Source organism: Ipomoea triloba, chromosome 15 (assembly GCF_003576645.1).
Source record: "Ipomoea triloba cultivar NCNSP0323 chromosome 15, ASM357664v1".
NCBI classification, from domain to species: domain Eukaryota; kingdom Viridiplantae; phylum Streptophyta; class Magnoliopsida; order Solanales; family Convolvulaceae; genus Ipomoea; species Ipomoea triloba.
Genome location: NC_044930.1, coordinates 5,473,730 through 5,524,548, shown reverse-complemented (window position 1 = coordinate 5,524,548; position 50,819 = coordinate 5,473,730). Strand labels below are relative to the sequence as shown.

The 50,819-nt window shown below is 33.7% G+C and overlaps 5 protein-coding genes across 9 annotated transcripts; 2 read left to right on the top strand and 3 right to left on the bottom strand.

Moving 5' to 3' along the window:
- Nucleotides 1-5,746: 5,746 nt before the first annotated feature.
- LOC116006316 (mRNA-capping enzyme) lies at nt 5,747-18,026 on the top strand. Of its 5 annotated transcripts, XM_031246642.1 has the most exons (20): nt 5,747-5,920; nt 6,145-6,226; nt 6,539-6,604; nt 8,516-8,660; nt 10,022-10,154; nt 10,740-10,891; nt 11,153-11,236; nt 11,326-11,388; nt 12,670-12,801; nt 12,885-13,091; nt 13,231-13,356; nt 13,825-13,874; nt 14,385-14,547; nt 14,668-14,805; nt 15,510-15,632; nt 15,730-15,828; nt 16,139-16,228; nt 16,368-16,449; nt 17,071-17,201; nt 17,510-18,026. In XM_031246642.1, exons 4-20 carry the CDS (start codon nt 8,517-8,519, stop codon nt 17,651-17,653), a joined length of 2,061 nt encoding a protein of 686 aa, XP_031102502.1. In that variant the 5' UTR covers nt 5,747-5,920; nt 6,145-6,226; nt 6,539-6,604; nt 8,516; the 3' UTR covers nt 17,654-18,026. The 5 variants fall into 5 exon arrangements, with proteins under 5 accessions (XP_031102502.1, XP_031102500.1, XP_031102499.1 ...); XM_031246640.1 differs by lacking the exon at nt 6,539-6,604; XM_031246639.1 differs by lacking the exon at nt 6,539-6,604 and having other exon boundaries at nt 8,407-8,660.
- Nucleotides 18,027-18,500: 474 nt separating this feature from the next.
- Nucleotides 18,501-19,178, bottom strand: LOC116006850. Its single transcript, XM_031247347.1, has one exon. The coding sequence runs from the start codon at nt 19,176-19,178 to the stop codon at nt 18,501-18,503; it is 678 nt and encodes a 225-aa protein (XP_031103207.1).
- Nucleotides 19,179-20,302: 1,124 nt separating this feature from the next.
- LOC116006452 (protein DEFECTIVE IN EXINE FORMATION 1) lies at nt 20,303-27,259 on the top strand. The gene is made up of 13 exons (XM_031246816.1): nt 20,303-20,681; nt 21,084-21,194; nt 22,929-23,011; nt 23,307-23,424; nt 23,606-23,763; nt 23,940-24,511; nt 24,592-24,662; nt 24,902-25,158; nt 25,441-25,622; nt 25,698-25,981; nt 26,100-26,217; nt 26,294-26,476; nt 26,582-27,259. Exons 1-13 carry the CDS (start codon nt 20,551-20,553, stop codon nt 26,897-26,899), a joined length of 2,586 nt encoding a protein of 861 aa, XP_031102676.1. The 5' UTR covers nt 20,303-20,550; the 3' UTR covers nt 26,900-27,259.
- Nucleotides 27,260-29,393: 2,134 nt separating this feature from the next.
- LOC116007600 (probable sarcosine oxidase) lies at nt 29,394-31,027 on the bottom strand. The gene has a single exon (XM_031248318.1). The coding sequence runs from the start codon at nt 30,745-30,747 to the stop codon at nt 29,494-29,496; it is 1,254 nt and encodes a 417-aa protein (XP_031104178.1). The 5' UTR covers nt 30,748-31,027; the 3' UTR covers nt 29,394-29,493.
- A 6,491-nt stretch (nt 31,028-37,518) lies between these two features.
- LOC116006318 (probable sarcosine oxidase) lies at nt 37,519-39,481 on the bottom strand. The gene has a single exon (XM_031246645.1). The coding sequence runs from the start codon at nt 38,959-38,961 to the stop codon at nt 37,774-37,776; it is 1,188 nt and encodes a 395-aa protein (XP_031102505.1). The 5' UTR covers nt 38,962-39,481; the 3' UTR covers nt 37,519-37,773.
- Nucleotides 39,482-50,819: the final 11,338 nt, after the last annotated feature.

The following is a 50,819-nucleotide window of genomic DNA, read 5'->3' as shown; positions in this document are numbered from 1 at the left end:
CACATCACAAGCATAGCGCGGGGAGTGTAGCATGCACAAACGCATTGTAAGTGCGACCTTAGCGTAATGCAAGGCACAAGGATGTGTGATGATACATGGTGGAATGTTTGGGCAATGAGTAGTTATCACTTATCAAGGTTGAAGTTGATGATGGGAGAGTATTGTTAGAAATAGGTCATGTCGAATTATGCCTTAATAAATTAGGCATTGTTTTGTTATGGGAACTTAAGGCTTGAGTTCGTAAATAGTTTCTTTAGGCCCAAACATGAGCTTTCAATAGGTCTGACGTGGTCTTGTTGTAGACTGTTTAAAAGGCTTTGTTGTATGATGTAGCTATAGAATGCATTATGCATATGTGTTTTGTCATCATCAAGGGATTGAGGATTGAGGCATGTAATATTTAATTACAATTAACTAGACATTAACTCTAAGAAAATTCACTAGAATCTAAGTAATTTATAACACGTGGAGTACTAACAACTAAACAAAATATGACTAACACATATAAACAAGAATTAAAGTCGAAATTAAAAAAATATGACTAAAAGAGTTATGGAGCAATATCTACTAGATTCTTTAACAACCTATGAGATTATGGGAGAACCAAAACATAGAAATTAAGTGGGAATGCACATGTTAATGATCTTGTGGTATAGTGACACAAAGTGATTCTCTCAAATGCGAGGTCATAGATTTGAGTCTTAGTGGTTGCGATATTGATTGCTTTAATAGGATGAGAAATTAGCACCAAAACCCCTAAATTTTACAGTATTTATACACACACAACACGTTTCCTTTTTCTTCCAGCACAATTAGCACCAAAACCCCTAAATTTTCCTATTTCTACACTCAGAACACATTCATAAACACATGAACCCTATGTTTAAAATTTTACCCCTTATGTAGTAATCACAAATTGAGCATCAAGATAGATTATACAACCCTAATCCAATCTCATAAACTAATTACTCATGCATATATTAAGTATAAACATCATTAAAACACAATAATAAAGCATAAATAGCATAAATGTAAGATATACAAATAAATAGAAACTTACGGAGTATTTATTAAATATGATATAAATCTTGAAATCTAGTGTTGATCCTTGATTACAAACTCCAAAATATGTTTGGCTAATTAAATATACGGCCAAACTAACCTAAAATGAGTAAAAGGAAAGTATGAAAAATGTTAGGGTCCATTCATTATGCCAGAGCTGAATAGAAATGGTACAAATCATTCTTAAATAGTGACAAAGTACCTAATAACCGTTATTCCTTAGCTTATTCATGCCCAGACAGAATGCAAGTTAACTTGTAAAATAGAATAATAGGGAATGACTTGATGAACAGTTTTTTATCATGCCGTTCTTCATAGACAAAACTCATTCCTTGCTATTTTTGACCTATTTAGCATTAGAATTGGGCTTGATGATCTTCGTGAAAGCCTTTTTAGTTGGATTTCCATAGAAGCAAAAAAATACTCAAATTAGGCATTCATATGTTGGGATACGATCGAAATATTAAGCAGTGATCGTGTTGTCATGAATTTCAACTTATTAATATTTTGTTCAACTTTTGCCTTGATTTGCCCATATTATTAGGAACATTGAAAACATCATTATTGAGCAGCGTGCCTGACAGTGTTTTCATTTTTTAATTCAAATTTGTTTAATTTTTTTCCTCCCCTCCCACTCTCTTTCCTAACCGCACTTACAAAAACTCATAAAAAACCGCGAAATAACTCCAATACTAAGGATGCTCTCATGGATGAGCTCTAAATATTCTCTTATATTTCCTTTTGTAATTTAAGTTTATATTTAGGTTCTATTACAATTTTATATTCTGTAATTCAATATTTAATGCTGTGATTCCAAGATTTTTCATACATTAAATAAATAAATTTCTCTTTTTAATATCTTCTTTATTTATGCAATTACTTATTATTGTTCTTGTTATTTTGTGTTCTTTGTGCCATATATGTTTGAGTAGTTGTTTTATGGACTTGAATTATGATTGTATTATTTATCTAGAAGTTTTATTTGTAGTTATTACATAAAGGATAAAAATTCAATATAAGATTATTGAGTTAATGAAGAACTTGTGTTTAGATTTGTTAATGTTTAGTGTACAACATTCATTATTCAAACCACTATTTGCATAAACCTAATTTTTTCACCATGAAAACATGAAAATTGAAGGCTTATATTTCATCTTCCACAATTAATTAAGCAAACCCATAGAAGAAAAAACTTAGAGATCATAGAACAATCTCTCTTCTTTTACGCATTTGGTTAAATCAAAAAGTCTCATATTTTTTCTTGAAATTGTCAGCCAAGAAAGCACATACATCAACTTCATGAAAGTGTTTATGTGTAAGATTTATCGTCGTTTACACAAATGACAATATAGTTCAAAGACAATACGTTCTACCAAACAACTAGTAAAGTAAATATACATTTACAATGGAAGGTCCAAAAGGTAACACAATTGTGTTGTTTTTCCAATCCTGAAAAATCAATTTTCAGTCAAGTGGGGAATTATTGAAAAAATTGGCTTAAAACGACATTCAAATTGACAATTTTGTGGTATAATTTTCAATGTATTGACTTTTAATTTGAGTTGAGTTAAAATGGATTCAAGTTCTCTTAAGTGATAGATTTAATTTGATATATTATAACTCTTGAAATGGATAATGAGTGAATGATAAATTGATTCTTAAAACGTGTCCATTTGAGTTAGGAGAAATAGAGTTGGGAAGACTTTTAAATAGCTTTTGTTCACATTGGAAAATGAATGTGATTTTTCACTAGTATATATACAACTAAAATTTATGAAGAGAAGCTTTGGAAAAAAAAAAAAAAAGGGAAAATGACACTTTTTCCCCTTATGTTATGTGGTTATAGCACTTTTTCCCATGTGTTATTAAAGTGGCAGTTTTTCCCCTAAAATGTTAAATTGACATTGTTACCCTTAAAAATAATTATTTCATTTATTTTTCTTCTCCAACTTATAAGTATGGATGATCACAATTCGGTTCGAACCTAACAAACACTGTAGCAATCATACCGAAATAGTATGGACGGTTCTGGTTACGATTCATAACCGAAAAAATAAAATAAAATAATTGTTGAACCGTAAACGGGAACTTAACCACATATAGTCATAAATAGTAAAAATGATCAAACACTTATTTTGATAAATTGGTACGGTTCGGTTCCAATTTCGATTTTGAACCGTCAGTCAAAACTTATTTATTTATTTATTATTTATTTATTTATTTATTAATTTTTATAATTTCATTTCTAATTTTAAAATAGTCTAAATTCAACAATTATTTTATTTTATTTTTTCGGTTCTGAATCGTAACCGTAACCGTCTATACTATTTAAGTTCAATTGCTACAGTGTTCGATTAGGTTCGTATCGAACTGTGATCTTCCATACATATTAGTAATAATTGGTTGGAGAATGAAAATAAATGAAATGTTTATTTTTAAGGGCAAAAATGTCAATTTAATATTACAAGGGAGAAAACTACCACTTTAAAAATAACTGAGGGGGAAAAAACTGTCACTTTAATAAAATAGGGGGAAAAAGTGCTATAAGCACATAACATAGGGGGAAAAAGTGCCATTTTCTCAAAAAATAATTTATGAAGAGTTTGGACTGTGTAACCAGTTGAAGAGGAAGGGGTGGGGGTGGGGGTGGGAGGAGGGGTAAATCAAATTCCAAAATGAGTCAAAAATGTTTAGACTTGTATGCATCCCAATTCTTACTATGATCAATTTAACAAATAATTATAATTAATTTCAAATTTTAATCTAAGAATTAACTTTGTAACACCATATTTAATATGATTAAGTTTGCCAATTTTGCAAGATACGAATTGAAAAACACATCTCAAATTATGATTTTCTTCTCCATATGAAATCTCTATATGTTTTTTTCTCAAATGATATTCTGCCAACACTTCATATCTAAATTACAAAGTGTTCCTTTTGTTTAAATTCGTTGAAAACGATATATTTGAGTGCTCAAATATACTCGTTGGTATCTATTTTATCATAATAAATCAACGCTTTACCCTTAGAAATACGTTAATTGTTATTTTTAATTAATATTAATATAATTATATATATAATTAATGTAAATTTTATTTATTACATAAATTAAGTAATGTTATAGACTATACATTTTATAAACTTCATAACTTAATAATATTATAATTATAAAGTGAAAATAAAAATATTACATATAAATTATATTACTGTTAAATAAATAATAATTATATTTCAATAACATTTACACTAATAAATATAAACTTATACATTATTCAATTAATCTAAACTTCCATTTCTAAATTTTAAACTATAAATAATTAATATACTTACACTATAATATAATATTTATAGTAAGTTTTATATTTTTATTATAAAAATAATTTATTTTGTAATATATTTACTAAAACTTTATTTAGAAATGTAATAAAAAAAAATACTAAAGATGAACTTACCTATAAACTCCATGTATATATGTTATGTTTCACATCACTTCTATAATAAATTAACAATGAATACTTTTCAATATTTTGGATTATCGGACAAGACCATTAAATTCCGGGCTAGTCCTATTGGGCTCATCGGGCTAGTCTGTTCAGGCCATTGATACATCGATTTCGGTTTTATTGAGCCATCTCATCAGGTTTGGACTAAGATTGACATCCCTAGATAGTATAGGAGGCTTAAGAACTCAATTTGGATGGCCAACTTAGTATTGTCATTTACTTAATTGGGCAACCGGTGGCTAAGTGATAATAATTGAGTAGGTGAGAAGCATGAGTTAGGTGAAAAGTAGGCGTTGCAATCCGTGTATTAAGGATCATACGTGATACATGTGTCCTGCCAACACTTTTTTTTTTTTTTGAGCCAACATCTAATTCATTGCATTGTTGTTGATCATATTTATAGTTGTGGTCAACTTTATTTCGTATAAACAGGAAAATTTTAGAAAGCAGCGGATTTTTCGAACCATTTTATGCTCTTATCGCCAGACAATTGAGTACTTTAACCAATTTCATAGTAATTGAGTAGGTGAGAAGCATGAGTTAGGTGAAAAGTATGATCATACATGTGTCTTGCCAACATCTAATTCATTGCATTGCTGTTGATCATATATGTAGTTGTGGTCAACTTTATTTCGTATAAACAGGAAAAACTTTAAAAAACAACAGATTTTACGGACCGTCTTATGCTCTTATTGCTAGACTAGGCAATTGAGTACTTTGACCAATTTCATAATAATTGAGTAGGTGAGAAGCATGGGTTAGGTGAAAAGTATGCGTTACAATTCGTGAATTAAGAAATATACATGTGTCCCGCCCGCCAACCTCTGATTCACTGCATTGCTGTTGATCTTATCTGTAGCCCACGTTATGTGGTCAACTTTATTTTGTATAAACAAGAAAACTTTAAAAAGAAACCGATTATTCAAACCGTCTTATCTTTTTATCGCTAGACAATTGAGTACTTTGACCAATTTGCTATTTAAGACTCGCACTAACTTGATTAAGAAAGGTAAAATTGCATCGATTACATTTTCATTACTCAAATCTTATGCTAATCCGAAGTATATTATACAGATTTGCGTTAAGTATCGGTTTCGATAGCTTAATTACCCACAAGATTTCAAGAATCGTGAAATTTACGACATTAGCTAAAAAGACCAACATGTTGCCGGCTTACGGGGCAATCGTCATACGTAGTTGGGAGTAGGACAGTGGTAATTTAGTAGTTGCAATAGCCAATATGCAATTACTTTCCATCTCGTCTTTCCCTTCTTCACTGGTTTGAGAAAGCGCTCTGAATCATACCATCTCTCCTCGCTTCTCTCCAACGAATACACGTACAGAAACATCATGTAATTTCCTATTTATATTTTTTTTCGCGTTGTTCCTTTTCCAATTTATTGATTTTTCTCTGTACTTGGTCGGTCTTCGTCATGGATTGAGCTACCGCAACGAATCTGTGGGATCTCTGCGAGTTTCTCTCTCTCTCTACAACAACGGAGCTTTGTTTTCTCTATCTAGGGTTTTGAAGTTGGATTTCTGCTCTGAAAGAATCTTCCTTTCGCCTTAATTGTAGGGTTTTTGAGGTGGCTCTGGAATAAAGATAATCCTTGTCTGTGGGGGTTCGGGTGTTTCAGTGACATTTTGCAATTCTCAAGGTTTGAAGCTTTTTTCTTTCATTTCCTTTGCCTTTTGGTGATTAATTTGTGCTCTTTTTTTTTTTGGCCGCGGTTGTCTTCTGCCTTCTGTTTACTTACTTTTACACTGATTTTTGGCTGGTTCCAAACATTTTGGAGCATGAAATTTTATGCTGACGTTCAAATTTGATGTTACCTTAGGCTTTTAATGATTTGAAATGGAGGAAAGCTGAATGTGGTTGGGTGGGTTATCATGTAAACGTTCAGGCCTTTAAGAATTGAAACTCAGTAAAATTGACAAGAAATTGGTTTTCTTTTTCATGGGGAGGCTAGGTTTTACCATTCTTTGCTGGTATTTAGGATTTGAAAGAAGTTGATAGCATATAAAGTTGAATGAAGGTCAGTGTTTATTTTCACTTTGTCTTTCCATGGATATTAACTGTATATAATTATGTAGTGACGGGTAAAATAGTATGCAGTCTGGATTCAGGTAGGATACAATCACTTTTCAGATTTTACATGCTTCTAATAGTCAAGACATTGTATATTAAAGTTATCAGAATGTTATTTGTAAACCCAGTTTAGAGAACTCACTACTCTGGTCATTTGGATGATTAGACATAGATTTTCTTGACATTTATTGCATTACGATGGAAAATTGTTTAGAGTTCCCTATCAAAGAATTTAGTGATTTAATGCTATGAATTAATTGTGTATGACTGTTCCAAAGTTGGCAAGTGTACAGAAAAAGAAGAGAGAAGTTAATGCAATTATTAATTACAACCTAGTGGGCTTAATGTAGTGATTACACATGATTTCTGATCAATCATCAATGTATTATTGCTTCTAAGATTCCAGGTGTCAGCTCAGATATTACATGTGATTTCTTTGTCGCTTTAGCGATGAAGTGATCGGGATTGAGTTTCTGACACTTTGCAATGGCAAAGTGCTGGATTATAAGAAAGAGATGCAAATCTTTTACTTTTTCTGAAGTGGTTGAACCGAGAAGCGATCTGAAAAGCATGCATTTGTATATAAGGTGAAGTCAACAGGAGTGACGCATTGGATTGTAAGAAAGTGGTGCTAAGCTTTCACTTTTTCCAAAGTGGTCAAAGTGAGAAGTGATTTGAAAAGTGTGCATTTGTATTTAAGGCAAAGTAAACAGGTAAACATAGGAAACTTAGGGCTAAAATAAGCAAACCTTGTATGTCTCATATTCTCATCTTTTGTCCATCTCACACATAACCAGTCTTCAATTCTTGGGAGCCTGGATGACCTCAGCAACTACTAGTCTGGTGTACACACCTTCCTTCATTTTCTGCCACCTTTCATGCCTTTCTCTATTTTCTTTGTTATTTTTGTTCTCCGATTTATACTTATTCTCCTGTCTTGTTACCAGCCTTTCTTTTTTGGTCTTCGATGCGATTTTTTTACTTGAAGATTTGTTAGAGGCTTTGTGTCGGTAGAGAGTTATCTCTCCGTGGGCATAGAGTTATACTAACTCTCTATGGCTCTTTCAAGTGCAGAGTCTGCTACTCTAGACATGTTACAAAATGTTATTTTTAATTTTGCAGTTATTTAAATAAATCATAATTCATTATAAATGTTTGTAATGAAAAAAGTTGTGAAGGTCAAAAGGGATGATGAGGAAGAAGAAAGAGACAATGAAGTTCATTCTGATAATTGATGAGTGAATGAATAATATGGCAATATGATTATTGTTATTTTTATTATGTCAATCATAGTATTTTGTAATTGTATAAAGTACATCTTTGTATAAATTTACACGATTGTAAGTTTAAAGGTATTAAATATAGTAATAGGAGTTGCGTTATCAACCATTTAGATACCATTGTGAATCATATAATTTGATTTTTGACTTTGTATTGATTTGGGTGAGAAAGCATCACTTCACTTTGCACTTTAGAGTGATCCAAGCTTTGTCTCTTTTTTGTGTTTTTTGCTTTTAAAAAGCTTGGTGTCCATATGAATCCTATCTTTTGTTCTTGAAATCTTGTTTAAAGGAGCAATTATTAGACATACATTTTATTTCCTTGGACATTTTCAAAACAATTTTATTTATATTTATTTATTTATTTATTCTTTCTGCAGTTATGGATTTAGTTAGCTGGCTTCTTGTTTGTAAACCTCAAAACATTATGAATCTGAGCTGCTTTTGATTCTTATATTGTTTGGTTTAGGTAATAGCCCAATGGAAATTCTGTCAGAAGTGTAATAAATTTCTTAGTGGCTGCTAGGCATATGTTTTGTTCATTTCTGGTACATTTTCAAATGTTCAATGATTGCCAGCATGGATTTAAATGCATCACCGCAACCGGAGGATGATGATGAGATCTTTGGACATCAATTAGAGGAGGAATCCGAGGAGCATATTGTACAACAGATCAATGAACATACTGATTATGTTGAGAGTGCTGTGGAAATTTCCCGCCGGGTACATCTTTTTCCTTATCTCTTCCATGTGACAAGATGTATAGAAGCATAAGTGCCACTTTTTAATGGGCTTTCTTTGCTTACCACAACTTGGGCCAGTTTGAGTCGTAACTATGTGAGCCTACCCTTTCCTTGAGTATGTCAGTGTGCATAGCATCCAACTGTTGTCTGTCTGCCAACTCCGAATATAATCATTATGAAAAATATGCTCAAAGATGCTGTATCTTTTACTTCTAGTTTGTAGGCATTTTATGGTTCCCTGACATCATGGAGTATTTTGGTATTTAACAGCATGTATCATGTTTGCGGTAGTTTGATTAGTAGATCATAAGTATTTATACCTTGTTAGTATTTGACATTAATTATTGTATTAACATACTATGTAAGTAGCTTAATCATGTTTTAATTCTTTCCATTAAGACACATAATTTTATTTTAACTTACTAATTGTTAATACTTTCCTTTTCTTATCATAAATTCTCTTTAATGTTGGCTTAGGTAATAATTCAGGGTCACTTGGTCCCTTGCTTTCTTCCAATCCCAATTCCCAAAAGATTTATTCTGGTTTTGGTAGCAAATAAACTGACCGTAAACTAATTTCTGTAATAGCTTGTCCTTTTTTTTATAATAATAATGGCAATAGTTGTTATTGCAGTTGTTCTTGTTGTTGTTGTTATTATTATTATATTATTATTATTATTATTGTTAACTGGACTTTTTGAATGAGCCATTGTTTTATGAAATATACAGACATTTCTCTTCACATGTCCCATTACCAATTGTCATGCATCACATAGTACTATTCCAATCATGCATAGGACACTTCAATCTTCTCCTTAATTTTCAAACAAAATCCAATTCCATCCATTTGGTTTACACATCCCTGTATCCAGCTTTCATTTGAACTTTCCTATTTTTCATTCATTACCCCACGGCCCCACCCCCCACACAAAATAAAATAAACAATAAAAAAAAACCTACATGTTTCCATTTACTTTTGCTAGTTCTCATATTCCAAGGGGCAAGGGTCAAGGCAAGCAACCTTACTTTGACCAATTTTTAAGACCTTTAAAATAATAATAATAATAATAATAATAATAATAATCTTGAGGGAAATAATACATTGTGTAGTGTATTTAAAATTAAATAAATTTAGTTGTACACTGTCTATTTTCTGCTAACTGTTCCCTTCAGGCACATCAAATGAGGTGGAGAGAGATGATTATATGTAGGAACATCCAGTAACTGAACATTTGCTTCTAAATGGCTTTTAGAAGTCATGGAATATATCTTTTTATCAAATTTATTCTGCTTGGTGTGGAGTTTCATAGAGATTATCTGCTCTGACTTCTACTTTTTTAGGAGCGTGAGGAAAGGATTCAACGACTTAAAAGACAGCGGCCAGATGACAGGCCAACTTATGCATCCCACCAACGCTTGAATGATGAGATTTTTCAAGAAAAAAAACACAAGGCTTCCAAAGAGCTTCCTCCAGGTTTTTTATTTTGTTTTACAGGCTTGACAGTGAATACGCTAGCTATTTAGATATCTGTTATTGCATTTCCATGGTGGAGGAAGTACAATATTGCCATCTTCTTGTACCTTTTTTGTTTAGTGGATAAGCTTATGGGGTTTTGCATCAATTCTGAACTTAATCTGAATTTTATCATCTTTCTTTTGGTTGGTAAATGGGGAGAAACTTTTATACTTTGTAGTTACAAGTATCACATTGGTCTATGATCTGTTTGATCCTTGATGAAGGGGAAATTGTTTTTCCTATTAAATACATGTTTTAGCATTAGCCTGCTGCCTCCCCTGATTAGCCTTTAGCCCTTTCCAGAAGCTTTATTCACATAATTGTTAATTGCCTTTTTATAGAACTTCCAATGCTTCAAAAATTTTCACTCTAAATTATTTTTTTCATGTAATCCTTGGATTAAATGCATATCTTAATTGAATGTTGATCACAGGGTTGTTCTGTATATTCTCTTTGTTTCTTCTATTGTGTGCTTGACATGCTTTAGTGTGTTTCCTTAATTCCTTTTCATTTATCCTACATTTGGGATTGTTTATATTGTAGGTTGGTTGGACTGCCCTGGATTTGGTCAGGAAATTGGTTGCATTATTCCATCCAAAGTTCCACTCAGCGAAGCCTTCAATACTTATGTTCCACCTGGAAAAAGGTACTCATTTAGGCAAGTGCTTCATCAACAGAGAGTTTTGGGAAGAAAGGTATGTTGGACTGGTTAATATCTGACATTTTGATTTTGTCACCCATGACTACAATCTCCTGTTACCATGATTGCACAACACTATTCATGTTTTTATCTTAATTTAAACAAGGCTGACATTTATGTTGAAGGCTGGCACTACTACTGTTGCAAGTTGCAACTAATACTGCCACTGCTGCTTTATTTTCTTCTTTTGAATATGATATCTTGATGATGGATTTTCCCCCTAAGGAGTGATCATTTGTATTGTGAACATTTTCAGTTGGGTTTGGTGATTGATCTTACAAACACAAATAGGTACTATTCCACAGAAGAATTTAGAAAAGATGGAATCAAGCATGTCAAGGTAAGTTTGTGTTAGGGAAAGGGGAGTGGATTCTCATTTCTCTATTATTATGTATATGCACCCTAATTTCATGTTTTTACATGTCTTAGATCAAGTGCAAGGGACGTGACTCTGTACCTGAAAATGAGTCTGTTAATTTATTTGTTAATGAGGTATGCTTTTCTGGAGAGAATTTTACTTGCAATGATTATTTGACTAATAGTTAATTACCAAAGTGGCAAATGCTTTGCCTCAATTCACAATAATTACACATCCTTTAAGTGATTACCTACATTGGAAACAGACTTAAGATAACATGCAACAATTGTAGCACACATGTTAGGCTTCATCCAATTATCCGTACTTTGCAACTTAGACAGAGATAAACAAAAAATAAAATACCTGGCATCATTTTATCATTTTGTTGAGAAGTAATTAATGAGTACTCCCTTTGTCATATTTTACTTGTCTTACTTTCCTTTTTAGTCTATCCAAAAATACTGTCCACTTTCCTAAAATGAACACTACTATTATTATGTTTTTCCCAAGCTACCTCGTGGACTTCAAAATTTTATTTGAATATACTTTTGAATTTATTGGAAAGTGAGCATTTATCATTTCTAATCTGTGTCATTTCCATCTCTAGCTGCTTTCTTTCTTTCACCTTTTTGGATCTTGAAAATCTTCTTCACAATCTTTTGCTATTCTTTTGCTCTGTCTCAAGGATTAATTCTCTTTGCACTTCTGCCAAATAATAAACCACCACAAGCATGGTTAATTGTCCATTTTCTGGTGACTTTTCTGGTGACTTCAATGCTTATGTAGGAATATAATTGGCCTAATAATGTGCATTTTTCTTTGTTTTGTTTTTGTCTTTTTGATATTACTTATGTATTTATTTTAAATTCAGTGAAATAGGAATGCTAGTGTTTTCCTTTTTCTCATTCTTGTGGTTGTTATACTTGCTATGGAATACTGATATTGACTTCTTTTAACTCTACTTAAATTTAGTGAAAGAGGACTTCTCTTTGTTTTTCTCAATCTCATAGTGTGTGTCATGTTTTTGTCATGGCTTTTCAGCTTGATGAGCTCTAAATATATATAAATTATTGGATCTGAACCTTTAAACTATCTTGTGAAGCCCTAACCATGACTTCTGGCTCTGCCACACTATTGAACTCATACAGTCATTTTATATAGTTGTTGAACTCTTTCATTGTGTTATTATCATGTGCTGACCTACATAGTATGGAGTAATTTTTCCTTGTGTGTTACTGAGCTCTATTTTGTTGGGCTATTTTCACATTTTTGGTGCACTTGTTGGATTTTATTTCAACTAATGTTGCTCATTTATTTAATTGGTTGTTTTTCTTTTAGAAAAGGAGCTAGTTGTATTTATTCTTGCATGAATCAATATGCTGCTGTCTAGACTGACTAATTTTCCTTTGAACAAGGTTTCGCAATTCCTTGCTCGACAAAAGCACTCAAAGAAATTTATTCTAGTTCATTGCACACATGGCCATAATCGCACTGGGTATATGATCGTTCATTATCTTATGCGTACACTACCTATCTCTGTGACTCAGGTGAGCTTTTTCTTCCTGAACAATTACTTAATTCCATTTTTATATGGCCTCTTTTCAAATTATCAGACATGTCCTTCATGCAGGCAATACAAATATTTGCGGATGCACGCCCTCCGGGGATATACAAACCAGACTATATTGATGCCTTGTACTCTTTTTATCATGAGAAAAAACCTGAAGCAGTTGTTTGCCCTCCAACACCTGAGTGGAAGAGATCTTGCGAATTTGATTTGAATGGTGACGCAATGCCAGATGAAGATGATGATGGTGTTGCTGTTACTCCTTCGCATGTATGTCTACGGTTTTTCTATTTCTACAATCTGAATCCTTTCGTAGAATTTTCATGAACTTATTTTGACTCCTCAATCTACTCTGCTGAAGTACCTTTAATTTATAGAAAGTTACCTGCAAAATTATCTTCTATTTCAGAATAGTCAGGAAACAACACAAGCTGTAATGACAAATGATGACATTCTGGGGGACAGTATTCCTAGTGACCAACAAGAATCATTTCGGCTGTTCTGCTATCAAGCACTGAAGTTACCACCACCTGGGGTAGGGCTTCTATAGGCATCTCAGTTGAGTTGTGGTTAATTGACAAATGTGGAGTAGATTTTTTTGAACGCATTAGCACTTAGTTACTTAAACATGCAATTTTTGTTTGTTTTTGTGTTTTGAGATATGTTTTATGTATTTTAATGTACTTGGGTTGGGCACTTCTATAGTGGATTTCAAACCTGGGAAATTGACTCTACACAGAGGTAGAGCCACAGCTATCTTCCTTTCTGGTTCTGCATGGGATGGGATGCTTGTTCACTAACTCCAAACACAGACACAGACACAGACACAGACACGTATATGCATATATTCACAGACACACAGACATTTATATAATATATACTTTCATATAAAAGAATGCTTATTAAATCTTTGTCTATGGATCTTGAAGAGTTTATGTAAGAGGAGATTAATCTGCTTTTCCTAGCTTCAAATGCTCCTTATTCTTAATCTTATCCTTTTCAGGGAAGAGGAATTCTTAAATTTCCTGGTTCACATCCAGTTTCTCTCGACAGGTTGGAATTCAGCCCTTCATTAATTATAGAATTTAGATACTTGGTCGGTGGTTTGCTCTTCAATCTTGTCCTGTCCTTGTGCATTTAGGCACTCACATGTATAATATGCTCAGGGATCCTGTAAAAACTGTTCATAAAAAGGTTTTACTACATACATAGTTCTGGTGTATGCCAGTAACCTCTTATTTTATTCAGGCAACAAGGGATGCATATGATTTGCATGTGCATTCATGATTTAGCATTTCATGTTTTCCTGAAAGAAAGTTCATATACATGAACTGATAATTGTATTAACTAACTTGGGTTGCTCTCCCATTTCTTGTCCATCTCATGTGCATTCATGGAAGCTTAATGGTTACACTTGTGATGTAGAAAATTCAAACAAGTTTTTTGACCATTTTGATGCAAGGACGGACTCTATGACTGTTGCCTACTGACAATTGTATTATCTATGTCATCTGTCACTTTATGATTGAGATAGCTAAAAGGAATTCAATTTGTTGGCTGCAGAGACAACTTACAATTGTTAAGGCAGCGTTACTATTATGCCACTTGGAAAGCGGATGGAACACGATACATGATGCTTATTACAATGGATGGCTGTTACCTAATTGATAGGAAGTTTGAATTCCGAAGGGTTCAGATGAGATTTCCTTGTCGGGCCCCCAGTGGTGTATGCATTCATCCACCCAGCTTTGAGGATTTCTTCTTGATTTCTCTATATACGTATAACATAAATATTTTCAGATTCTCAATATCATGTCTTTTGCACCCCCTTTCCCTCTTCCCCCAGGGTTTACCTGAGAAGACCCATCACTTCACATTACTTGACGGGGAGATGATAATTGATACACTGCCCGACACACAGAAACAGGAACGAAGATACTTGATTTATGACATGATGGCGCTCAATCACATGCCTATCGTAGATGTATGATACTATTTAATGATATAGTTTCCTTTTATGTGATTCTGATCATTCTTTAGTTAGTGCAGCTTCAGCTATAACTTCTCCAGTGGATCTGAGTCCTTGAGTCTGGAAAGTTTCTTCTAGAGAATCACATTACTGAACTCCCATGCATTTACTAATGATTTTCAGACTAGATTGTTGAATACAGATCATGTTAAAATTGAATTTTAATATATTCTGGTTTTTACAGGTATAGTGTATAGCTTTGGTTGTATCAGGTTGCTCTATACTGTGAACCAGTGTATACATGCATGATACATCATGTGCATTGAGTGCATCTAAAGCTATAGTATTATTAAAACTTCTTGACTTTTTATTGTTTTTATCTTGGAAAGTTTACCAAAATGCTATAATTAAGCATCAAAGAAATCATTGATAGCATGCTAGATTTCCTTTGCACAGTGTATCTATTCCCTGTTCTTTGTTTATGACTAAACAATTCTGTTATTATATATTCCTTGGACCTTGTTATGATTAAGCATAGTTTCTTGGTCATCATTTCCCATTCTAAAATACAAAATATGTTTTTATAAACATAAAACAAACGGGATTGACAGATTGTTTTACTTGCAAGTTCTGTAACTCTTCGGTGTCACTGATGATGCTTGTACATCTATTGTTTCCCTGCTAAAATTGTATATTCTTGCAATTGGATTTGAAAACAGAGGCCTTTTTATGAACGATGGAAAATGATTGAGAAGGAAATTATTGAACCTCGGAATTCGGAACGTCAGCGTATAATTCAGAGCAGAAATCCATATTACAGATATGAACTGGAGCCTTTCAGGGTATGTGTTATGAACTCTATACTATTCTCCAAAGGTGATTTAAAATCCTTGTCTTTCCTTGCTGAACTTGTTATACTAATGTCCCAATGTCTACCAGGTGAGAAGGAAGGACTTTTGGCTGCTCTCTGCAGTCACCAAACTTTTGAAGGAATTCATTCCAAAGCTTTCACATGATGCTGATGGTCTTGTTTTTCAGGTTTTAAGGATATGACAACTCTCTTGAATGATATGTCTGAACTAAATCATATAATGAAAATTAAACATTTATGCTGAGTGACTCCTTTATTCTAAGGGCTAAAGGTGTAACCTTTTTAATACTATGTTCTACTAATTGTAAAGGAGGGAGAAAGGATAGGTTTGGGTTTGCCTTGAGGTTGAGGGCTCTACTTTTAGTTATGATATATCATAGTAACTACCTTGAAAACACATTTCTTAAATCCTTGATTCTGTTATTTATTCCTTCATTGTCTTGCTGTACACAAATGTTTCTAATCTATGTGTGCCAGGGTTGGGATGATCCGTATGTTCCTCGAACACATGAGGGCCTCTTGAAGTGGAAATACGCAGAAATGAACTCAGTTGATTTCCTCTTTGAGGTGGTATCATTGACTGTCATAATATGAGTTGTATTAATCTATTTCTGTTTGATGTTTTATAGTTTTGAATTACTTATCATTATTTCCTTTTTCGCATTTATTTCACACCTTTTCTGGTTTAATGTATCTGTCTTGACAGATCCGTGATGACCGTGAGCTACTTTTTCTTAATGATGGAAAAAATCTGAAACTGATGGATGGAAATACAGTTGTATTCCCAGGTTAGATATGCGTGCCTCTATCTTGGTGGTTCTTACTTTTGACATAAATGCTATGATAATAATGCAGTGCAAGTGGGGATGCTTAGCTGAAAAATGGAAACAAAATCTTTGGTGTAGTTTGAATCACGTTTCAGTATTTCACATTGTTTACACAGGCGGTATTTGATTTTTAATAAAATGGCAGTGCTGTTATGTATCTTCTCATATCCATGTGTTTTTAGCTGGACTTTTCATCTGCATTTTTACTTCATTGATCACATTCAGTGGCATGTTTATAATTGTAGGAAATTTACCATACCTAAATGAATTGTTAGATTTGGAAGACTGACCTAGACAAATGGTTATAGTGGTCCAGACCATCTTTTCTCCATTGTGTTGTTTGGATTTGGTGTTTCTTATGGTCCTAAAGAAAATGTCAAAATGAACAATATTATGGCATAAGAGAGACAGCAAATAGTTCCTTATTTGTTAAGAACACTTGTATGGCAATCCCTATTCAGTGGTTATTGTGAATCATTTAATGGTGTTGATCTATATAGCATTAGTTCATTGTACTTTGATTTCTTTCTGGAATTTTGTTTATGGTGAATTTCCTTAATTTGGCTTCTTTCTATGTAACAGATTGTTCTGATCCTTCAGTTTACTCGGGTAAAATTATAGAGTGCTCTTGGAATTCCGATAATCAAGAATGGGTGTGCATGAGGGTTAGGATAGATAAAGGAACACCTAATGATTACCATACTTATCGGAAGGTATACCTTAACTCCACTTTTCGTCATTATTATACTCGTGGAACCTTTTCAATTTAGATCAAGCCTTGAGCACAACGCTTTTAGGCTTGAACCCATGAAACAACAGTGAACAAAGTCCACAATTAGCCACTGCATGAAACACTCTTCTTTATGTGATATTGCATAAAAAGTTTGCATACAATTAATGTTAAGCACTGTTGAAGGAAAGGAATTGTGAAAACAAAGGAAAGATTGATAGAACTATTTTGTGGTACTTAATTTGGTGATTCTTTCTCTGATGACTTGTTTTATATTTGTGAATCAACCAGGTGCTAAAAAGTATTACTGACAACATAACCGAGGATGTTTTATTAAATGAGATCCATGAAATTATTCAGCTGCCGATGTATGCGGACAGGATCCAAAGCGACAGCAAAGCTCGCCAGCATTCGAGCTCAGCACGAAGACGGTGATGAACTTCTCAAAAGTGGAGAAAGTAAACACTAGCAGTTCCAACAAGAGTCATTATAGAAATATTTGAATCACTGCGGGCTATACTGGTTACATGGTAATGTCAGAGGTCTTCCTTTGGGTTCTTTCGCGTATAGGTTTAAATTTGCATGAATTAGCATAGGCTCAGTATGTATATTTTAGTTGTTTTTACTTAGTTATTGAAAGGTGTCCTGTTAGATATTTTAGTCAAGTTCAAATTCTAGCCTTCTCTTTCTGTGCATATATGAATCCTATGAAGCAGTGAATTTTTTTTAGCTTTTGTAGTATTTTTTTTTTCTCTTTTGCTACAAATAAGTGTTCTTTAGCAATGCCATATTGAGCTTATTATATTCATGTCATAATGTGTCAATCCATTAACGAACTCTGAAGGTAATCATTAATTACAATTAGTGCTTTGCTATTATTTGAAATTTAATACTCCGTATTTACTTTAGTCGATACATTGTCTCAATGAGATAATCAATTAATCATCATAGTTAGTAACATCCTTCTAGTTTGACTTTATAAATTTCATTGACTAAAATTATATGAGACTTGTTTTAACATCTTACGTTAAAATAAAATTAAAAAAAAAAAAACAGAATATTGAGATTAATGGTGTGTTTGGAGGTAGAAAGTGGAAGAGAATATAAGAAAGGCTGTATTGGAAAAAAAATAAAAATGAAGAGAAGTTATAATAGAAATGACAAATTTTGGACTTGTGTTAGAATTAAGCGCCTAGCCTTCAAAAAAAAATACGAATTTTTGAATTAAATTGAAGTAAAGGAATTTAACTTTTTTTTTTTTTGAAAATCAACCAAGAAAAACTTAATTAATCACCAAATGTTGGATACAAGTAGGATAATTAGAAAACCAACAATGAGGACCAGACTGAGAAATAGCAGCCCTAGCTAACGCATGAGCTAGCTTATTCGCTGATCTAGGAATAAAAACAAATGACACGGTATCAAAGTGTCGTTTTAGATTATGACAATCCTTAAGAACACAGCCTGCGTAGGATAAATTAAGGGATCTCGACTTTAGCAGCGAACACACAAGTTGACAATCAGAATAAACCATCACCTTTCGCCAACCACATTCCATAGCCCAAGAGAGAGCTTCCTTAATCGCCATAGCCTCGGCTAAGTGAGGATCATGTAAACATCGGACCGACGAGCTTCTAGCTGCCAAAAAAACACCACTCCCATCATAAACAACCGCAGCAACATAGCCTTTCTCTTCTCCTGGGTTAACCGCTGCATCAACATGGATAATAATTAAATCTTCAAGATCATTTCCAGTAGCTGTTGCATGTACATTGCCACCACGGCTTTGCTCTCCATGCATAAATAAATTAGTCCAACAATTTAGCAAAGATACAGCCAAACTTTTAACATTTCCAGGATCCCAAAGTTTATTATTCCATATCAAATCATTCCTACTTACCCAGATAGACCAACATAATGCCACAAACTTGTACTTCGCTTCTGTATTATCACTGGCCATAATATGAGATAGGAGCGCTTCAAATTAACTATTCGCATTATAATATTACATATACAAATTCATACTCTTAGGCCTTCCTCAATAGTTGTGGGTTTTTCATCAGTTTTTTGTGAATCCCAACATCCACCTCATCATTCACTATCTCGCTCAATCACAAAATCAATTCCTCACATTAATTTGAAGTTTTTTCTCAAATTTTTATAGACCCACCATTTTATTATTTTATATTTTAATTATTTAATTTATAAATTTATTCCTCACATTGGGTGGTTAGATTGGCTGCCTGTCAACATCCAATTATTATTTATTATTATTTTTTAAAAAATCCTGACATAAGATTGGGGTCTTGCAGGAGAAATAATTCTCCAAAAGCAAGCACCCCCATCTGTTGAAAAAGTAAGCCATCAGTTTTTATGCATAAATATTTGTGCAAATTTCAACTAATGGGATCACCCTTAGAGGCCATTAAGGGATGCCTTCGTTGATGAGGAAGGAGGGAGATGAAATCCTCACGCAAGAGGAAGGAGGAGAAAAGATTTATGATGACAAATTTTACTGTTCATTCTTACTATACCCAGGTTCAATTTTAGATAATATGTTAATATTCTATCTTGCAATGTGAGTCACGGTACATGAATTTGTCTTCCTCACTTGTTAGCCCTAGAATGTGTATTTTGTGACTAGTCAATCATACAACACAACTAATTGAGTGATTTTGATACTTCTAAGAATACAATCTTGACTATATGACTCTAGTTTTTCATAACTTTTCTTTTTCTTAACCCTTATTTGATGTACTTATATATATATAGGGCATATATTGAGAAGGTAGGTATATATGCTCAGAGATATAAAATTATTAAATTTCCTCATTTTCTTTTTGTTATAAAGAGGAAAATATTTGAAGGAATAGAGAAATTATTTTCTCATAATTTTTTTTATGCAAAAAAAAAAAAAAAAAAGAGAAGAAAATTAAAAAATTTCAACCCTATTTTCCATGGATGGATTCCATGCATCCAAACACGGTATGAAGTTTCCGTCTTGGTCACAATTTTCAGAATTTCTTCCCCTGATTTAACAAAAAAATCTTCCTGGGGGTAAAAATAAAATATGAAGAAAATAATGGGGCCATAAAAAATAAAGACATTCTTCTGTAACACCAAATTCAGCTGCTTGGAGCTCGTTTCAGTCTTCGCAAGTTCCGTCGTTCGCAGATCCCCGATACGAAACCCCATAGGCCACAGGGCTTAATGTTTACAGTCTCTTATAAACCTTAGGCCTAGGGCATTGATTTCCAATCCGCCATTTCGTAATTTCGTCTTTTTAAATTTCAGTATCTGAAGTTTGAGCAATTTCAATTCCATCGATCTTAATGAAAGGTAGGGTTTTTCTTCTCCTTTTTCTCCTTTTATCTTCGGATTTTCGTTTTTCGCATTCGGAGGAAACGAAAAACAAGTTTCGAGAGCGGGAGGCTAATGATGATTCCCTCGGCTATCCCAATATGTAAGTGTCTTTTGACTTTTCCTTGAATTTTACTTTTTCCTTTCCTAATAAATATTGAATCGGAGAAATTAATGAATTTTCATACTGTATCATTGGTAAGATTTATGTATTTCAACTGTTGTCATTTGTTGATTTTGCTTGATAATACTTGTAGGCAATTTGAGATGCATTTTCATTTTTTTTTTTTTTTTTGGTTGCTTGTGAAACAGCTGATGATAATTTGGTGAAGTCACAATTATAACTCAGTGCGTGTAGAAATACTATAGCCTTTGTGTATGTGCATGTATGCATAGACAATCATGTGCTGATTGTGTTGTATCTAAAATTGGGTTTTGTCAGGTATCTGGAAATGAAGTATTCTCACTTTTGTTATGCTACTCTAACACAGTTTTATGTCTGTAGAGACGAGGATGAATTGTTGAATACACAATGCCCTCAGCATTTGGAGCTAAGATGGCAGACGGAAGTTAGTTCTAGCATATATGCTTCGCCGCTGGTTGCTGATATAAACAGGTAAATAAATGGCTGTGATCTTAGGTGATTTGTAGCTAGTGTTCATTCTACTATGGAGTACTTATTGTATGATTCTTCTTGATGCTTATTTTCTCTTTTTTGTTTTCTTTTGGTTTTTATGCTACTACTATTTTATGGTCAAAAGTTTTTTTATTTAAAGTTTACTTGAAAGTCGCATTGAACCCCTGAGCTGTATTACACAAGTTTTGTTTAATGAATAGTGCATTGATAAAATAGCATTACTAGAAGGAAATATGCATGGTGTTACAATCTTTTTTTATACCTGGCTCACCTGGCTGAAGAGACATTGATTCTACGACAATTTATAAATAACAAGTTGAGTTTTATGAATATTGTTGATAATATTGCACTATTAGAAGGAAATATACATGGTGTTACTTCCTTCTTCACCTAACTAAAAGTGATAATGATTTGAAGGCCAACCAATAAATAATACGGAGTATATAAACTAATCAAATATAAAAAATGAGCTTAGTTCTATCTGCAACTCATAAGGAAAAAAGCATGATCGTTAATTATTGTGTCTGAATCAAGGACTTTGGCAAACATAAGCAATTAAAAATAGTGTAAAATATAAGTGGATTTCTCACCTTTTGGAACCAAATGGAACATGGATGAAAAGAAATGGAAGTAAACAATAGTTTTTTTTAATTTTTTTTTTTAATTTAAAAAACTGAGCGAAATGTGATTAAACAAAAGTGAGAATAACAGACACAGGAAAATAGCGAGGAAAGAGGGACTGGGTGCCCAATTTCCAATCTGATCTCTCTCTTGCTTGCTCTAGATTTAATGAACCATGAATACTTTTTGTAGCTGTTGCACACCTGACATTCATTTTATCAGTAGCTTGCAAGACTACCATCATTTTTGTGTTTGAATTTTGAAACAAGGAATTCAGTACATAAGAAATTGAAGATACTGAATATGGATTTTCTCACCTTTGGAACCGAAAGAAGCATGGGGGGAAATAAATGGAAGTAAACAATAAGACAAAGTCATGAAAACATGAGGGAAATGTGATTAAACAAAAGTGAGTAAAGGACTGGGCTCCCAATTTCGTATCTGTCTCTATTGGTTGCTCTAGATTTTATGAGTGATGATTTTTTATAGCTGTTGAACACCTGAGATGTGTAGTTTTGGTGGGGGGTGGCCATCATCAGTGATGATTGCCAACAGAGATCATCTTGTAGGAGAAGCTTTCTAGGAAGATTTCCGTTCTCTACCTTTGCTCAGGGTTAAAATGAATAATTTAAATATGAATAAATTGATAAAAACAGTATTCAAATTGTTTGAAGTTCAAAGGTGAGTATCCTGTTTGCCAATGAACCTCTTGTGAAATCATGGTTTCTACCATTTTTTGTTTCTGTTCAATTTCATAGTTATTTTTGTTTGTTTAATTTATTATCCCAGAAAAAGATAAAAGTTATTTCCTTTGATGAATTCCTGTCATGTCCAAATGAGACAAATGAATTTGTCTTTCTTTGGTTTTTCTTTTCAACATTGAATCCCGAATTGTAGTGGACAGTAAAAAATCTATTTTACAGAAGATTATTACTCTGTATCATATTTATTATTTATGAGTGAATTTTACAGGATGTGTTTACTCCCTGTGGCTATGAGTTGTGTATATCAATGACTAGTTTTTGTTATTTGTTCTCTCCTATTAATGTTCCTTTATGAATTAATCATGAAAATAATGAGTTTTTTTCTTAGTGATGGGAAGCTTGAAGTGGTAGTTCCTTCTTTTGTTCATTACTTGGAAGTTCTTGAAGGTTCTGATGGAGATAAAGTCCCAGGTAAAACTTATATTTTTGAGCTGGCTGTAAGGTTTAGACAAGCAGGCTTGACTGGCTAGAATAAACTAAACAAACCTGTGAACATAAATTATGAGTACAGTTAAAAGTTTGCCTAAACTCTTGCTGGAATTGTGAAATGCTAAAATTTCTTATTTTGATATTGTAAATTGAAAGTGAATGAAAAATAATGCATGCCAAAGAATGACACTTAAGATCCAGTCTAATTATGAAGCAAATTTAGTGAATTCCTAAATTTGTTTGTTTGGTTCATTTTCTTTTTGGCAATATTCATCAGGATGGCCAGCTTTCCATCAATCAACTGTACATTCTAGCCCTTTCCAGTATGACATTGACAAGGATGGTGTACGAGAGATAGGCTTGGCCACATACAATGGTGAGGTTCTCTTTTTCAGGTAATACTCTATATCTCTCATTCCCCCTCTCCCCAAATGTTCTCTCCCTCCCCCTTCCCCTTCCCTTTTTGTGTGTGTGTGTGTGTGTACAGAGTATAACTTAATTGTTTGACATCTTATGGTTTCTCTTGGACTTGCTTTTTCTGTGTTATCTTATTTATTTATTTATACTTTTAAATAGGGTCTCTGGCTACATGATGTCTGATAAATTAGTGATTCCGCGGCTAAGAGTTAAACAGAATTGGTATGTGGGTTTAAATCCGGACCCTGTAGATCGCTCTCATCCAGATGTTCATGATGACCAGCTCATCCAGGAGGCCCTCATTGAGTCACTAGCCCGTAAGTTTTGCTCCTCTCTCTTTCCCCCCACCCAAGTTATTCTTGCAAATACTTGTCTCAAGGCACCAATTGTCTGCAATAATCACTTTCTTTGAGAGTTGATGTATTGAATTCACATTCTTATCACTGTTTTTGTCCCTTAGTATAATATATCATTAATTTCCAAACCTCTATAGGACAAAACATAAGCGTGACTCATGGTGCAAACAGTTCTCACACCACTACAGAAGTTCATCCTGAGGTGAATTTTACACCCAAAGAAGCTCACCATGAAAATGTGTCTACACATAATGAAGCTCATCTTGGCAATGACTCAATTTCTTTGCCAACTGGAGTTTCCAATGACACATTGAATGCAGAGAAAGTGGAAAACCAAAGCGAGAGAAGAGATAATCAAACAGATACTGAAACTAATTTGTCAAGGAACATTACCAATGCTGTCCCAGGTTCTTCAAATGAGACAATTACCAATGTTGGGAAGGCTGACAATAGGAGAAGGCTTCTTGAAGAAAAGGCAGGTGACCAGGGTGTTCATGCTGCAACTGTGGAAAATGAAGGTGGTCTGGACACAGATGCTGATTCATCATTTGAATTATTCCGGGATAATGATGAACTGGCTGATGAGTATAATTATGATTATGATGATTATGTTGATGAGAACATGTGGGGAGATGAGGAGTGGACAGAAGAAGAACATGAAAAAATGGAAAATTATGTGAATGTCGATGCACATGTTTTGTGTACTCCTGTGAGTCTGATAGAATTGAAATTTTACTCAGTTGCTTATATTACTATATTATATGATTAACTAACATTGAAAAACTTCAGGTTATAGCAGACATTGATAAGGATGGCGTGTCAGAACTGGTTGTTGCAGTGTCATACTTCTTTGACCACGAGTAATATACTTTTCCCTCAAATATATGTTGATAGCTAGGGTTGCGGGTTTAAATCCAAGCGTCCCCAATATAATTATGTATTTTCTGTATAGTTTATCTGAGTAGCAGATATTTCTCTGTGCTATACACCTCCTTGGCTTTACAAAGCATTTGATTGAAATACATGATACCTTTATGAGTTTTTATACCTTGTGTATCTCACATGAACAAATTTCACCAGATTCGTTTTAATTTCACAGATATTATGACAATCCTGAACATTTGAAGGAACTTGGAGGTATCGAAATTGGAAAGTATGTTGCTGGTGGCATTGTTGTTTTCAATCTGGATACTAAGCAGGTTAAATGGAGTACACAGCTGGATCTGAGTACTGATACTGGAAACTTCCGTGCCTACATATACTCTTCCCCTACAGTAGTTGATTTGGATGGTGATGGAAATCTGGATATCCTGGTTGGAACTTCCTACGGCTTGTTTTATGTCTTGGATCACAAGGGTAATTGATTGTCTATCTTTTAGTTTTCAAGATCTTTTAATCAGCTACATGTCATAACCTTCTTTTTTAAAGATTAGGGATGGATCTCTAATAAAACAATCTGCAAGTAAAGTTTATTGTTTTCCCTTTTCTTTTGTCTTGTGGATTCCATTCTTATGTTTCAAACAGCGGTGAATTAGGAATATAGTTCTAGTCAATTCCATATTCAAATCATTTTGGCATCATTATTATTATTATTCTTGTCACCGCTGTCATTGTATAAGAGATGACTTCTCATATTAGGCAAAGTGAGGGAGAATTTTCCTCTTGAAATGGCTGAAATCCAAGGGTCAGTAGTTGCTGCTGATATCAATGATGATGGCAAGATTGAGCTAGTGACAACTGATACACATGGAAATGTAGCTGCATGGACTGCACAAGGCAAAGAAATATGGGAAAGGCATCTCAAGAGCCTCATTCCCCAGGTGATATGCAGCATCTCATCTCTTGAATTTGCATTCTTTTTTAATATATTATTCTTGACAAGTTATTTTCCTTAGGGTCCCACAATAGGTGATGTGGACGGAGATGGAAACACAGATGTTGTTGTTCCAACACTTTCAGGCAATATATATGTCTTGAGTGGCAAGGATGGGTCAATTGTGCGGCCTTATCCCTATAGAACTCATGGTAGGGTGATGAGTCAAGTTCTTCTAGTCGACTTGAGCAAGAGAGGAGAGAAGAAGAAGGGACTTACAATTGTTACTACATCATTTGATGGATATTTGTATCTAATAGATGGGCAAACATCATGTGCTGATGTTGTGGATATTGGAGAAACTTCGTAAGTTAATCTCAAGTATCCAAATTTTTTGTTTTTGTTTTTGTGATTTTTATAGCTTCTAGTATACTTCTGTTTTAATGTCAGAATGATGTCATTTGTTCTTTTCTTATAATAACAGATACAGCATGGTCCTGGCAGATAATGTCGACGGAGGAGATGACCTTGATCTCATTGTGACAACAATGAATGGAAATGTCTTCTGCTTCTCAACTCCTTCTCCACATCATCCCCTCAAAGTAGGTTGACATTTTGTTCTATGAATTGACTGTGTTTTACTGTTGATAATTGATATTTGATATTACGCATTTCCAGGCTTGGAGATCACCTAACCAGGGTAGAAACAATGCTGCATACCGTTATAATCGTGAAGGTATATATGTTACTCCATCATCCAGAGCCTTCCGTGATGAAGAAGGCAAGAACTTCTGGGTTGAAATAGAGATTGTAGATAAACACAGAGTTCCATCTGGGTCTCAAGCTCCATATAATGTCACGGTAAGATTCTATTTAGTGATGCTGGAAATTTATATGCTCAGATACCATTCACTTATCTAGCCTATGGATAAAATCTCTTATTCCTGTCTGATCCTTCTAAAACAGGTAAACTTGTTGGTTCCTGGAAATTATCAAGGGGAGAGGACAATAAAGCACAACCAGATAATTGAGACTCCTGGGAAACACCGGATTAAGCTTCCAACAGTGGGGGTCAGGACTGGTGGGACAGTAGTGGTGGAGATGGTTGACAAGAATGGACTCTATTTCTCAGATGACTTCTCCATCACATTCCATATGTATTATTACAAACTCTTGAAATGGCTTCTTGTACTTCCGATGCTTGGGATGTTCGCAGTGCTAGTCATTCTTCGTCCACAGGAAGCAATGCCATTGCCATCATTTTCACGAAACACTGATTTGTGATGTGTTCATAAGAAAGTTGACAAAGTTGCAATAGTAGATAACAGAAAGTGAAGCAGTGAGTCCCTGACAGAGACGTCGAGCCGAGATCCTTGTAGCAACACCAGTTTAAAATTGAACCTTAGAGAAAATGTCATGGATGTTTTGGGAGGGATACTAAACCGTGACAATCCCTACTACAGAGGGACATGTTAGCTTGAACAAACCCTGTAACTGAGTTTTGATTACAGTAAGGCCAAACATGTAACATTATGAGATGTCAAAAGTCTCCAATGTGAATGTCACCGTTTGATAAAATTATTTTTAAGGCCACTGAGATATATACAGAGACACCTGAATTTTGGTTGCCACAATTTATTTTCGTAATCCATTCTCCTTGTTAAAAGGTTTTATTGTCTCATCTGAAGGATAATATGTTAATAATGTCGCTGGGGTTACTAGGTTCCATAATTAACTTGTGTTTGACTGTGATTCTATGTGATTTTGAGCAACAAAAAAATGTATCATAAACTTTGTCCATTTCAGAGAAGAACTAAAGCAGCAGCACCCATAAGAATACAGAGAATGGAACTAAGAACAGAAAGCAAAACAATATCAACATACAATTCTTGAGAGGCAAAAAGGATCAATAAGGTTGCAAGACAGGCCTCTTACCAAGCCTCTTAATCTCTCTATCCATCTGGCCAGTGAGCATCAATCCAAACATCTTGAAATCACACAGCAGAGACCAATATGGGTGCCCAAAAGTTGCAGGCATGTTTCCCTCTACAAAGAAATGACTGTACCATGCTAAGCCATACCCAAAAACAGGCACAAAAACCACACACCACCAATTGAACACCACCGAATATATCAACCACAGTATACTACACAGTGTGCCTGTAAAATGCCACCGCCTTGTTGCTGCCTTGGTGTGCTGGCTCATGTAGAAACCCCAAAACTCCTCCATGCTCCTGAAATTCATGCCTCCTTCACCAAACCTCAATATTTCTGATAAAGATCAGATCTTTATGCAAAACCCAAATGAATTTTGATCCCTAGCACCACAATTGATAAGGGGTGATCATATACTGGAATCTGAGCAAAGCATACATTAATTTTAACGCAGTTGACTAGAAAAATTGATATAAAAACAGGGTAAGAGGATCTATTCCACCAACTATGTAGTTTGGGAAATGAAGAAAAGACAAATAAAGATAGGTGGGTGTTGGGTCGAAAGGGTGGATGGTTGCTCTCAGAAATCTCTCTAATTTTCTCGATGTGAAGAAGGGGGAGAAACCATGATTAGGTTAGAGTTTGACTCGCCTGTAGAACAGTACAGTAAGAGTTGATCAGATTGCAGAAAATTATCAGTTTATTGGCCCTCTTTCTTGTATCTTATTTTGTCCCCATTGGCCATTGCTCTCCATCTCACCTTCCTATATAAATTAGGACTAATAAAGATGCCATATTACGTACTGTGCGTCTATCCACGGGAATCGTCACTTGTGGGAATTGAACCCAAATTCTTTCAAAATTCCTCTCCACAAAAAGAACTCATTTGCCACTTAAGCTACCCCACTAGGTTGTAATATTTCTTCTACTCATTTTTATATTATAGTTATTTTATAATACTATTCAACATGAAATTAGATTTTTTTTAAAGGTTGGGCTATTGGGCATTTGTATAGTAATATGCTAATAGAAACTTAAATAATATTTTGGTGTTATAAAAATTGGTAGGGATTTTATTAATTTTATTGGCCAAGAATGTTGGTCATTTGCTTGGTTTTCCAAAGAGTTTTAAAGGTCTGATTTGTTTTCAGAGTAGTTAATTTTTGGGTGTCAAAAGACATATTTCAAACGAGTTATCTTTTGAACTTTTATATTTCTAAAGAAGTGGGTTGCTTAGGAAAATCAGGTTCTTATTTAGGAAAAGTTTCCAAAAAAAAAAAAAAAAACCTAGAAGAGATGAGCAAAAGAAATGAGCTTTGACTAGAAACTCCCATATGAGGGAACAACCTGCAATGTGCCATTTATCAAATTATACAAATGATCTGGCAAGCGCCTCAGCCAAATGGGTGTCTATCATATATCTCAAAGATCCATTCTTCGCCACCACAAAGTTTTCATGCTCATCAATAATCACAATACCATAATAGGCCTGACCAAGCTAGTATCTTGAAAAACATCTACATTCACTTGATGATCTTAACTAAATATTACTTTACCATATCTTGTGGAGTCGATGTGAAATATATAAAAAAAAAAAAATTAATACCTAAGAAATTTATTTTATGTAGCTAAAAACGTTAATCAAGAATGTTGCTTGTTCAAATTGGAGTTTAGTGTGCTTTAGTCCAATAAAACGTGAAGTGCAATGGTACATAATAAAATAATAACAATCTAATAAATTAAGAAGATATTATATATTTTTTATTGCAACAAATGATTCTGTTTTCGTCGATATGATCGTTTGATCATTGATGCAGTAGCTACCTATAATTGATTGCATCCATTTAATAATAATAATAATAATAATAATAATAATAATAAGATTTGAATACAAATTTTATTTGAAGGAAGCCCAAATCTCTTCCATTACAGTAATTAAATGTTTATAATCGTCCCATGATAAAATCTGCCTTGCGATTAACTTGATCCGCAAAATCCTTCACGTTTCCCTTATCGTTCTCCTTGAACCTATCTATCCTGAAGTGTGCCAAGTCATGTGGGCCCCTTGAAGATCCACTCCAGACAAGATCCGCCAATATCTGCCCCACTAAGGGCCCCATTTTGAACCCGTGCCCGGAGAATCCGCCGCCGACCACCACATCCTTGCCCAACTCCCCGCCCAGAAAATCGATCACGTAGTCCTCGTCCGGCGTCATTGAATACATGCACGATTGCGAAATCACCGGCGCCGACGAGTCGACTAGGCCCCCGAATCGGCCTTCTATCCATTGCTTCAACGAAGGTATAGAGCTAGCCAGCGGCGCAAAGGTGCGCCCTTCGGCTTCGCATTCGCGCCCGCCGTGCCAGCCGACCTTGATCAATCCCGGGAACTCAAGCGGCGGCGTTCCGTACACGTACGGCTCGCCGTAGCTGGCGAACGATGGGAAGCCGTTTGCGATGGTGAAATCTCGTTCGTGCCCCTCTTTGATTCTCCAGTAGGAGACGTTGGTTTCCAGCGGTTGAACCGGAAGGACAACCCGGGAACCGGTGATCTCGGTAACCAATTTTCGCACCCACGCGCCGACCGTGATAACGCACTTTTTCCCCGAGAATCTCTCCCCGCTTTTCGCGGTAACGGAAATGCCACCCGTCAGGCTATCTCTCTCCACGCCGTTAACCTCCACATGGTCTCTCAGAGTCGCGCCGTGTTTGACAGCCAGCGCTTGGAACATGGAAACGGCTTTAGTCGGCTTAATGACGCCGCCGTGCTCAGTCACAACGCCCACCCAATTCTCCGGTAACCGAAAACGGCCCCCAAACTCCTCCACGACCCGTTTCGGATCCAAAACCCGTACCGGAATGGAAACCTTCCGGCAGCTGGAAACGACGGCTTGCAAAGCCGCGTTGTCAGCCGGTCCCATGTCCAACTGCCGGGTCTTGAAGAAGACCTTGTAGCCAATCTCGGCTTCGGCTTCGCGCCACAGAGCCTCGGCGGCCAAGACCATCTTGGCATAATATTCCTCCGGGTAGGTTGCGCGGATAGTTCTGGATTCGCCATGGGAGGAGCCGCGGTGGTGCAAGAAATCGAATTGCTCTAGGAGGAGGGTCCTAAGGCCGCGTTTGGCTAACTGATAAGCTGCGCAGCTGCCCATTATTCCTCCTCCTACAACTATCACATCAAATTCCATTTTTTCCATCTCTTCAGATAAGAATTAGATGGATATGAATCTATATATAGAATCTCAGATCAGCCGATAAAATTGAATCTTGCAGAGAGTTTCGGGTCAGAGCTGATGCAATGAAAAGTTGAAAAATATTGTTCTCAGACTATAGAGGAAGGGTTTGACAAGATGGAATCTGTTATATAGACTTATAGATACCAATTTGTAAGCTTCAACACTACATTATATTGCAGAAGAAACTGGGTTTGAGAAGAAAGTAACAGAGACTCTCCTAAATAGCAGAACGATGGGGGTGATATGCATGAGAAATTCGGAGTAACAGTTACTTCTGTGTTAAACTGTTATCTCAATATTTAATGCAAGAATCTCACTTTAATATTTTACTTTCGAGTTAATTCGATTTTTTATCATAAATTTATAGGCGGCAATCACTTTTATAACACTTTCGAGTTAATTCCAAATTAAGTTGACTTTACTATATTTGTATGTTTATTTTTTTTAAATCGTAATTGAAGATTAAAACGCCTTTATATTTAACCCCATTAAAACTCTTTTGTTGATAGAATATTAAAAATGGACATGTCACAATAATATTATAACCAAATGTGGATGTTATGATATAAAAGATTAAAATAGACTATCACCTATAAATATAAGACAAAAAATGAAATTAAACTCTTTTACTTTCTCATATTACCTATTTTTACAAAAATACTTATTACCCTATATATAATTATCTCTCCTTATTAACTACTACTAAATTACAAAGGAAATAGGGAAAATTCAACCAAGTTGATCAAATTTTTGATTTGGTAACCACAATATTACAAGTTTAATTCTCAATAGCAATCATTAAATGATCATTCTAAGGATTCTTTAAACATGGTCCTTGTTTCTAAATGTTGCTCACTCCTATCATTATGTTACAGTTATGCCAATTTTTGTATAGCTAATTTTCCAGTGAGTTTTACTATATGCATGTATTCCTAATTTCTACTCTTGACAAGGCAAGTAATGATAAGTTATTTTCATCATGCACTCTCGTAAATAATGTTTTATAAAAAATATAAGTATGAGAATAAAAAATGATAATACATTATTTTTCTTTTGCAGTGAGATGTACTCCCCATTTTACTTGTCATATTTACTATTTATAAGTTAAACACATCTTTCTTTCCCTTTTTGGTTTATTTTCTTTAAATTTTTTAATTATTTTAAAATTTGATATATTGTGTATTTAATAGTACTTTTAATATAATTTTTAAATATATAAATTTTATATAACAATACTAAACATAATATTATAAAAAATTAAATTACAAATGGGTCACACTTGTGTGAGGCCGTCTCACGGATCTTTATTCGTGAGACGGGTCGGATCAAAGCACCATGTAAATGTCATACTTATATGTGCAAATGTCATACTTATATGCTCAAATATAACACTAATCAAGAATACAATTTTTGTTACTTATAAGAGAAAAAGTAATATATTTTTCATAATAAGTAATGTTGACAAGTTCCCGTTATTTATAAGGACAAATATAATACTTTTGAGGAAAAATGTAATACTTTTAAATCGAAATGTAAAAGTATTGTATTTTCCCTTAAAAGTAACAAAAATTTTATTCATAATTAGTATTACATTTGAGCATATAAGCATGACATTTGTACATATAAGTGTTACATTTGCATATTGACCCGACCCGACCCATCTCATGGTGAGACGGTCTCACACAAGTTTTTGCCATTACAAATAGCTCCAGTCAAACTTTGTTAGTTGAATCAAGCATATAAAATGAGACGAAATAAGTAATAAAATTAGTCTAAAAAAAAAAAAGTAATAAAATTAGTACAGATAAGAGGGCGGAGGGTGTTGCACGTTGCAAGACAGGTAGTGGAAAATGACAACTCACGAAAATAATGATAAAGAAGTGATGAACGGTTCATAATTTAAGACATGAAACAAGGTGGAAATTGGAATCGCCAGAAAGTGGAGTTTTATGTCACGTTCTTTCAAGTGTTGTGTACTTTCGACTTACTAATCCTGCCCAAATTAGTCTTTTGATTTTAACGTAGGGTACAATGGAACATCATACATAGTGGTCCCTTTGGCCCCGTTTTATGTGTTCATTTTCATTTTTAATTTAAAATAATAATTCTAATTAATCTAAATTTGTGATAAAAATAAGGGTTACACTTGTGTGACACCGTCTCACAAATTTTTATTTGTGAGATTGGTCGGGTCAATATATAAAGGTAATACTTATACTAGCTTAACAAATGTAATACTAATTAGGAATAAAATATTTGTTACTTATAAAGAAAATGACAATACTTTTAAGAACAAATGTAAATGTATTTTTTTGCATTAAAAATATTATACTTTCATCAAAATAAAAAGGCTACAAATAAAATAATTAAATAATAATTACATTACTAGAGTCAAGATGATTTCTCACTCACTTTGTGGCGTTGACAAACATAATAGTGTCAACATAATAATTGTTAATTATAAAATCATTAGTGAATGGATCAAAATTGTCACTTTATTAACCATTTGAGAGCTAAAAGTGATGATTTCTTATAGAGACTAAGCATATTATTACTTTGTAGCTTGATGATCAAATGTGTACATTTTCTTTTTATTAATTATTTTAACTTCATATTATTATTATAATAAAGTGGTGTATTCTATAAATTAATACTAATTTTATATTTAAATTATTCTTTTTTTTTTTAAATACAACTGACTTTATTACATTGTAGTATCAACGCCTCCACTGAGGCTCGATTTCATGGCCTCCCATATGAGAAAATCACCACATGTCATCTATATTTAAATTATTCTAACTATGTTGACTTTAACTTTATACATATGTAGTAGTTTATGGCAGTTAGTGGGATTACAATACTTGATTGTGTTTTAGTTGTTGAAAATTCATTGGCTCTTTGGTTTGTGGAGATTTAAAATAATGAAAAAGAATATACGTTTTTGCAATGATCTGAGTTACACTTTTTTTGCCACTAAAGCAGGATTGAATAAATTTCAAATAAATAGATCCTCCATAATAATTTACCTAATAATTAAATTAAAGGGGACTCATGATTGTAATTTGCTTGTCTTTTTTTTTTTTTTTTTTTTGAATTACGAGAGGTTAAGCCTAAGCACTACCGAGCTCTACGAGAAGCGCCACCTTCCACATCGCTCGCAAGGAGCCGCAATATCTCCTCTGGGGGGAATTTGAAGTCTCCCACTCCCTGCTAAGACCAAGATTAGCAAGAAAATCTGTGTACTTGTTTCCTTCTCTCAAGACATGGGCGAAGGAAACTTCTTCCAAACTGTCAGTGAGATGCAAACAGTCATCCACCATAACTACTATTGCAATATGTTTTTGAATTGGAATTTGAAATTGAAAATTTAATTGAACGATTTTTAAATTTAGATGTATTAAAATAATTTTGCTAGTTCATTCAAATTAAAAATTTACAATGTTAATTTTAAAATGTAAGAAATTTTTATTAAATCTATTTGGAAAAAAAAATTGATGGTCCAAGATTTTAGGAATAGTGCTAAAGCTTTTTAGCCTAATACAAATCAGCCTATTTAACCCAAAATCAATAAGCTAAATGACCTGGGGCGAACAACCCTAATTGGCATCTCTATTCTTGAATTTGAGGCAATACAGTGCGTCAGTGCTCCAAACATCAAACAAACCCTTATAAATAGGCTGAAGCCATCTGCTTATAATAAATATATTAAAGTTATTATATATTATAAATAAAAATACATTTATTTAATGCAAAATATTAATTATATATTTTATGGAAAAGTATATGATCATCATTTCACTATTGTCCGCAATTTTTTCAAACACGCATAAAATCTTATCACTTTAATTACTATTTATGTATTTTATTGTTTAGAGGTAATCTAAATCAATTCATAAATAAAATATTACGAGGTATGATGATTTAAAAAAAAAAAAAAACATTACGTGGTATGATGATAATGACTAGACTTAATGCAACTTGATCAAAGATACCATCTAAGACAATTTGTTGCAATGAAGAAAATTAAACTCTGACGTTTTCAAACTCAAAGTTACTATAAGCCATACAAAGTGCAACTTTAGTTATGGTGGCGGTTCACAATAAATATCTTCATTGATGTTATCTGTTGACGTGTATCTGTGTCATATATCACGTGTTACGACAACGCCAGATTGCCAGGTATAAATAATTGATTGATACCAAAGATCTCGTGGTCAAGTGGTATAACTGTGACTCTTTTAACATTAAAGACATGTAGGCGAGCGGTATAATTATGTATCTTCTAAATGGTAGGTTACATGTTCAAATTTTGATGAAATATTGACTTTTTTTTTCTATAATAAGTTAAGAAAGTATGTATAAATATATATTATATTGTAATAGAGTCTACTATTCAAAATTCAAATGGGTCAGTACTCAGTACGTACATGTCAGATTTGCAGTTGTCTCACCAAACGCCACAAGCAAACGCAATGCGTAAAAGGCGAGCAGAACACCAAAAGCACAAACTTGTGGACTCACCATAATCACAAGGACTCTCCATGGAGGTTCCAATTATATCATCCACGTACACAAGAACATAGACAGAGTTTGTATGATGAGTGTAGTAAAATAATGAAGTATATATCTGCCTACCTTCGAATTTCTAAAACCAACTTGCAGAAGGTAATTTTCTGTATTTATTATTATTCTAAAAGTTTTAATTTCAATTATAATTATAAATTTGATAGCTATGTTATTGATAATTATAAATTTAATAATAATATTATTGATGATTATAAAAATTTAATTTAATTTATAAATATAAATTTAATAACAATATTACATTTAAAAATTAAATAAATAAACTGAGTAATTTTTTTAAAAAATAAATAAATAAACACAGACTTATTCAGAGTGACGGTCAGCCATCGGTCACTCTGAATTGTCCAAGTGGGCACGTGTGGGCGTGCAACCCGGAGCTCAAACCGCGCTTCTCTTCTCTCTCCCCCTTTTCCACCTTTTTTTTTTCTTTCTCTCTCCTGCAAAACATGACCAAGTTTTGCAGGAGAACAAACTCTCCAAAAACCATGTCTCCCATTTGTGGAAAATCAAGTCCATAAGTATGCAAAACCCCCCCAAAAAAATGCTTAAATAGGATTGCTCACATTAGTTTAGGTTTTTTGCAGGTTTTTTCAGACATGTAAGAGGGAGAAAGTGAAGGAAAAAAATTTGTTTTAAAAAAATGAGGTTTAAGTGCCCGACTGGGAGCATATACTGCGTGTAGTTAGAATTTGATATTTTAATTTTTTAGATGGACCCAAAAAAAAAACACTTCTTGCTAGAGATACACAAATTTCTCTCCCTTATACTCTGTTTTCTTCACCACATGTTTGGCTCCACAAAAAAAAAAAAAAAAAAAAAAAAAAAAAACACACACACACACACACAAATGGTGATGCTGCGCTCCAAGAGCATCCATACTAGTATGAGTTTTTTGTTCATATTTTAGGATACATGTATGAGAGAGAAGAAAATAGGGAAGAGAAAAAAAAAGGAAAAAGAAATGAAAACAGAAATTGACAAAAGAAGAAGAAGAAGAAGTGCACTCCTTCACGCGCTCTACTCGGGGCATCCGTCCCTGTCATACGATTTTGCCTCATTTGCTTTATTTTCTTCTCCAAGACTTCTTCTCCAAGCTAGTAGACCTGATTGTAGCAAAAATGAGTGACGGTGAGTGTACGGGTGTGAGTTTCATTGAAAATTGGGGGTTATGTCACGCAATATGCAATCACAAAACTAGGCACTAGCATAAGGAGATCAACAATAAGCTAAGCAAACGACATCAAAGTGGAACAAACACATGAACAAATAAATACAAAATAAAGAAATAGGATTCATGTTAGGAGGCATTACCTTCTAGATGCTTCAACAAAGCTATTTCTATGATTTTCTTAGGATAATTACATAGAAAATGAGATGTCCTATTTATAATTGTAGGATAGAAGAGTTTTGTAGGTTCAAACTCTTTTGATATTATCTAATTAAACAAATTAGATAATATCAATATTATCTAAATATATTCAAATTTAATAATATTAAAAATAATCAAACTTATGAAATTTTCTATGTCAATAGTATTACAAGTGCATGTAAAATGTATTACAAGTGTAAGTAAAATGTACACTGAGCATCAATACTAAGTTCACCTAACGTTATAACTAGTTGCACCTAACGGTATAATTAGTTGCACCTAGGTGCACGAATGTTAACAAGGTAAATTACTTACACTTGTAAGTGCAAATAGGTGCACTTAGCTTGTAAGTGATTTTACTTGCATCTTTTTACTTGCAAATGTGCACCAACTATTTACACTTAAACACATTTACTTGCACCAAAGTTCGAGTTATTTATGAAAATGCTACCACGTCGTTTTTTTAAAATTACATATGATTCGTTGATCTGGACACGTGGACGACTGCGATTCGTTCTTATTTCTGTTATGGGCGCCCGTTCTCATTAGGATGCGTCATTTGAATAATTTGTGATGAACTTGCACGGGTAATTTTATAAACATGCAATATTAAGTTTATATATTTACAATTGACCAATATATATATATTTAAAACAATTAAAGAAAACCAATAGTGTTTCATTTAAAAATTTTCAATTACAGCTTTTAAATAATATATTCTTATATATTAATTTTATTTATATATAAAAAAATTAAATTTAAGTGAAAAACAAAATTCGGAAGAAAAAACACAAATGTCTTGTGTGCACACATGCATGCTAGTTCATAATATAACTACTGATATTCTTGAATGGGCATTTAATTAAAAACGTAACAATTTAAACCTTTTTTATTCAAGATTTTATTTAAAGATAATCAAACTTATTCACTTTGCCGCATATTGGTGGTAGCGAAGTTGAATATTTATGATCATGCCGTTATAAAACGCTAAATCGGTATCAAGCGATTAATCGGCAAAGTCCTTCACGTTTCCTTCATCGTTCTCCTGCCTCCTGGAACCTATGTATCCTGAAGTGAGACAAGTCGTGTGGGGCCGACCCGCTCCAGACGAGATCCGCCAATATCTGACCCACTAAGGGCCCCATTTTGAAGCCGTGGCCGGAGAATCCGCCGGCGACTACCACATCCTTGCCCAACTCCCCACCCAAGAAATCGATCACGTAGTCCTCGTCCGGCGTCATGGAGTACATGCATGACTGCGACATCACCGGCGCCGACGAGTCCACCAGGCCCCCCAATCGTTCCTCTATCCATTGTTTCATTGAACACAAAGAACTCGGCAACGGCGCAAAGGTGCGCCCTTCCGCGTCGCATTCACGCCCTCCTTGCCAGTTGATTTTGATCAGTCCCGGGAACTCAAGCGACGGCGTGCCGTACACGTGCGGCTCGCCGTGGCTGGAAAATGTTGGGAAGCCGTTTGCGATGGTGAAATCTCCTTCGCGCCCCTCTTTGATCCTCCAATAGCAAGCGTTCGTCTCCAGCGGTTGAACCGGAAGCACCACCCGGGAACCGGTGATATCTGCCACCAACTTTCGTATCCACGGACCGGCCGTTATAACGCACTTTTTGCCCCAGAATCTCTCCCCGCTTTTCGCGGTAACGGAAATGCCACCTGTCAGGTTCTCTCTCTCCACGCCGTTGACTTCCACGTTGTCTTTCATAGTGGCGCCGTGTTTGACAGCCAGCGCCTGGAACATGGAAACGGCTTTGGTCGGCTTAATGACGCCGCCGAGCCCCGTCACCACGCCGACCCAATCCTCCGGTAACTGAAAACGGCCCGCGAATTCGTCCATGACCTGTTTCGCGTCCAAAACTTTTACCGGAACGGAGGTTTTCCGGCAGGTGGAAACGACGGCTTGCAGCACCTTGTTGTCCGCCGGGCCCATGTCTAACTGCTGGGACTTGAAGAAGACCTTGTAGCCAATCTCGGCTTCGGCTTCGCGCCACAGGAGCTCGGCGGCTAAGACCATCTTGGCATAATGGTCCTCTGTGTAGGCTGCGCGGATAGTTCTGGACTCGCCATGGGAGGAGCCGCGGTGGTGCAAGAAATCGAACTGCTCCAGGAGGAGGGTCCTTAGGCCGCGTTTGGCTGACTGATAAGCCGCGCAGCTGCCCATTATTCCTCCTCCTATAACTATCACATCATATTCGATCTTTTCCATCTCTGTGTCAACAAGTGGTATCAGTGTTACGGTTCGAGCTCAGAGGAATAAATTATTAGGCTAATTTCAGCACCAGGTGACTAGAAGATTGTTGGACCGAGTTTTTGAAGTGTTTGATCTTAGACTGACCAATAAGAAATGGATGGATATGAATCTAAATTGTATAGAATCTAGTATCAGAGAGTATATTGTTGAGGGAACTGGGTTTGAGAAGAAAGTAACACAGCCTCTCCTAAATAGCAGAACGATGAGGGTAGTTGGCCTGCCATCTTTTGGGGCATTATTATATTTAAGAAATATAATAATGTTACTATGAAGACTGGAAGGTGAAAATGCAGAAGGATTCTTCTTGTGCCTGCCATGTTTTGTTTTGACGCATTAGTGAAAACTGAAAAGGAATCACAGAGCATATAGTATTAGTCGTCTAGAAATAGCGAGGAAAGTGAGAGATATGTGAGGCAAACAGTTCCTAATTTGCTGTAGTGTTCTGCTTTACTCTGCATGTAGTTGTATGTTCTCCAGCAGCTAGGGGTGAGCATCGGTCCGTTTCGGTCGGTTTTCGGTTAATAACCGAAATAACCAAAAAAATATTAGCATTCCCATAACCGACCGAAATAACCGAAGCCATTCTCATAACCGAACCGACCGATCGGTCGGTTATGATCGATTATTTTTAACCGAAATTAATTACCTAACAAGCTATAATTTCTTTAAAAAATTAGAATAAATATTATATAAGCTAAGCAATTTGTGAATTAGTGAAGCAATAAATGAATTAGTAAAGCAAAGCAAATGAATTACACTACTGCATACACTACATTCTAGAGTACTACATGTTTACACTATAGTCTACACTACTACTACATGTCTACAATACTACACTAAGGCCTAAGCAGTAAGTAATTAACAAAATAACAAGTAATATAAAAATTGAGTAATAAGTAGCTACAGATTTGCACTTTGTAGTTCACAGGTTCGCATTGGCTTAATATTGGGCTAAATAATGAATTATATAATTTTTGAATGATTATGGGCTAGGTATATAGGTTAAAATGTTTGCGCTTACCCTCGGTTTTTCGGTTGGTTTCTTTATTTTTGGTCCAAAACCGATAACCGACCGAAAAACCGAAATTCTCGGTCGGTTCGGTTATCGGTCATCGGTTTTTCGGTCGGTCTTTATTTTTTGCTCACCCCTACCAGCGGCCACACCCCAGATCATGTACAGAGTGTGGATTTGTTCCTCATTTGATCTTTTATATTATATTCATTTATACTTTATGTTGTCTTTTCATACTACTTTTGTTTTTGAAAGTTTATCAACATTTAATAAACTCCAAATCTTTGAGCTTCTCATCCCTATGTTCAGAAGACGTTTGGATGACTTAAACAGAACAAATATGTTTCAAACTGACCTACAAACTTTCAAATTTTAACCTGAAAATAGAAAAGGATAAAAATCATGTGCCTTTTTGGACGGTACCTAGCCAAATGTCACTACGTTGTATAAGGATTTTGTACATGTTGTTTTGCTATTTTCTACCGAAAGATCAAGCCTCCAAGAATTGAAGCCCGTCCCCTCTTTGGCTTTTTATTTATAGAGTAATAGGTAGGGTAGTATGTAACAGTAATTTTAGGGGTTATTAAGGAGATTAAGTATGTTTATTATGGGTAATGAATGGGAAGTTATAATGGGATTTACGGGTGATAAATGGGAAATAAATTGGGTAAATGATGGGGTAATTATTGGGGGTTATGGAAGGGTGTAGGGTGTCTATCACCATATCTATTTTCTATTCTTTAATTATCATTTTATGAAATCATCAAATTACAATTAATTTAATTGTGGATTATATTTTAATTAAATATCTATGAATGTAAGATTATATGCGAGTATTTTTTGTGTATATATTCCATGATATAATATATGTTGGTGTTAACCTAGTGGGGTAGCTCAAGTGACAAGTGAGCTCTCTTTGTGCCGAGGAATTTTGGGAGAATCCGGGTTCAATTCCCACAAGTGACGATTCCCCTTGTGCTAGCTCCCGTGCCTCTCGGAGAGAAAGCCCATGTAAATTTACCAAAAAAAAAAAAAATAATATATGTTGGTGTTACTTGTTAGCTTAATTAGTATTATAGATTATTTTTATTTTTATTTTGTCCATTTAAAATATAAATTTTATGAAAATTGTTTATATTATTACTAAACAAAAATATAATTTTTTCCTCTATATATTTTTTTAAAATATGATATTTAAAACTACCACTTTAAAGAATTGTAAAATATAATTTAATTACTCTTATTTATCAATATTTTCATGTTTTTTGTTGAATACTATTGACTCTGTTACAATATCCTACTGAAGCACAACGAGCCAACGCCCCCACTGAACCTGTGACCTCTCACTTAGGAGGGATACAGCTATGCCGCTTGATCACAAGGCATTTGGCCAAAATGCATGTTATGCATGGATTTTGTGTATAACTCGTACAAAATGCATGCTGGTATTCAAGTATTCAACTATCTAATAGTGGGTCAAAACAGCTAAGCATTAGGGGTTTGGCCGTTTGGGTTAGGGATGTACTCCTTGCACATGCAGAAGTATACAATTTAGTGTTGAGTCTTAAAACTAGATTGACTCGATTTACCTATTCATTGGTTTGGGGGCGCCGGACGAATTCATAAAATTCAAGATGTAGTCCAGTGAAAACAAAAACTTGGGTTATAAAAAATAAAAAAAAATTAAATGTATATAATATCAATTACATTGAGAAACCTTTTTTGAATACATTATTAATGGAATGAGTAGAAGTTTGTATTGTAACGCCATTGTAGAATATAAAAAATGGGTTAAAAAAGTTTACTTAACTAGCTAGACGAAATCAATTAGGAGTCTTGGATATGAGATGTTCTATGAATCTGGATATGAATTAAAACTTAATAGGATATAAAAATGACTCAAGAAACATTAAAAAAAAAAAACACATACACGTAGAGTAGACCAATGAATGATCAATATAATAATAAGTCATAATTAAGAGATTACTTTCATTCTTTCTTCCTATAAGCTTGAATTCCCAATTTCAAGGGCCCTCACGTCTAATCCGACATAACATCTAGTGATATTCGATCTTTGATATTTTTTTCCAAACTCCACTCATCTGACTAACTGAGCTGTCCATGTAGGTGATTGCTTTGATTCTTATGTTCTGGACTTCTGGCATCGGAGGATGAGAACAACTTAAACTTAAACACAATAGAATATTATAACAAGTTGAGTAAAGAAATACCAGATGGATAAAATGATATATAGATAATTAATAACAAAAAGTCACTCAAGGTAGAGCCTACACTAGTTAATCTTATAACGTAATTGTCATGCCTGGAGGTGAGTTTAAGAGATAATAATAATATTATTAATTCTTTTAAAATAGTTTTGCCTTGCTCCTTACTAAATTTTGCTTAGAAAGGCAATCAAATTTTACAACACATTTGATTGGCAGAAATTTTTTTTTATAAGGAATGAAATTTAAATTTCATGGAAAGAAATAAAGATGGATTTCATATTTTATTATTTGGTTGGTGGGATAGAAAGTATTGAGAATCATTAGTATAAGGATTTAAGTGCTCCTATGTAATAAAAATATGTGAGCGTAATATTGTTCAATGTGATATATTCTTTTCAAATGATGTGAAAGTTAAAATACCAAAAGGGATCGAGATATTTATTTTCCTCAAATATGAAAAATTAAAATTTCAATGAATTACTCATTCATATAGTGACTATCCGCTTTTTCGTAAATCAAAATTTCAATGGATTCAATTCCCCATCAACTAAATATGAGTTTTTTCCACTTTTTGATCTCAGGACTATTTAATCATTTTTCTGCATTTTGTCATCAACTATTAATTTTTCAACATTTGGTCCTGTGACTTTTAAAAACTTGTCATATTTGATCCTCAGCCTAATTTTTTATCACTAGGGACCAAATTATTTAATTAAAAATGTCATAAAAATGACAACTTTGTCCTTCAGGATAATAGTTAAGTTTAACAACTACACCACACGATGTTTAGGTTAAACATTTGACCCAAAATAATTAACTTAAAATGATTAAGTTAATTTATCCATTTTATAATAAACGACATCAAATTAATTTAGTCAATTGTGTTAATTAATATAATTGGTCCAAGTACCTAATCACCAAATTCAATAAACTCAAATGATCCAATTAATAAATATGCCGCCCAAATCACTAAGCAACATTACTTCCGGACTCCTCCATACAAAGCCCAACAAATATAATTAATACTAAATTGTAATTCAATACTTTCAACTTGAATATATAAATTCAATTTATGTGTTTACAAAATTTGACACGTCTAGTAAGACTAATCTGCCCTCATCTTTTCACTATCACATATAATTGTACCAACAATTCTAATGGCTTCTAGCAACCTAGTGCTCCAGTTGGCCTATGCCCAAGCTGATAGCACACAATCCACATATGCAATTGTTTTGAAGCTAACTATGATATGCAAAGGACAATAACTAGGGGATCAGATGTTCATTGTTCAAAGAATAGTCCAAAAGATCAAAAGAGTTCATACCATTATTGGGGTAAGGGGAGGGGGTTGGGACCAAGCATTAATCCTCACACCTGATGTACCGCTGAATCATCATAATTTATCTCTCAATAATCATGTTAAGCCGGAGAGTGGAGGCTCTTGAGACAAGGGATTTCGCCTTTTTTGGGCAAGTAATTATTGAAATTATGATATCCATCACACTTGATTTAGTTTTTTTTTTTTTTATTTTTAAACTTTAAGTAAATCATAATTGAAGTAATTGTTGCCAATGACCTTGTGGTCCAGTGGCATCAAACCCTTTCCTTTATACGGGAGGTGGTGGGTTCGAGCCAAAGTAGTTATGAACAGATACTGCATTGTAATAGAGTCAGTAGTCTTAAAAAAAAAATAAATAATTGAAGTAATTGTTTATCACAACAAAATTGAATATTCATTGTACTTTAATAAAAAGAAGTTCATGACATGTAAATTGTTCTGAATTTTAGAATTAATTATGAAGTCAATTTGCTCATTATGAAATTCCAAGTATGATATAGTTTAGTGTAACTAGGTAAATATTTCGTCTTATATTTCCTATTAATATATTACATTTCTAGTAATTTGATATGCAGATATAGAATTACATATGATATAAATTTTATTTTATTTTTTGAAAACATATGATATAAAATTTACTAACACAAATTCCACAAATAGATTTGGATCGGACCTAATCTACCAAAGTCTTTGTAAAGGTTTTAAACAATTTCAACACTTCCCAAGCTTGGGTCCAAAGTGGGCTTTTAAAAGAAAACCAATCTTACAACATTTTGGGCCAATGCCTGTTCAAAGTCTTTGTAAAGGTTTAGTGGCCAACTTGTAAACTTTCTAAATGATACATACATACTGTAATTAAATACATTTCCTTAAGGAGAGATGCCAACTTATTTCAACTTTAGAAAAGCAAGAAAAACATTATATTGACAGTCTTTGCTTTTTCTGTATTCCTTAGCTTCTTCAATTCCACTTTTAAATCCATGTCTGCTGTTGATTTCCATGCAATATATATATAATTCTAATTCCCAAAGGCCCAAAAACACTGTGCCAAAACCCACTTTTATTGTGATTCTCAAAGCATGTCAGTGAAGTGTGAGACCATCAACAACAGTTTTAGTGATCAACCAAAGATCTGTTTGGAATATTTTTGTAAATCCCTAAGAAGGTATGCATAGATAGATAGAAACCACCCTCTTTGTGTGCTTCTATATAATGCCTTTAATTTGTCTGGCTTTAGTAACATGCCAAACTCTTAAATTCTTTCTTGGGATTCCTTCAATTCATCCCTACATGTATAAAGCTATCATATCATATTGCAATTGCAGTCAAAAAGCTAAGTATCATGGGAATGCTGCCATGGTATAGGCTTATAAATGATCAGAAATATTATATGGTGGGGTTTTAAAATATTGGCTATTAAGAATAGAATATTGTATTTGATACAGTATAAAAAAAAAACATTTAGAGTTGATTTTTTAGCGCATGTTTGAGAACCAACACTAGATATATGCCTAGTGTTCGTTTTCTAAACTAACGAAATCAAATTTTAGATTAGGTCAAGGATTTCGTGGTTCAGGGACACTAAGATGTTCCCTTATATGGGAGGTTGTGGGTTTGAGGAGGTTGCGGCTTTTTGTGCCTAAATAGGTTTGAGAAAGTAGTTATGAACTGTATTGTAATAGAGTCAGTAATAATAAAAAAAATAATAAAAAGATTAGGGCAATGGAGGGTCATTTGTGTTGATCGAATTGGTTACGAAAGCATTTAATTAGTGTCCATTTTAAACTCTTCAAATTACATGATATATAATTCTCGTTATTTTTTTTGTGGGGTGTAAATCTATTTATTGTGGAGTGTAAATATATTGTTTATTAAGAAAAGAAAGTTGTATTCGGTACATTGTACTATAAAAAAATGTTAACTGGTGTCAGTTTTCGGAACTAACCCTAGATAAGTAGATATGCACCTAGAGTCAATTTCTTAAATCATTCAAATTAATTTTTTTTACATATCATTGGATGGTTGCTCACATAGATTACGAGGACATCTAACGTATATTTTAAACTCCACAAATTACGTAACAATTCTCGTCATTTAAAAAATTAAAAGACAATATTTTAACGCGTAAAAATATATTAGAAAAGGGCTAGATATAATAAAGATTGTAATTACCTTAGGCTAAAATTAGCCTATAATTTTTAGTGCAAGCCACTTATATGGAGCATCATTACTAGCGGATACCAGTCATGTCAGTAAATCAGTAATCTTGGGCAATAGAAGATTTGGAATCATTACAACAAATCATGGTATAAACAATTAGGTAAGCACTAAAACAAATTGGCAAAAACACAAAAGGGGAATGTATGATGATGTAATTCCATAATTTATCGTGCATCCTATGTAGCTGCTAAATTCCAATGTTTCTATTGCGTCAAAGGTGTATAATGTGCGAAATGATGTAGAGCGTGATGTGTAAGTGTAGCGAGAAAATGATTGATTATGTATATGTAACATATTTAAGTCATGATTTATGTTGTGTTTGGATTGTTCATAAATACACAATGAGTATAAAGGGTTAAAAATGGTTACAAGTTATATCCAATAGAATGGTACTTGACAAAAAATATGAGTGTGTTTGGTTCACACATAGGAATCGGAATCGGAATGACTATCAAATACTTGATAATGGTAATGAGTTTTGATGAAAATATTTTGCATGTTTGGTATTAAGGTGAAATTGGAATAATGATTATTAATAGTTGGGGTAGATTGAGGAGGAAGGTGATGAAACCCTTATTTTATTAGGGGATGCGTTTTGCAATTAAGGAGTAATCAAAACTCATAGTAGCTAGTATTCTAAAAACCTGTCAACCAAACAATAACAATGACTTTGATACCCATTTCTAGTAACAGATAGACAACAATCGCCTCCACCGAGGCTCGAACCCGTAAACTGGGTGCCACTAGATCACAAGATCTTTGGCAAGAATTTAATCTTTAAATTAATAACTATGTGACCGAGTTGATATTTAAATTTTACCTAAAACATTGTGTGTGTGTGTGTGTATATATATATATATATATATATAGGCTCTGGTGCGAAGAACTGAAGAAGGGTTCAGGTGAAATATGTGGATAAATCTTAGTCTTAGATCAACTGCCCTTAAAAAAATTTGCCACCTACGATGTTCAACAATGTGCACCAGAAGGCACAACAATGTGTACAGGAAGACAAAAATGTGCACTGAAAAGCACAAAAATGTGAAGCAATTATTGAAATGACTAAATTTAATATAGGATCTTCAACACAAATCATACACGACCATAAATAATAAATAAGCAAACAATATTCAACTTAAATTAGTAATTAGTGATCACTTAGGGGTGGGGGGCTCAACAATGTGCTTCTTTGTGTAAACCCACGAGGTGTGCCAGGTCATTCTCCATATCGCTTGCTCCGAAATGCTCAAGAGCTGGTTCAAGGAGAATTTTCATTTGTAAGAATCAAATTGAACCTGGGTTATTCTGAGAGTTCTTCTTCACAAAGAAACTCCTTTGCCACTTGAGTTACGCTCGGGTTAATAATAATATTATTTCTAATAGTGAAGATAATTTTACTTTATGAAAGTAATGAGTTAGATGTGAATGAGATTATGAACAGGGGCAGCATTGGGTCCAAAACGAAGGCTAATAAGCTGATAGTGGGCTATCATTCAATTCAAGATGGACAATTTTCTTTTTAATTAATCATCACAAGAAAACAATGAGAGATTGCAAGTGTTGTTTTCAAAGGTGTATTCACTAGCTGTATGTATTGTGTGGGGTTAAAACATATAGGGGACTCCCAAGGAAGTGTTCTTAGCTTTTTGGAGTACAATGTCTTCGAAATGATAAGGTTGGCTCACCTTTTCATCCTCTCTTCATTTTGCACTCATACATGCATACATACATATATATACACTTCCTTTATTTTAATGTTTTATATATATGTTCGTCCAACTCTTATAAGAATTAGACTTTTTACGAAAACAGGAAAAGTAATCACATTCATTATTGTCACCTGAAAACTATTATCCAACACATTATTGTGTATTCGTGAACAATTGATTGTACACCTGAAAACTATTATCCAACACATTATTGTCAAATATTTTCTTAAAAACACTGTGACATTTTTGTAATTACAATTTTAATTATGATTGTACAATTTGTAATGTCTAACTGTGCATTTCGGACAATCGAACAATTCGCAGTTCTCACTCGAAGGATATGTATATATATATTCTGTAATCACAACCATATAACAAGGAGTAACTGCGAGTGTGTAAATCCATGAGATAAAAAGTATATATTGGGGTATGCAATTATGGACAATTATTATTGAAGGTGAATAATGGAACGCCATTATTTGATCACATTATGCCCCTAGCCTCCACCGAAATTTGTGGTTTCTCTTCCGCACGCGTGCGCTTCTTCTCCACATTATTTTTGCTTTTCATTATTTAACTCATTCTCAGATGTGACTTATTAAACTAATTCAGTTCCTATTCGTTACTAATAACTCAGTAGGTGTAAAATTCTTTTTGAATTGAAGTCGATGACTAAGGGCTTAACATTAGATTAATTATTTCAAATAAAACATCAACAACTTACTAGGATTGTGGCTTTTTATAAATGTCAATGTGTAACATAACTAGCTAGATCTTGTATGTGTTCAAACTTGACTTGTTTAACAAATTGAGTTCAAACTACTTGTTGTACTGTTTAGTAATTGAGTCAAGCTAAAAATCTTCTTGTGTTGGATTTAATAATAACTAAAGAAAAATCTTGTCCACACTTGGTTGATTTTACGCTTGTTCATATTAAAATCAAGTTTTGTCTCGCCCCAAATACAATTATATTGTTGACTTAGCATATGAATTCTATCTTTGAATTCAGAACCTCATGCATTTCCCTACATAATTATATTCTTTCTATAGGCCATCGTGCGCGCCAACATTTGATCTTGCATTGTCTATTGGCTCACTGAGTTATTGTGATTTATATCATCTCACATGTTTTGTCGGATCGGGACGTGCAGGACCATTGGGGTTAGGGATTCAATCTTTGGAAAGAAGAAAAAATAGTAATAAAATATGGAGACAATTAATGTAGATGCAATAATTAATTAGGAAAGTTATTTTGACTAAACTCGAATCTAACAACATTAATGTTGTCACACAAGTTGCATTTAACCTCTCATGATTTGCATCCATTGACAGATCACAAGATCATTAGGTTTTAGTCTTGCAAGGGTTATTATATTGATCATTAGGTTTAGTACGATGATCCCAAAATTTAACATTTTACAATACCGGTTAAAATTAATAATGTGAAGGGAAGAAACTTTACATGTACAATATGTCAGTCTTATCATTAGGTTTTAGTCAAGCAAAGCATTATGGAGTATTAACCTTAGGATTATGTGGTCCTATTCGGATTCCGTCTAAGCATAAGCTAATGATTCTATTCTTAGTTTTCATTAGAATGTCAACCTAACTATGCATTATATATGAAGTATTATTAATTTTGGGACATTCTAAGACTACTAATAAATTACTCCACTCCCTACTATATACATGGAATGGGAATACTTGTGCTCCAAAAGGGGTAGTCAAGTGGGTAGAATATAACTTTTATTCATAATTTTCCTAGTGTGATTTACATTTCATATGTAATATTATGACTATTACGCATAAGCTAAATTTACTCACTGTATATCATCGAGTAATGGCTGTGGACCGGGTAATCTATCGTCACCAAAAAAAAAAAAAGAATGTGAACACTTGGTACATTGTTTTCTCCTCATTAGGAGAAATTATTAGTTTGAATTACTGAATATACTTTAAGTAAATTTATACATTTAAAATCTATAGTCTATGTTGTTTTGTGAGTGATTTTTTATTTTTCACCGCAACCATCTCTTGGAAGTTGAAATTTTAAATGTGTTTAAATTAATAGTTAAAATTAAAAATAATAGTAACACACACACAATATATATATATATATATATATATATATATAAAGAGCATATTATGCAATACCATAATTACAATATAGTAATTAGAGAATGAAGCATACATATATGGAGGAGTGGGAAGTGGGGATATATAATAATGAGGTAGACAAGTACGTGTTCCAGATGTAGGAACAAAAAGTATCACAATTTCTACGTAGTTGAAATTTGAAAACAACATATATATGCTACAACATCAACCAGGGATATGATAGTGGCTTCTTTTTATATTATTATTATTATTAATTAATTAATTAATATATATATATATATATGATAATAATGATGAGGGTAGGAGAAATATATAGGCAGTAGTATATAATAGGATTATATATGTATGCATGAGGGACCCACGTCCAATAAGGGATGGAATTTTTGTCTCAAATCTTTATCACCCACTAAGGTATCAATCACATCTATATGCTTTGAGATTGTGATTTGATGAACGTAATCCAACCAAACAAAATCATACAAAGACAAAGTCTAGTGAGAGATCGAGTAAGAGAGAGAGACAAAATTTCAAGCTTTGGCTTTGCCTGTTGGGGATTAGGAAAAGGATTATGAGATTGACGTCACACTATAATATTACTTTACGCCTCATTTCATCTTCTTTACTTCAATCTTTATCCGCTTAATCTTTCATTTGTGTTTTCAGAGTTTATAAAATTATAATAAGAGAAAAATATTAACTCTGTCGGCTAACTTGAGAATGTCATGTAATATATATATATATATCTTTAACATAATACAAAGATTATATCTTCTTTTTTTTTTCCCCTCAAATCACGAAGTGCGTTGAGCAGACCCTAACTGTAGACATCTTTAAACTCGTACCATATTCAGAATAATCTTCGTTCTCACTGGACCGATCCAATTAAGATGCAAAGTGTTGGTCAAATTGGTTTTTTCATATGAGAGGGGGTTTCGATCTCTTTAATGGTACAAGTTATTTTATTCTTTTGTTTTGTCTTTCTTTCGCAAGCTTAGCCATATATGCTAGTTTTACATTTTTTTTTACCTTATTCTATATATAGTTATTAAGTGTTGACATTAATCAAAGACTCTTTCAAGTTTTGAAACTATTAATATATAATCACTTATTATTACGAAATTAGATTATATATGTATGTTGACTTGTGAAATTAATACAAGTACTCAACAAATAATTAATAAGTAAGT

Excerpts from the sequence above, each read along its gene's own strand:
- LOC116006850 (XM_031247347.1), bottom strand. The coding sequence starts at position 19,178 with ATGGCCAGTGATAATACAGAAGCGAAGTACAAGTTTGTGGCATTATGT.
- LOC116007600 (XM_031248318.1), bottom strand. The coding sequence starts at position 30,747 with ATGGAAAAAATGGAATTTGATGTGATAGTTGTAGGAGGAGGAATAATG.
- LOC116006316 (XM_031246639.1), top strand. The coding sequence starts at position 8,505 with ATGATTGCCAGCATGGATTTAAATGCATCACCGCAACCGGAGGATGAT. Across the intron at positions 10,155-10,739 it reads TTCCAAAGAGCTTCCTCCAG|GTTGGTTGGACTGCCCTGGA; the intron begins GTTTTTTATTTT and ends TTTATATTGTAG. Across the intron at positions 15,829-16,138 it reads CTGATGGTCTTGTTTTTCAG|GGTTGGGATGATCCGTATGT; the intron begins GTTTTAAGGATA and ends TATGTGTGCCAG.
- LOC116006318 (XM_031246645.1), bottom strand. The coding sequence starts at position 38,961 with ATGGAAAAGATCGAATATGATGTGATAGTTATAGGAGGAGGAATAATG.
- LOC116006452 (XM_031246816.1), top strand. The coding sequence starts at position 20,551 with ATGAAAGGTAGGGTTTTTCTTCTCCTTTTTCTCCTTTTATCTTCGGAT. Across the intron at positions 23,012-23,306 it reads TGATGGAGATAAAGTCCCAG|GATGGCCAGCTTTCCATCAA; the intron begins GTAAAACTTATA and ends AATATTCATCAG. Across the intron at positions 25,623-25,697 it reads TCAAGAGCCTCATTCCCCAG|GGTCCCACAATAGGTGATGT; the intron begins GTGATATGCAGC and ends TATTTTCCTTAG.